The sequence below is a fragment of the Phoenix dactylifera genome, chromosome 6 (assembly GCF_051530095.1).
Source record: "Phoenix dactylifera cultivar Ajwa chromosome 6, Ajwa_hap1_PhDact_Kaust_v1.1, whole genome shotgun sequence".
Taxonomy (NCBI): domain Eukaryota; kingdom Viridiplantae; phylum Streptophyta; class Magnoliopsida; order Arecales; family Arecaceae; genus Phoenix; species Phoenix dactylifera.
Window position 1 is genome coordinate 483,977 of NC_143195.1, and position 63,524 is coordinate 547,500.

General features: G+C 44.2%; 4 protein-coding genes and 1 pseudogene across 8 annotated transcripts; 2 read left to right on the forward strand and 3 right to left on the reverse strand.

The window, feature by feature from the left end:
- The first annotated feature begins 741 nt into the window (after positions 1-741).
- LOC103699763 (cytochrome P450 CYP94D108 pseudogene) lies at positions 742-2,431 on the forward strand (annotated as a pseudogene).
- Positions 2,432-26,272: 23,841 nt separating this feature from the next.
- Positions 26,273-27,673, reverse strand: LOC103712467 (aquaporin TIP3-1-like). The gene is made up of 3 exons (XM_008798996.5): positions 27,393-27,673; positions 27,044-27,291; positions 26,273-26,923 (listed from the first exon to the last, which is right to left on the reverse strand). The coding sequence occupies exons 1-3, from the start codon at positions 27,526-27,528 to the stop codon at positions 26,534-26,536; spliced, it is 774 nt and encodes a 257-aa protein (XP_008797218.2). The 5' UTR covers positions 27,529-27,673; the 3' UTR covers positions 26,273-26,533.
- A 4,346-nt stretch (positions 27,674-32,019) lies between these two features.
- On the reverse strand, positions 32,020-34,743 carry LOC103712491 (putative leucine-rich repeat receptor-like protein kinase At1g68400). Its single transcript, XM_008799019.5, has 3 exons — positions 33,548-34,743; positions 32,855-33,244; positions 32,020-32,754 (listed from the first exon to the last, which is right to left on the reverse strand). Exons 1-3 carry the CDS (start codon positions 34,461-34,463, stop codon positions 32,168-32,170), a joined length of 1,893 nt encoding a protein of 630 aa, XP_008797241.4. The 5' UTR covers positions 34,464-34,743; the 3' UTR covers positions 32,020-32,167.
- A 1,832-nt stretch (positions 34,744-36,575) lies between these two features.
- Positions 36,576-46,504, forward strand: LOC103712466 (GroES-like zinc-binding dehydrogenase family protein). Its single transcript, XM_008798995.5, has 10 exons — positions 36,576-37,147; positions 37,244-37,380; positions 38,310-38,356; positions 38,469-38,791; positions 39,577-39,659; positions 39,845-39,920; positions 40,010-40,071; positions 41,438-41,533; positions 41,611-41,772; positions 46,044-46,504. Exons 1-10 carry the CDS (start codon positions 37,105-37,107, stop codon positions 46,158-46,160), a joined length of 1,146 nt encoding a protein of 381 aa, XP_008797217.2. The 5' UTR covers positions 36,576-37,104; the 3' UTR covers positions 46,161-46,504.
- Positions 44,656-57,619, reverse strand: LOC103712465 (uncharacterized). 5 transcript variants are annotated; one of them, XM_088724260.2, is made up of 4 exons: positions 56,648-57,617; positions 54,300-54,466; positions 51,509-51,743; positions 44,656-45,070 (listed from the first exon to the last, which is right to left on the reverse strand). In XM_088724260.2, exons 1-3 carry the CDS (start codon positions 57,566-57,568, stop codon positions 51,536-51,538), a joined length of 1,296 nt encoding a protein of 431 aa, XP_088580386.1. In that variant the 5' UTR covers positions 57,569-57,617; the 3' UTR covers positions 44,656-45,070; positions 51,509-51,535. The 5 variants fall into 5 exon arrangements, 4 of the variants coding, with proteins under 4 accessions (XP_088580386.1, XP_008797215.2, XP_008797214.2 ...); XM_008798993.6 differs by lacking the exon at positions 44,656-45,070 and adding an exon at positions 49,274-51,360; XM_008798992.6 differs by lacking the exon at positions 44,656-45,070 and adding an exon at positions 49,274-51,365.
- Positions 57,620-63,524: the final 5,905 nt, after the last annotated feature.

A 63,524-nucleotide genomic window follows, 5' to 3' on the forward strand; every position in this document is an offset into this window, starting at 1 on the left:
CCCCGCGGTCTCCCTTGGGCCCCGCGCATCCCCTGCCGGGTAGACGGCCCACATCTAGTAGCGGCCCAGCATTTCTGGGCCGCTTCTTGGACTGGTCCTTGTGCTGGCCAACCAACGCAGCACTCGGCCCGGCCTGATCTAACTGGCCGGCCCGAACCCCACACGGCCCACTCCTACTCCCCTCTGTTGCCGAGTCAACACGTCCCACGATCGTGTCAACTCGAAAACCCCCTTCCTGCCCATCGGAAGCCAGAGCCCCTAACACCATCGGCGGGGAGTGGCGACGGACCTTTTCTCGGTATCCTCAGAGTTTTTTTTGAAAAAAATATATATGCAAATTTTAGTACAAGTTTCGCATAAGCAATGTCCTTCCATATTCAGGTTCTTTGACGATCCACGTCACCGCGGAGAGTTTATTCTCATGGATAAATTACCGATAGTACAGCATCGTCGGACGAACCATTCCATTGCGCAGCATTGAGAGGGTGGTCGCATAAGGAAAAATACGAAAAATATTATCCGCTGCTGCGGAGAGAAGTGTATTGTAGCGCTGTAAATGCATGGAGATGCGAACCCGAAGGCCCCCTCGGGGCCCGAAACGGAGACTACCAACTACCAAGCATTGAAAATTAGACGGCTTGGAGCCCACTTTTTTTTTTTATTTTTTATTTTATTTTATTTTATTTTTTTGATAAAAACGGCATTACATATAGCTGTTGTGACATTAGTACAGCCAAACAAATCAAAAGTAGAACTCCACACCTTTGGCGGACGTCGTCCGGATGAGTTTGAGGCCTAAAATGGAGGTGTCCTTCTACTTCCTCTCCTCCTCCTGCCTCTTCCTCTTCTGCATCCTCGCCTCCGTTCTTCTCCTCCTCTTCAAAAAACCCTCGTCGCCCACAATCCTCCAGAGCTACCCTCTCATCGGCACCCTCCCTCACTTCATCAAGAACTGCAACCGCGTGCTCGAGTGGTCGACGGAGCTCCTCGCCGCCTCCCCCACCGCCACCGTCACCGTCGCGCCCATGGTCTTCACGGCCAACCCGTCTAACGTGGAGCACGTGCTCAAGACCAACTTCGACAACTACCCCAAGGGCGGCAGCATCGTGTCCGCCCTCCACGACTTCCTCGGTCGCGGCATCTTCATCTCCAACGGCGAGCAGTGGAAGGTCCAGCGCAAGACCGCCAGTTTCGAGTTCAACACCAAGTCCCTCCGCGCCTTTGTCCTCCACGCCGTCCGCCGCGAGGCCGTCGGCCGGCTCGTACCCTTGTTAAGACGCGCCAGCCGCAGCGGCGAGGTCGTCGACCTCCAGGACGTCTTCGAGCGCTTCGCCTTCGATAACATCTGCAGCCTGGTGTTCGACCAGGACCCCAGCTGCCTTCTTGGGGGTAACGAAGAAGGCGAGAGGTTCTTCCACGCCTTCGACGAGGCCGCCCACCTGTGCATCGACAGGGCGAAGCAGGCCCTGCCGTTGGTCTGGAAGCTCAAGAAATGGCTCGACGTCGGATCGGAGAGGCGGCTACGGGAGTCGATGTCGACCGTCCATGAGTTCGTCGACATGTTCATCTATCTGAAACGAAGGCGCGGCGCCGGCGATGGCGGAGATGACGATCTCCTCTCTCGCTTCGTCAAGAACGGCGAACAGTCCGACGAGTTCCTCCGCGACTTCCTGATAAGCGTCGTGCTCGCCGGGCGAGACACGACGCCGGCAGCCATCACCTGGTTCTTCTGGGAACTGTCGTCGAGACCGGACGTCGTGGAGGCGATCCGGGAGGAGCTCCGGTCAATCCGGTCGAAGCAGGGAGAAAAGCGCACGGACGAGGTGTTCGCGCTGGAGGAGCTGAGGGGCATGCACTATCTCCATGCGGCGATTTCAGAGTCGCTGCGGCTGCATCCGGCGGTACCGCTGCTGCCGAGGGTGTGCGAGAGGGATGACAAGCTACCGGACGGGACGAAGGTGTGCAAGGGGTGGACGGTGATGTACAACTCGTACGCGATGGGGAGAGATGAAGGGATATGGGGGGAGGACTGCAAGGAGTTCAGGCCGGAGAGGTGGCTGGAGGAAGGGGAGTTCCAGGCGGTGAGCGCTTTCCGGTACCCGGTGTTCCATGCTGGCCCGAGGATGTGCCTGGGGAAGGACATGGCGGTGATACAGATGAAGGCACTCACGGCGATCATTCTGGAGGGGTTCGAGATGGAGCTGGTGGAGGAGCGGGGGAAGCACCAGCTCTCGGTGTCGATGAGGATGGAAGGAGGGCTGCCCATGAGGTTTAGAGAACGGCAAGCAGGAACCAAGGCGTTTAATTTGATCAAATAAAATGGACCAAGGCGTATCTCGTCCATTTCATTTCATTTCATCTCTGTCTCCAAGCGATCGAACCAGTATGGAACCTGATTGTCCTTCACTTTGTTGATTAATTTGAGTTATGTTGGCGACGTTTCCCTGCATTTAATAAGGTCCAATATGCTGCTTAGTTCGAATATCAAGCAAAATAGGGTAAGGGGCACCCGCCATCTTCCTCGAATGTCATTTCATTTCCTCGTGAGTGCATCGACGACCGATGTGGTATAATACCACAACCTAGAATAACGTCCTAAACGAGGTGGGCTCTTTCTTATAAACACCAATTAGGATTTTATCTAGTCATATGCCAAAAAGTCATTCTCATGTAACTCATATAATTTTATTCTGATCAATGGTGCACAATCGTTTTAACTTGAATACAACATATTTTTTTCTTTTTTTGGGAAGCGAGGAGGCAAAATAACTTCAGTACAATTATTGGGGCAGTGAAGTTATGATTGCCCTGCATATCCAACCCCACTGCATGTTTGAACCTTTCCAATGTATTCCAGTTTTCCAACCAAACAAAAATTTCAAACTTTACTTTTTTTTTTTTTTGGTTGTTGTTGAAAAAGACATGATAAAGTAGAATGAATAGGAGTATAAGAAAAGGGGCAACATGTCCGTTAACTTTAGGATCGAGGTGAAAAAGCTAAGCAGGTATTTAATAGCGTAGCCTGTCAGGGCTTAGGTGCTCGGCATAGGCAGCCATTTGGCACGAGAGAAACTTAAGGACCTTCTTTGGAAAGAAAAAAAAAAAAAAAGAATCGTCGGCCTACTCGGTCTTTCATAAAACCTCGAACTTCTTCTCTTGTAGGCAGTTTTTGTAATGCCCAAACATCCGATAGTCACAACTATCTTCCAAGTAAACTGTCTTAAGATTGGAGAAGTTCCTCACTTTCTCTATTTTCCATCAAAAGATTAGCTGATCCTAAATAACTGGGACCTCTGTGCATTATTTCTGTGAATTGATTAGTTGATAGTATTGGCGGAAAAACCCAAGTCACACCGCCACGGAGGCGCTCGGCCAAAGAGCGCCGACCAGAAAGGCGCTCGGCGAAAGAGCGCCGACCAGGAAGGCGCTCGATTAGAGAGCGCCGACCAGAGGGAAATACCGGCAAGTAGAGGCGCTCGACCAAAGGGCGCCGAACAGAAGGGTACTCAGCTAAGAGAGCGCTAATCCGAAAAGGCACAACCAAAGCACCAAGTAGGGACGCTCGGCTAGAAAAAGCCGACCAGAGGACGCCGACCAGGAAAGCGCTCGCCCAAAGGGCGCCGACCAGAAGTACTAGAAGCAACCCCGCCACAGGGCGCCCCGCTGGGCGACCAGCTCGGCACCCCCGCTGACGGCTATAACCTGCCACCATCTCTGAGTCGTAAAGGCACGAGATCTCCGCAGGTATTCTGGCACAACCTGCCATTAATGCATGAGACCCCCTCAAGTCTCCGATGCACTCAGTCATTTAATGAACACGGCCCAAGACGATCTCCGGATCACTGAACCATCAGAGCGTATGGCTCTTCCTGACCGCCGGTTCACTCGGCAATAAATGCACTTACCATCTACGAACCCCAGGCCCACTACGGCCGACGGTTCAACCACTCCAACGGGTCTGATCAACCACGACAACTCCCTGACCCCGGCCTGATTCGGCCTTATCCTCCACTACACCATTAATGGGCCAAATCGCGCCCAATTATCACCAAAAAGGACAAATTCCCCCGTCACCTCCCAGGTAACACAATATTCCTCTATAAAAGGGAACCTGGGGGGGGAGGGAAGAAAGGGGGGAGGAGACAGCACAGACACAATTGAACACAATATTTTCTTTATTTTCTCCACATATCTCTTCCTTGCTCTCTCCACATATTGGCCCCCTCTGACTTAAGCATCGGAGGGCCGGCGCTGGAGAGCCCGGCCACCGGCTTTTTTGCAGGACAGGACAGGACGCACTCTTCTCCGCTCTCTCATCCCCACGAAGGACGCAGTCGGCCGGCGCACTGCCGTCCGCCCTCCCGGCAGCGGAGCTCCTCCTCCCCTGGTTTCGCGGCGGCCCCCGGGTCCAATTTCCAGCAACAGTTGGCGCTAGAGGAAGGGACCGAGTCGCTGCCATGAAGCTAAGAAGCAAAGGGGCTTCCAATGCCTCTCGACGTCCTCCACCCAGTCCTGAACATTCTGTCCAAAACTCGCCGCCTCCGGCCGAGTCAACCCCTCAAGTTCGGCCGGAGCAGTTTGATGCCCTGGTGCAACAGGTGCAAGCCTTGGCTACCGCTGTCCAAAGCTTGCAACCCAGGGGCATCCCAACGGCACCGCTTCCTCCGGCTCCAGTCCAACCGGAGCCCCCTACAAGCGGACTTCCTCTTCAAGGTCAGGACTCTCAAGTCCAGGCCTCCCGCTGGAGGGAGCACCCAGTCAGAAGCCACGGAGGCTGGCCACAACCTTCAGAAGCTGAGTCGGTTCCAGGGCAACTTGCACCCGAACGAACCGCTGAGCGGTCCTCCAGAATGACGAACTCGACAAGAAGGTCGAGAAGCTGGAGCGCCAAATCCAGGCACTCCACGGAAGAAAATCAGGACGTGATGGCGACTTCGAGTTCACTACGAAGTCGCCCTTCTCTCCGGAGATTGAAGATGAACCGGTTCCACTACGGTTCAAGATGCCTCAGGTGGAGCCTTACAACGGCAAGGCTGATCCCCTTGACCACCTGAAAAGTTACCGGGTCTTAATGGCCCTACAAGGAGCCTCGGAGGCCATGATGTGCAAGGCTTTTCCGGTAACACTCCGAGGGCCAGCCCGGCTTTGGTTCACCGGGCTGAAGCCGAGTACTGTCTCTTCTTTTGAGCAGCTCGGCAGACAATTTGCTGGCAATTTTGCCGCCAGCCAGCCCCAGCGGCGGACATCGGACTCCCTCCTTGATATCAAACAGAAGGAGGGAGAATCCTTCAAGGAGTATTTGGACCGGTTTACCGCCGCAACATGGGAGGTCCGGGAGCTTGACCAGTCCATCGCCATGTCAGCGCTAAAGACTGGAGCCCGGTTTTACAGGTTCCTCTTCTCAATCGAGAAGAATTTCCCCGCGGACCTCACCGAAATGTTTGCTCGGGCGCGGAAGTACGCCAAGACTGAGGAAGCCGTGGCTGTTAGGCGGGGTGGGACCGAGCAGAACCCCAAGAAGAGACACCGCGAGGAGCGCGGCCAGCCCAGAAGCCCGTCACCGCTACGAGCCAAGAATCCGCCCCGCCCGAAGAGTCCATCCCGGTTGAGGGGACCACCACAGCAAAGGTCACTACCCCGCCCGAGGTTCCCACTGCGGGCCCATGCACCTGAAGGGAGGTATGAAAACTACACTCCCCTCAACGCTCCTCGGGCTGAAATCCTCATGGAGATTGAGGGTCGGGATCGCATCCGGCTCCCACCTCCAAAACAAGATACCAGAACCCGGCGTGATCCCCGGAAGTATTGCCGTTTTCACCGGGATCACGGCCATGATACTGAGGATTGTTATCAGCTCCGAAACGAGATCGAAGCACTCATCCGCCGAGGGGTGCTCGATCGGTTCGTACAAGGCCGGCGTGAAGAGAAGAAGCCAGCCGAAGGAGTCGCACAGCCTGAAGGTTCAAATGCCAACAGGCCCATCGCCGGCATCATCAACGCCATCCGAGGCGGGGCCTCGGCTGGAGAAGCTTCAGGGGAAGAATCCTCCTCGAAGCGCCTGTGCGCCTCTGAAGCCATCTTCTTTTCAGATGATGACCTAGAGGGAGTCGAAACTCCCCATGATGATGCCGTGGTCATCTCCATGATCATAAATAAATTTGATGTAAAACGCATCTTGGTCGATAATGGAAGCTCGGCGAATGTTTTGTATTTTGGTGCATATTGTAAGATGGGGATGACAAATGAGCAGCTGCGGAGGATGAATGCTCCGTTAGTTGGATTTACTGGGTATTCAGTCCCAGTAGAAGGCGAAATCGACCTCCTGGTCACAGCCGGGCTCGCCCCCCGTGAAAGTACCATGGGGATGAGCTTCCTTGTAATACGCCTGCCCTTAGTCTACAATGCCATCCTCGGAAGGCCGGGTCTCAACGCCCTCCGAGCAGTGGTCTCGACCCGCCACCTGCTCATGCGATTCCCCACCAGCCAGGGAGTCGGCGAAGTTTGAGGGGACCAAATGGTGGCGAGGCGATGCTACCTGGCGACCCACGAGGCAAAACGGCCAGCCGAGGCGCCTACCCCAGCAACTGGCCAGCCCTCGACTAAGGTCATCGAGGCACGGGTCAACCCTCAGAAAGAGCGGGTAGAGCCTGGTGAGTTACTAATTCAAGTTCCTTTACGAGAGAACACTCCCGAGCTAATTGTGCAGGTCGGCTCTGGCCTCAACGAGCATGAGAGGGGTCGCCTCGTCAATTTTCTACGAGACAACATGGACGTCTTCGCATGGTCGCCTGCGGACATGCCGGGGATAGATCCAGAGATCATGGTCCACCGGCTCCAAGTGAAGCCAACCAGCAAGCCCGTGCGACAAAAGAAACGAGGCGCTGCCCCTGAACGACAGCGAGCAGCAGCCGAGGAGGTCAGCAATCTCCTTGAAGCTGGCTTCATCCGGGAGATAGCCTACCTAGAGTGGCTCGCCAACGTGATCCTCGTCAAGAAAGCCAGCGGGAAGTGGCGTATGTGCGTGGACTACACCAACCTGAATAAAGCCTGCCCAAAGGACAGCTTCCCACTCCCCAGCATCGACCAGCTCGTAGACTCCACCTCGGGTCATGAGCTGCTGGCATTCATGGACGCCTTTTCCGGATACAACCAGATCCGCATGGCGCCAGAGGATGAGGAAAAGACAGCCTTCATCACCGACGGAGGAACCTACTGCTACAGAGTGATGCCATTCGGCTTAAAAAATGCCGGGGCAACTTATCAAAGGCTGGTCAGCCGGATCTTCAAAGACCAAATAGGCCGAAACATGGAGGTTTATGTAGATGACATGCTGGTGAAAAGCAAGATGGCGCGAGACCATATAACCGACCTCAATGAAGCATTCTCCACACTCCGAAGGTACCAGATGAAGCTCAATCCAGCCAAATGTGCATTCGGAGTCACCTCCGGCAAATTCCTCGGCTTCATCATCACGCAACGGAGAATCAAGGCCAATCCTGAAAAGATCCGAGCCGTTCAAGAAATGACGCCTCCCAGAACGGTCAAGGAGGTACAACAGCTCACAGGCCGAGTTGCAGCTCTTGGGAGATTCATCTCCCGCTCGGCCGAGCGCTGCCTTCCATTTTTCGCAGCCCTCAAGAAGCCGAAGAACTTTTTTTGGTCGGACGAGTGCCAGCAATCTTTTGAGGAGCTCAAGCATCTCCTGGCTTCCCCTCCCCTGCTCACAAAGCCTCAGCAGGGTGAGCTCCTCTACTTGTATCTAGCTGTCTCCCCTATAGCAGTAAGCTCGGTCCTGGTCCGAGAGGAGGGTAAGCTCCAAAAGCCAGTATATTACACCAGCCGGGTCTTGAGGGATGCCGAGACCCGATACTCCAAACTGGAGAAGACTGTCTATGCTCTGGTCATCTCAGCTCGGAGGCTCCGACCCTACTTCCAAGCCCATACAGTGGCCGTACTGACCGACCAGCCGGTCAAGCAAATCCCGCAAAGATCAGACCGTGCGGGCCGGATCACGAAATGGGCCATCGAGCTCGGAAAATTCGACCTCGAGTACCGACCCAGACCGGCGATCAAAGCACAAGCGCTCGCAGACTTTATAGTCGAGTGCACCATACCAGACGAGGCCGAGCCTAAACCTGAGCCACTAACGGAGCCGACCCCGAGTTTGACATGGACCCTGCATGGCGATGGCTCTTCAAACTCGGGGGGTAACGGAGCAGGACTTATCCTCACCAGCCCGGAGGGGGTGGTCGCCGAGCAAGCCTTGCGCCTCGAATTTTCTGCTTCCAATAACATGGCGGAGTACGAAGCGTTTGTCGCCGGGCTCAAGCTAGCCAAAGAGCTAGGAGTGAAGGACTTGAAGGCCTTCAGTGATTCTCAGCTCGTCGTCAACCAAATCATGGGCGACTTTGAAGCCAGAGACCCGACCATGCAGAGGTATCTCCGGAAGGTACGGGATCTCGCCTCGACCCTGGACTCTTTTCACATTCAACATATTATCAGGTCGGAAAATCTCAGGGCCGACCAGCTATCAAAGCTGGCGTCCTCTCGCATGAGCGAGCTCCCCAAAGCAGCCGTACTGGAGTATATCCAAAAGCCCAGTACAGACGAGCCCGAGCAGACCTTCTGCACTGAGTTCGAGCCAAGCTGGATGGATGAACTCATCAGCTACCTGCAAGACGAAGTCCTCCCCACTGATGAACGAGAAGCTCGTCGAATAAAGCGCTCCGCCACCCGGTACATACTGCATGAGGGAAAGCTTTATCGGAGATCTTTCACATCTCCCCTCCTCAGATGCCTTCGCCCAACGGAGGCTGATTACGCCATGCGCGAGGTCCATGAAGGAATTTGTGGAAATCATCTGGGGGGACGAGCATTGGCCCATAAAATTCTACGCCAAGGATACTATTGGCCGACACTCCAAAAGGATGCTGTGGACTTCGTCCAAAGATGTGACCGGTGCCAGAGGAACGCCAACGTTCAACGCCGGCCCTTGGCTCCCTTGACTTCAATCAGCTCCCCTTGGCCTTTTGCCCAGTGGGGAATCGACATCCTTGGGCCATTTCCACTGGCCACCGGACAGAGGAAGTTCCTGATAGTTTCCATCGACTATTTCACAAAGTGGGTGGAAGCCGAGCCCCTTGCCCAAATCACCGAGCAGAAGATGCGGGATTTTGTCTGGAAGTCCATAATCTGTAGATTCGGGCTCCCCCGCATCCTTATCTCTAACAACGGTCGCCAGTTTGACAATATTCACTTCAGAAAATTCTGCTCTGAGCTTGGCATTGACCACCGCTTCACCTCGGTCGCGCACCCTTAGACGAACGGAGAAATAGAGGTAACAAACCGTACTATTTTGCAGGGGCTCAAAGCCAGGCTCGACAAATCTAAAGGACAATGGGTCGAAGACCTATACAATGTCCTGTGGGCTTACCGGACCACGTTCCGCGTCCCCACCGGCGAGACTCCCTTCAACCTAACATATGGGACGGAGGCTGTCATACCACTAGAGATTGGACTTCCTTCTCCAAGAGTTGAGTGTCACGATGCCAGCTCCAACTCTTCGCAACTCAGAAGCAACCTCGACCTAATCGAGGAAACAAGGGAGGCCGCCCGAGTTCGTATGGCGAGATACCAGCAAAAGACAGCTCAGTACTACAACGCCAGGGTCAAGGTCAAATCCTTCAGACCAGGGGACCTTGTCCTCAGAAGAGCTGAAGCCTTCCGACCAACTGAGCAAGGGAAGCTAGCCCCGAATTGGGAAGGACCTTACCGAGTCACGCGCATCCGCCGACCCGGAACTTATAAACTAGAGTCTCTAGACGGGACTCCCATTCCACGAAGCTGGAGCTCTGAAAATCTCCGTGCGTACCACCAATAGAACCCCAAGGGGTCCCTCAATATTCAACTATAAATTTCATTTTGTGAATTTCGTTTTATGATGGTCTGCGTGCTTACTTCGAGCTCACCAATTCTCCTGATTACCCCATGGTGTCAGGTTTATTTCCCCTCCCTTGACCACGGTTGGGGTGCCCTGATGTCTCGGGATGATGGAGTATCTACGTGGACTCCCTGAAGATGTTCGTGAGTTCGTGATGCGCTCTCCATCGGCCAACGAGCTCGGCTCGTTCTCCATCGACCAACGAGCTCGGCTCGTTCTCCTACCCTGAGACGTCAGGATGCCCCAATATATTGGGATGCCCTGTTACAACGGGATGCCCCGATACGTCGGGAAGCCTTGAGACGTCGAGGTGCGGTCTTTATTGACCAAACGAGCTCGGCTCGTTCTCCATCGACTTCCACCAACGAGCTCGGCTCGTTCTCCATCAACTAAACGAGCTTGGCTCGTTCTCCTACCCCGACCACGGTCGGGATGCCTCGAGACGTCGAGATGCCCCGATCCACCAGGATGCCCCGATCCGCCGGGATGCCCCGAGACGTCGGGATGCCCCGGTTATAGGGATGCTCGAGACGTCGAGTTGCGATCTTTATTGACCAGACGAGCTCGGCTCGTTCTCCATCGACTTCCACCGACGAGCTCGGCTCGTGCTCCATCGGCCAACGAGCTCGGCACGTTCTCCTACCCCGACCTCGGCCGGGATGCCCCGAGACGTCGGGATGCCCCGATTCGTCGGAAAGCCTCGAGACGTCGAGTTGCGGTCTTTAGTGACCAGACGAGCTCGGCTCGTTCTCCATCGACTTCCACCGACGAGCTCGGCTCGTGCTCCATCGGCCAACGAGCTCGGCTCGTTCTCCTACCCCGACCTCGGCCGGGATGCCTCGAGACGTCGAGATGCCCCGATTCGTCGGGATGCCCCGATACGTTGGGGTGCGGTCTTCACCTACCAGACGAGCTCGGCTCGTGCTCCATCGGCCAACGAGCTCGGCTCGTTCTCCTACCCCGACCTCGGCCGGGATGCCCCGAGACGTCGGGATGCCCCGATTCGTCGGGAAGCCTCGAGACGTCGAGTTGCGGTCTTTGGTGACCAGACGAGCTCGGCTCGTTCTCCATCGACTTCCACCGACGAGCTCGGCTCGTGTTCCATCGGCCAACGAGCTCGGCTCGTTCTCCTACCCCGACCTCGGCCGGGATGCCTCGAGACGTCGAGATGCCCCGATTCGTCGGGATGCCCCAATACGTTGGGATGCGGTCTTCACCTACCAGACGAGCTCGGCTCGTTCTCCATCGGCTTCAGCCAACGAGCTCGGCTCGTTCTCCATCACTGAATCTCTGCCGACGTCCTCAAAGAACGGAGTCCGAGCAGAGGAGCGTCTTCAGTCGCCTCGGTGCGAGAACGCTCACGGTACAAGGTACCCATTTATTTAATGTCTTTACATTATTTTACCTATTCTTGGATTTCTCTGCCGACGTCCTCAAAGAACGGAGTCCGAGCAGAGGAGCGTCTTCAGTCGCCTCGGCGCAAGAACGCTCACGGTACAAGGTACCCATTTATTTAATGTCTTTACATTATTTTATCTATTCTTGGATTTCTCTGCCGACGTCCTCAAAGAACGGAGTCCGAGCAGAGGAGCGTCTTCAGTCGCCTCGGCGCGAGAACGCTCACGGTACAAGGTACCCATTTATTTAATGTCTTTACATTATTTTACCTATTCTTAGATTTCTCTGCCGACGTCCTCAAAGAACGGATCCCGAGCAGAGCGTCTTCAGTCGCCTCGGCGAAAAAACAACTGCGGTACCAGGTACCCATTTATTTAATATTTTTACATTATCCTACCTATTCTTGGATTTCCCTCCGCCGACGTCCTCAAAGAACGGAGTCTGAGCAGAGGAATATCTTTAGTCGCCTCGGCGCGAGAACGCTCACGGTACAAGGTACCCATTTATTTAATGTCTTTACATTATTTTACCTATTCTTGGATTTCTCTGCCGACGTCCTCAAAGAACGGAGTCCGAGCAGAGGAGCGTCTTCAGTCGCCTCGGCGCGAGAACGCTCACGGTACAAGGTACCCATTTATTTAATGTCTTTACATTATTTTACCTATTCTTGGATTTCTCTGCCGACGTCCTCAAAGAACGGACCCCGAGCAGAGCGTCTTCAGTCGCCTCGGCGAAAAAACAACTGCGGTACGAGGTACCCATTTATTTAATATTTTTACATTATCCTACCTATTCTTGGATTTTCCTCCGCCGACGTCCTCAAAGAACGGAGTCTGAGCAGAGGAATATCTTGAGTCGCCTCGGCGTGAAAACGCTCACGATACCAACAAACTTGGTATAAACCAAGTCTGTTGAATCCCCGTCACGAGCCGACGAGCATTCGACCCATTCGTTGGAAAAAAATCCGGTCCGCCCCGGCAACGCGAGGCTCGAAGTTCACTAACCTCGCTGAAGTTCGAGTCCTAATGACCGCCCTAGGGCTTGGTCGAATTCTGGACTAGGCTCGAGAAGACTCTCCGAGCCCAAATTCCTTGGGCATAAGCGTTGCTATACCTCTGGTCGAAGGACCGAGCAATGGAGCTTGGCAAGCCGAACCTAAACCCGAACCCTGTGGCGGACGGAGTTGAGACCATAGAGCCCATATCCTTAGAACCTAAAATGGATCCGAGCAGAGAAACTTCAGTCTACAACAGACGAGTTTCCAAAAACATATATTTCAAAAGAAGGCCCGTAGGCCAAGTACAAAGATTTGGGCTCGGCCCTTACAAGTGTGGGGACCATCCCGACTTAACAAAACAACAAAAATTACATTCAAGGCTCGAGCTCGACTACTTCGGCTCCAGCAGTGTCGGGAGCAGCTGGCTCGGCGGTCGGGACCTCTTCAGCGGCCTCGGCAGCAGCAGGAGCAGCCTCAGGGGCGACCTCGGCGACTTCAGGGATGGCTTCGGCCGCCTCGGCCAGACCTCTCTGGTCGGCCTCCGGGGTGTCTGCCTCCGCTTCCGGTCTCTCGACCCCTGCTCCCGGTTGAAGCAGGTTCACGTCAAAATCCGGGAGGAGCCGCCGCAGTTGGTTGCGGAAATCCCGGAAGCCCTGAATCAGCCCATTCACGCCCTCCTCTGCTAGGAGGTCGTGAAACTCCTCCGACTCGCGGAAGAGCTTCACCGCGTTCTGAGCTTGCTCCCGAGCCTCGAGCTCTCGAGCCTCATGGTATGCGGCCTTCCGCTCGAGATTTCTCAATTCCCGCTCGAGCTCTAAGTGACGAAGGCGGGCATTCCCCACCTCCTGCTCGCGGGAGGCCAGCGCCAGCTCGGCTTCGGCCAGACGAGCTTCTGCGGCGCGCAGTTCGGACCTCACCAACGTATGCGCGCCCTTCTCTTCATCGAGCTCGGCGGTCAGAGCTCGAATTCCTTCCTCGGATGCTCCTACTCTTTCTTGGAGCACCTGACGTTCGGCCTCGGAAGCCTGGTACCTCGCCTCAGCGGCCAGGTACCTCTCTTGGGCCTCCTCATACCCACGCTGACACCTCCGGGCCCGCTCCCGGTAGTCTTGGATAATGTGCATCAGCGTTTCTGTCTCGTGCAAGTGCTGTAAAAGAGACGTGAATAAACATTAGGCGCTACGAGTAGAAATTTTCACAAATTACACGGACGAAAAAATTAACTTACCCGGACGGCATTGCAGCGGGTAGCGTCCATGAAAGCATTATAGCTCATGGACCGCATCCTGGCCTGGTCGGCCGGGAGCAGCGCGACCCGAAATATTTCGCGCACCACTCGAGGGTTGTCGAGGGCTGAATCGCCCTCGTATACCGACCAGACGGGTGCAAGGGGCACCCGCTCCCCCGAGCCTGATGGGCCCGGAAGGTCAGCATCGGCTGACCTGGATGGAGCCGACCCCGAGGCTCCCTGACTGCTCCCCGGCTCGGAGCTAGAAGGCTGGGGTCGGACAAGCGGCCGATCTAACTGCCGCATCGCTGAAGCGGGGCGCGCAAGCGCGAGACCCGCAGGACTCCTCCCCTGGTCGGCAACTGGAGCATCCTGCCGACCAGGAACTTATGCCAAGGGCACTGGGCATGGGAGCACCGTCGAAGCTCCCCGGGAGCCCGTGCCCCCGGAATCCGCGCCCTCCCCCCGACCAGCGTCGGGGTGCGCAGGGCGAGAAGGGCCCGCCTCGGAGTGTGCGGGGCGGGAAGGACCCGCCTCGGCCACCGCTGTCGCCGGGGTCGCTGGGGTTGCCGAGACTTTCGCCTTCTTTCTCGGCTCGGTGGGCTCGCCTGAGAGCTCAGCCGCCCTCTTTTGGAAGCGGGCGTAGAGGACCTCGCTCTTGGTCACCATCTTTGCGATATCTGCCAAGGGCGAGCAGGATTAGAACATTAGAAAAGTAATAAAACGAAAAGGACACTGTAACTATCCTTACCATGGGGACGCGCCGAGCTCAGGCCCACGTTCACTAGAGCGTCCTCACATATGAGGCCGTTCAGCAAAATGCCGTCCCCGAGGCCGCGGATGGTGTCGATGATCCCCTGCTCACGTGGAGAAAGCTGGGGAGGCTTTTTGATAGACCTGAGCTGGGCCGGCCCCCACCTAGGGTCAAACCCCCAGGTCTGTTCAGAACCTAGAAAGAAGAATTTCTTCTTCCAGTCGTGAATAGACGAAGGGGCACTATGAAAAAGCAGCCGACCCGCCCGAAGGGCGATATAGAGCCACTCTCCGTCTCCCGGATTCGACTTAAAGATAAAAAGTCGCCGGAAAACGTTGACAGAGGTCGGAATCCCGTGCAGTAAGCACAGTGACAGGAAACCGATCACTGTCCTCCAGGCATTCGGAGCGAGTTGCGCCGGAACCAGCTGGCATACCGTCAACAACTCGTTCACGAAGCCGTGAAGAGGAAATCGTAGGCCGGCCCAGAGTGATTCAAGATACACTCCGATCCGGCCTACCGGAGGATCGGTTACCCGATCCCTCCGCCTGGCGGGTTCCAAACGGAACCCGTGAAGAGGGAAAAACTACTCTTCGGTCATCTCGACCTCCAGGACGCTCATGGTAGACTCGACTTCACTGGGAATAGAACCCATTGCGAGGGAAAAAGAGATTAAGGAAAAGGGGGACCTGAGGAAGATGCCGGAGAAAAAGAACTTCGGACTGTGAAAAGCTAGAAGAAGAAAAGCTGGAAGAAGAAAGCAATAAGAGGAGGATAGAAGGCCAGGGGAGAGTTTATATAGACCTCCCCAACGGCCCGGATCAGCGAGGAAAACGCTGTGTCCCGATTAGATGATAACACGTGTCGGTCAAAAAGACAGAACGACGCATTTAATTAGGGCTAGCGCTTCGAACACCGAAGCGCCCCATCGGATCGTGCGGCCCCATCATGAGCCCACGACGCGAGGACGCTTCGCAAAAGGTGTCCCAATAATGAGGCTTTTCGGAAAAGAAGGGACGCCGCCTATTAAAGGCACCTCGAAGCGTCCGATAATTCAAAACGCGCAATAAATTAAAATTTTCGGAATCCGTAATGACCCAACTAAAGCTACTTCCCGCGCTCCAGCTGGTAGCCAGCTGGAACTCGGAAGTCGGAGGGTAGTGTTGGGAAAAAAACCCAAGTCACACCGCCACGGAGGCGCTCGGCGAAAGAGCGCCGACCAGGAAGGCGCTCGATTAGAGAGCGCCGATGATGAGAGCACAAAAGTGCGACCTATATGTCACCTAAATTAGTATTATTGCTAACCGATAATGATAAATTCACTGGATTAATATTATATTTGGGTTTGGCACAGATTTTCATAAATTAGAGATAAAATGCACATTGAGTACAAATTTGACTAAAGAAGGATCCCTTCCCAGATCCGATCCGGTTGAAGATCGGGTCGGGTCCGAGTCAGATTCAGATCCGAATCGGGTCCATTTCTTTTGTGTTTTGGGGAAATAATTTTGGGCAAATCTAATTTGGCCATACCATAACTATAAGGTGCTGGGTGACCCATGAAAGACTTGCACTAGACCTCCAGTCAGAACAGATGAACCGTGACGAACTCAGTCCGTCCGTCCACAAGCCAAATTTCATATCACCCTATTTTTTTATCTATATGACTAATTGAATGGAACTTGGTATCTCCCAGCTCCTTCCCAAATCAAGCCGCCAACATTTTCCCTTCCAGATCAGGGGGGAAGGAATGATCCCAAGCGCCCGTTCGAACTCATCCGCCCGTGAAGCATCCGCATCTCATCTCGCGTCCCCCACCCACGGATCCACGTCTTCCTCCCAGATCCAAGCATCAACTTCCATCCCGTGATGCTAGCGGTGGTCCCACGGCAGCCTCCACCTCTGCACCCATGGATCCACCTCCCGAAATCCCAGCACCATTTCCGCTCCAGCCGTCCGCGCTTCTCCCACCGCGTGCCAGCCACCGTGCCAGCAGCGTCCAAATCCCAGCAAAGATCCCGGACGACTTCCCTCTTCCGTGATCCCACATCAGCACCCGAAGAAGGAAGCCCCAGCCCCCTCTTCCGCTTCCAATCCCGACGATCCCGCGGCGATTCCCTCGCATCCAAGCGTCCGTGCCAGCTCGCCCGTGATCCCAGCAACGCCCGACTCACAGCCCCTCCGTGCGTTCCTCCCATCGATCACGGAAGATCCCAGCTCTTCCGTGATTCCGCATCCTTCCCAGCAACCGAAGAAGGAAGCCCACGTCCCCACCTTCCTCTTCAGCTCCCAGCAGCGCCCGAAGAAGGAAGCCCGCCCCTTCCGGCGATCCCGCATCCGTGGCCCAAAGAAGCAAGTTCCAGCCTCCCTTCCGCGATCTGCCCGACTGATCCAGCCTCCACCGCATCTCCAAGGGGCTATAAGAAGAGGGGAGGAGAAGTAATGTGGGGTGTGCTCGGTGGAGGCCAAGAAACAGAGCCAGGGGGAGAAGAAGGAGTCGGCTCGGGAGGAGAGTTCGGTTTGGGGAAGAAGAAGAGAAATGCTCTGTTTTCTCTTTTGAAAACAGAGCATGTTCTGTTTGTTTTTTTTTTTTTTAGTTTTCTTTTTTGTTTTATTAAGAGTTTTATTTTGAGAGCAAGTATTTTGGGATTTTTAGTTTTATTCATGCTAAAGTTGTAATTTCTGTTGTTTTCAATCTACGTTCTTCAAATTATGCAATCTTTTAATTTTTCTTTGATGCAATATATTTAACTTTTTTTTATATATAAAATTTATATTCTAAGCTTCAATCTTCCTAGTGTTGTCTATTTTAATTTATGCCAAAATTCTTCTTTGATTAATTAAATAAATGCTTTTCGAATCTAAGCACCTGTCTTTTAGTTAGTTTCAACTAGAGAATTATTCAACATCCCCAAAATAATATTTTTCTTCTATCATTCAAAAATCGATTTCAAATCCGAGTGAACGTTCTAATTTTTAAGCAACTCCAATCGCCTCCCTGTGGATCGACCTCTTACAACCACTATTCTTCGAGTAAGGAAGGTAAGAGTAGAATTAAATTTAACTTTTGTTCGTCGGTTCTAACAATGATCTGTCTAGCATATTTTTAGGTGGACAGGAACCGCACAACAGAATTTTGGCGCCGTTGCCGGGGAGGCAAATCGAGAAGCAAGAACGATCATGAAGATCAAATCAGATTTTGGATACCCGGAGTGAACGCACTCCGGTAGTAAGTTTTTATTTTTATTAATTTTTCTTATTTTGATTATTTTTAGTTAAGCAATTTTGTAGTTATTATTAGTTATTATAAGTTTTTTTATTAGTTATTCTGAAATTTGAAATTCAAAATTTAAAGTTTTCTAAAAAAGTAAAAAAAAAATTGAAAAATTTCCAAAATTCAAAAATTCAAAAAATTTAAATTCAAAATTTGAATTCTGTGATTCGAAATTTGAAATTAAAAAAAAAATTTAAAAAAAAAGTTAAGTAAATTAAAAATAAAATTTAAAAAAAAACAAAAAAAAATATATATATATTATTTTTGCTAGTAATTGATAGGGTGCAATCCCCCGAGGTGATCATACCTCTATTGGGGCTCCTCACGGAGTAATCTCCAGAGCTTATTCAACGGGCATTCGGAGATTGACTGACGCATAAGGATTAGTTTTAGTTTACATTCAAGTTATTCCTATATTAAAAATTAAAAAAAAAACAACATAAAATTAAAAAAAAAATAAGAAAAATAAAAATAAAAAAATTGCTTGCTCATTTAATCAGTACAACCTAATGACATTGCATAAACTTTAAAAAATATTGATTATTTGCTGCATTTAGTATTAAGCATTTGCATAAAGTAATTAAGGGCAAAACCCATTAAAAAGATAAGGTCGGGAAGTCATTACCTGTCCTTAGCCCAAAAATCACCACCTTGCATACTTATCCTAAGCCAAATTAAATTAAAATCAAATTAGACGTTGGCCTTAGGGTTTTCGAGCTCAATTAGGCTCTTGGAAAGAAGCGGCTGAAAGCCACTCCAGTGAGGATTTAGTAATTGGTGATGTCTAGGAAAGTTTTACAACAGTGAGAACTGTTACGGGTATTGTGGTATCGGTGTATCCCTTCTGGCACCACCGCACACCCCGGGACTTTCCTGGTCACTGGTTACTGGATCACTTAACTGGTAAGCTCAAGCTTAATCTGAAAGGGAGATTAGGAGCTGTCTAATCTAGAGAGAATTTCAGAAACTTTTTAACCTGATAAGTCTCTGTGCAACTAGATTTAAGAAGCTACTAAACCTCACTTAGCTCTAAGACTAATAGGGTCAAATTGCTATGTGGTGTTGATTGTGGTCATCTGTGTCTAGCCCTTCTCTTCTCTTTTAGGATTTCGTTTAGGAGTCGAGTCTAATTAAGTTATTGATAATGTATGCATGGTAGAAGATCATTAAGGGATAAATTAACCCCATTTGATCCTGAGATTGACAGAACTTTTCATCATAACCTGCGAACTGTAAACCAACCGTCGATCTCTACAATGGGTGAACATATTAGAACCCTGAATGAATTGTTTGCACCCGCATCCGCTAGTCCCCCTACTTGCATAGTATTACCAATTAATAATGCAGCCCAATTCGAGATTCGGGCTGCAACAATAAACATGTTACCCAAGTTTCATGGGTTCGAGAGTGAACAACCCTACATTCATCTAAACAAATTTTTAACAATCTGTCAAACGTTTAGAAATCAAAACTTAGATGAAGAGGGTATTAAATTAAGGTTGTTTCCCATGACTTTAGAGGATCGTGCTGCTGCATGGTTGTATTCCCTAGCTTCGAATTCCATCACATCATGGGAACAACTATCTAGGAAGTTCATGGCTAAGTTCTATCCCATGGTAAAAACAGAAAAAATTAAGGATGCCATCAGAACTTTTAGAGAAAAATCTGAGGAGGAATTTTCCCAACTTTGGGAAAGATTCCATGATCTGTTAGTCAAGTGCCCGCACCATGGGCTTGACAAGGCTGATCTAGTACATTTTTTTTATAAAGGACTAACTCCGGCACATAGAAACATGATTGAGTCCATGCACAAGGGTAGGTTCATGAACCAAACCCCGGATCAAGCCTATGAATTTCTTGTTGACTTAGCCGAGAATGCCCAAAATTGGAGTAGCTATGGTGAGGAAGTAAATAGAGATGAGTTCGGGTCTAGAAAACCAGATAATTATGAAATGAAAACAGACCCAGAACTCAAAAATGTTATGTCCAACCTAGTGAATGGGATGAACAATTTAAGTAAAAAGTTTGATGCTTTTACTGTTTCCACTAGTTCGAGTTCATACAAAGAGTCAAATCCCATCATGAAAGTGGAACACGAGTCATATAGTTTGTGTGTCTTGTGTAACAGTCCGGAGCATCTAGTGGAGTGCTGCCCTAATCTGCCCATCATAAAGGCCGAGCAAGCAAATGCTCTAAATTCATATAGTGTCTTTAAGAAGCCCACTCCCAACTCGTTCAGCCCAGTTTACCACCCTGATAATAGGTTCCACCCAAATTTCTCATACAAGCAAAATGAACCTATTCAGCATCAAAGTGGTCCACCAGGTTTTCAAAACAACTTCCCCAGGATAGGTCCACCACAAATGAACCAACCTTTGGTTCCATCTGTACCGCCTTATAATGCCCCTATCCCACAGCAACCTTCACAATTAGAAACCATGATGGCTAATATGATGAAACAACAACAAGATTTTATCAAACAACAACAACAGACCAATACAGCCCAAGCCCAGACTAACCAATTCCATGCGCAAGCAATTGCAAAACTTGAGGTTAGTCTGAGCCAAATAGCTAACTCTCTAGGGGATAGGAAGAAAGGTGAACTACCTAGTCAACCAGTGCCTAACCCTAGTAGACAACAAAATCAAGGTCAGATAGGTCAATATCAAATCAATTCTAATGGAAATCCGACCTATGAAGTCCAGGCAATTACCACTTTAAGGTCTGGCAAGCAAGTGAACAATAAAGTCCAACTTCCTGAAAATGAAAAAGAAAATAAATCTGAATCCGATAAGAACCCTATTCAGAAGAGGGGTCAAGAACAGGACAAACCGGAAAAAAGGGAAGAACCTATAGAAACATACAAACCCAAGGTTCCCTTTCCCAGTAGACTTCAGGACTCCAAGAAACAATCTAACTTTGATGAAATCATGGAAGTCTTTAAAACTGTTCAAATAAATATACCTTTTCTCGATGCCATAAGACAAATTCCCTCCTATACAAAATTCTTGAAAGACCTCACCACGGTCAAAAGAAAAACAAGTATTCCTAGGCAAGCTGTTATGGCTGCACAAGCCTCATCTCTCATTCAACAACAGATTGCCCCGAAATTCAAAGACCCTAGTTGCCTAACTATTGAAATAAAAATAGGAGAGACGATCATCCAAAGAGCTCTATTAGATTTAGGAGCCAGTGTAAACCTACTTCCCTACTATGTGTACCAAAAATTAGGTTTGGGGGAATTAAAGCCTACAAATATTACCCTTTCCTTAGCAGATAGGACAGTGAAGTACCCCAAGGGGATTGTAGAGGATGTAATAGTAAAAGTAAATGAGTTTTACTATCCTGTGGACTTCGTTATCCTTGAGACTGAACCTGCAATACATCCAGACAGTCACACACCTATAATTTTAGGTAGACCTTTCTTAGCCACAGCAAATGCTGTGATCAACTGTCGAAATGGGATGCTGAAGTTATCTTTTGGCAACATGAAAGTCGAGCTTAATGTCTTCAACATAAGTAAACAACCACCAGATGACAAAGAAATCAATGAAGTTGACATGATTGAAAGTCTGGTTCAGGAGACTTTCTTACAAACTTATAATAAGGACCCTTTAGAAGCTTACCTTGCCCATTCCGAGGAAGGGGTCAAGCATGCGCCTCTTAGTTCTGTTCCCCTTAGGAGCATAGATCGTCATCAGCCGACTGTTCTTCATCGGACTCTTCCAAAACCATTCTTAGATAATGGTTGAAAAGAAAAGGAGATTTACATTTTGTCTGGCTGAAGACATAAAACTTAGCGCTCTTTGGGAGGCAACCCAACATGTAAGTTTCTTTTATTAAAAAAAAAAATCATCAATAAATTACTAACATGCAGGTTTGGGGGATTTTGCCCCAACTTTCAATTTACCCACCCATATCAGGTACTTCTCCTCTGTCCTCTTACTGCTTTAAATTTTCTTTAACATTGAGGACAATGTTAGATGTAGGTTTGGGGGTATTTTTAAGCATTGGAATTTTATAAAAATAAAAAAAAAGTTTTTAGTTAAAATAAAAAAAAATATACAACACACAAGGTATATAAAATCTAAGAGCCCAATGACTAGTTGGAAGTAGTGCAAAGTGAGTTCTTTTTATTAAGTTCCTTTTAGTGAGTTGTAAGCTAATTAGTGCTTTGAATTTCACAACACATCTGGCCTGCATTTTCTAAGGTATAGGTTCGACATTGTGTTGAGAATATGGTAGCAACCTCGAATCCTGATGAACCATCTTTTTCTGATCCAAAAAAAAAAAAAAATGGTGGATTTAGTCAGGTACATCGAAAAGGGCTACCTATTGTCAAAGGTCAGCAGGCTTGTGATGAGGAACCCGAGCATAGGTCCGTAGGGGAGTCTTGATGCCCGACACCTCATGCCAACTGGTATGAGAATTGTCGACTAATTGCTCGCTACATGGAGGAATCATCACAGGAGTAAAAGTGCACAATATATACACTATCATTTCTCTTTAATGAAAAAAAAAAAAACAAAAACAAAAAACAAAAAAAAACAACAAAAAAAAATGATGAAAAAAAAAATGTATATTGACCTTAAGAAAGACAATAGTGTGAAAGCCGTCGTTGTAAAAATTCGAGTAAACTGGAATATTACAGATAAAACCCATGAGGTATTAAAGTAAACATCCACAGCTCTCGAAATCCTGCAGATAAGATGATTTTGAATCAGCAAATAGGTCTTTTCCGACCAATTCTTGGAAACTACTAATATTAGCGATATTTTGGAGATCCGAAACCTTAGCTGGTGCATGGTCCAAACTTCACTGAGCACTCAAGTATAAATAAGTTTTACAACTTCCTAACGGAAAACTTAATGACTTCAACTTAAATTGCATACTAACCTAGAATTTGGGCTACTTAGTAATTAAAACCTTGTGTGCTTTTGAAATTCTTATCATTTATGTACTTGAAATTAGACTTTCATTTCATAAAATAAATTTTATTTTGGGATTGAAGTTTGTGGGTAACTTCACTGCAAACCCTCACGAGACAACACTCGTCCACTAGGGTAACCTAGGGGTTTAAAGGCTTGTTGCACATGCTAAGTGCAATCGTAATGCTCTACGAAAATGAGTACTTATCTTACTATTTTTTTTTAATAATAAATTACACTTTTGCACTCTTATTTTATCATTTTCGCACTAAATTGCTAGAGACTAGCAATAAGCTAGTTGGAGGGTGTGATGAGAGCACAAAAGTGCGACCTATATGTCACCTAAATTAGTATTATTGCTAACCGATAATGATAAATTCACTGGATTAATATTATATTTGGGTTTGGCACAGATTTTCATAAATTAGAGATAAAATGCACATTGAGTACAAATTTGACTAAAGAAGGATCCCTTCCCAGATCCGACCCGGTTGAAGATCGGGTCGGGTCCGAGTCAGATTCAGATCCGAATCGGGTCCATTTCTTTTGTGTTTTTGGGAAATAATTTTGGGCAAATCTAATTTGGCCATACCATAACTATAAGGTGCTGGGTGACCCATGAAAGACTTGCACTAGACCTCCAGTCAGAACAGATGAACCGTGACGAACTCAGTCCGTCCGTCCACAAGCCAAATTTCATATCATCCTATTTTTTTATCTATATGACTAATTGAATGGAACTTGGTATCTCCCAGCTCCTTCCCAAATCAAGCCGCCAACATTTTCCCTTCCAGATCAGGGGGGAAGGAATGATCCCAAGCGCCCGTTCGAACTCATCCGCCCGTGAAGCATCCGCATCTCATCTCGCGTCCCCCACCCACGGATCCACATCTTCCTCCCAGATCCAAGCATCAACTTCCATCCCGTGATGCTAGCGGTGGTCCCACGGCAGCCTCCGCCTCTGCACCCATGGATCCACCTCCCGAAATCCCAGCACCATTTCCGCTCCAGCCGTCCGCGCTTCTCCCACCGCGTGCCAGCCACCGTGCCAGCAGCGTCCAAATCCCAGCAAAGATCCCGGACGACTTCCCTCTTCCGTGATCCCACATCAGCACCCGAAGAAGGAAGCCCCAGCCCCCCTCTTCCGCTTCCAATCCCGACGATCCCGCGGCGATTCCCTCGCATCCAAGCGTCCGTGCCAGCTCGCCCGTGATCCCAGCAATGCCCGACTCACAGCCCCTCCGTGCGTTCCTCCCATCGATCACGAAAGATCCCAGCTCTTCCGTGATTCCGCATCCTTCCCAGCAACCGAAGAAGGAAGCCCGCGTCCCCACCTTCCTCTTCAGCTCCCAGCAGCGCCCGAAGAAGGAAGCCCGCCCCTTCCGGCGATCCCGTATCCGTGGCCCAAAGAAGCAAGTTCCAGCCTCCCTTCCGCGATCTGCCCGACTGATCCAGCCTCCACCGCATCTCCAAGGGGCTATAAGAAGAGGGGAGGAGAAGTAATGTGGGGTGTGCTCGGTGGAGGCCAAGAAACAGAGCCAGGGGGAGAAGAAGGAGTCGGCTCGGGAGGAGAGTTCGGTTTGGGGAAGAAGAAGAGAAATGCTCTGTTTTCTCTTTTGAAAACAGAGCATGTTCTGTTTGTTTTTTTTTTTTTAGTTTTCTTTTTTGTTTTATTAAGAGTTTTATTTTGAGAGCAAGTGTTTTGGGATTTTTAGTTTTATTCATGCTAAAGTTGTAATTTCTGTTGTTTTCAATCTACGTTCTTCAAATTATGCAATCTTTTAATTTTTCTTTGATGTAATATATTTAACTTTTTTTTTATATATAAAATTTATATTCTAAGCTTCAATCTTCCTAGTGTTGTCTATTTTAATTTATGCCAAAATTCTTCTTTGATTAATTAAATAAATGCTTTTCGAATCTAAGCACCTGTCTTTTAGTTAGTTTCAACTAGAGAATTATTCAACATCCCCAAAATAATGTTTTTCTTCTATCATTCAAAAATCGATTTCAAATCCGAGTGAACGTTCTAATTTTTAAGCAACTCCAATCGCCTCCCTGTGGATCGACCTCTTACAACCACTATTCTTCGAGTAAGGAAGGTAAGAGTAGAATTAAATTTAACTTTTGTTCGTCGGTTCTAACAACGATCTGTCTAGCATATTTTTAGGTAGACAGGAAAAGGACGAACAGCCGACGAGAGGAAAATACCGGCAAGTAGAGGCGCTCGACCAAAGGGCGCCGAACAGAAGGGTACTCAGCTAAGAGAGCGCCAATCCGAAAAGGCCCAACTAAAGCACCAAGTAGGGACGCTCGGCTAGAAAAAGCCGACCAGAGGACGCCGACCAGAAAAGCGCTCGCCCAAAGGGCGCCGACCAGAAGTACTAGAAGCAACCCCGCCACAGGGCGCCCCGCTGGGCGACCAGCTCGGCACCCCCGCCGAGCCGATGCCTTAACCAGTACTCATCTCCGCCTAACCTTTGTGAAGGATCTGACGGCTATAACCTGCCACCATCTCTGAGCCGTCAAGACACGAGATCTCCGCAGGTATTCTGGCACAACCTGCCATTAATGCATGAGACCCCCTCAAGTCTCCGATGCACTCGGTCATTTAATGAACACGGCCCAAGACGATCTCCGGATCACTGAACCATCAGAGCGTATGGCTCTTCCTGACCGCCGGTTCACTCGACAATAAATGCACTTACCATCTACGAACCCCAGGCCCACTACGGCCGACGGTTCAACTACTCCAACGGGTCTGATCAACCACGACAACTCCCTGACCCTGGCCTAATTCGGCCTTATCCTCCACTACGCCATTAATGGGCCAGATCGCGCCCAATTATCACCAAAAAGGACAAATTCCCCCGTCACCTCCCAGGTAACACAATATCCCTCTATAAAAGGGAACCTGGGGGGGGAAGAAAGGGGGGAGGAGACAGCACAGACACAATTGAACACAATATTCTCTTTATTTTCTCCACATATCTCTTCCTTGCTCTCTCCACATATTGGCCCCCTCTGACTTAAGCATCGGAGGGCTGGCGCCGGAGAGCCCGGCCACCGGCTTTTTTGCAGGACAGGACAGGACGCACTCTTCTCCGCTCTCTCATCCCCACGAAGGACGCAGTCGGCCGGCGCACTGCCGTCCGCCCTCCCGGCAGCGGAGCTCCTCCTCCCCTGGTTTCGCGGCGGCCCCCGGGTCCAATTTCCAGCAACAGATAGCAAAAAATTGGGGCGTTTGATTGCTATACGACTTGCTAAAGAGGATGGCAATTACACGCTGTCTGCTTGCAAGCCAAGACCTTACTCCAGCTTTCGCACTCCCCGATGTTCTGTCGGGAGAAACTTCTCAATTCAATCTTCAGATGGTTACCCAAGCGTTTGACGTTACCAATTAATTGCATCATTTCTTCGACATGGTTAGATGGTCCCAATAATTTGGACAGAACTTGGTTGCTAGCCTCATAGTGGTCGTAGTACTGGTGCACACACAAATCAGCTGCCAGCTGTGTTGGTTTGGGCACATGACTTGGCTCTTTGGCTCATGTAGTCCGAGATTTGAATCTTGGCTTACAAGCACTTCTCTTAGCGGAAGATTAAGAGCTCGCAAGTCTGTTTTTGAATTTACCTACAAACGAGCATCATAAGACACAAGGGAAAAAAAGGCTTAAAATATTGTGCAATCCATGTGTATATATTTTCTTACACTTCCTTCCATATGTGGGTAAACTCGATATGTAAAATTTTTAATAATGAGATTAAAGAGTGTGGAAACAAAGTTCGAACTCAAGATCTTTGATCTGATACCATGATACAATTGCTAATTATCCCAAAAACTTAGACTTATAAGATGAAGTAGATATATTTATATATTTTATATTTTTTTAATTTCGGACCCAAGCCAGGATACAAACCGTTCTACAAACCACTCCACTCAACGCGACCAAACAACTAAAGAAGAAACAAATCAAAGGATCAGGACAACTAGCTCGCTTAGGATCAGATTGCCTAGTAATCTTCTGGAGCTAAGGGCTGGTGAGCATGGGGATGGGGTGTCTCCGTGGGGATAACAAGGTACTCATACATAACCCCTGCAATTCCAGCACCCACAAAAGGCCCAAGCCAGTACACCCAGTGGCGCCTCCACCGCCAGCCGACGAGCGCCGGACCAAAAGCCCGTGCCGGGTTCATGGAGGCACCGTCGAACGGACCGCCGGCGAGGATGTTAGCTCCGACGACAAAGCCAATGGCAAGTGGTGCGATGGTGCCGAGATGGCCTCTCTTGGGGTCGATCGCCGTGGCATAGACGGTGTAGACAAGCCCGAACGTCATCACGATCTCGAGCAGTACTGCATGCCACTCGCCGATGCCCGATCCCAGCGAGAACCCTAACGGCCTCTGCATGGTCCCAAAATACACCACAGGACGTCATTTTAGCTCCGGCACCAACCCGTGCAGGATGATACGTAGATAGATGACATTCGCATGCAATTAAGTTTGAAGCTGGAAGTCCATTACCATGCCTCCTGTTGCGACCCTTAGTAAGAGTGAAGCTACGATTGCACCGAGGAGCTGGGCCACCCAGTAGCAGACGGCATGGATGACGGAGATCCGGCCGCCAACGAGGGCACCGAAGGTGACAGCCGGATTGATGTGGCCGCCGGAGATGTTGAAGGCGATGGAGACCGCAACGAAGAGGGCCAACGCATGGGCTATGGCAACCATCACAAGGCCGCCAGCGGTGGAGGTGTCCTTGTACAGCGTCTCTGCAACCAAGTACCTAAAGTTGGCGACCATGCATGCGAGTGCAACCATATCTACGGTGCAAATGGACATGGATGCAGTTTAGTTATAAAAATTGGTGTACCGAGAGAGAGGACGGAGCCTTCGCCGGCGAATACGAAGATGGCGGTGCCGATGAACTCGGAGAGAGCGGCGCGCATGGTGTCAGGTTGGACGGCATCTTCGGTCCGGCCGAAGGCGAATCGAGGGCGAGGGGGCATGGCTGGACGGACTATTCCTCTCTTCTTCTACCTGTTCCTCAACTGCTTTTTCTTCCTCTTCTTGCTCTTTCTCCTTGGTAGTGTTCTATCGACTGCTCGGTACGAGGGCTTTGGACGCAAGGATGAGGAGAAAGGAGAGGCGAACGGGGGCGGTGGCGGTGGCGGTGGCCCCAGGAAAGGTGATAGAGAAGTGCGGACACGTGGGAGGGGTGGGGTTGGGAGGAGTGGCACGTAGAGAGAGGTTTTTATTTATTTATTTATTTTTACATCGGGCGGCTCAAACACAATGGTCTGGGTGCAGCCCACAATGTCAAAAAGAAGAAAAAAAAGACATGGAAGATGACACCGAGACATGAGAGATGTTGAGCGATGCACGGCGCCGCTTGCCAGGCGGTTGCTCAATCTTCTCTTCACTGTTTTCATAAGTGATTCGTGGGGGCCATACGGCAAAAGTCTATTTCATTCTCTTTTTTTTCTTCTGATATTGGTGCTTGTTCTTTTTCATTTCAAAGCGATCTAGGGCTGTCAAACGGGCCGAGCTGCTCGGGCTCGGCTCGGGCCCGGCTCGGTAAAAGCCCGGCTCGAGCTCGGCTCGTTAGTCAAACGAGCCCGAGCCCGAGCCCAAAATGAGGCCCGTTTAAATCTGAGCCCGAGCCCGAGCTCGAGCCCGAGCAGCTCGCGAGCCCAAACGAGCCCAAAAGAGAGCTCCAAAATCGAATTGGATTGGTTTGGGTTGGGACTTAGCCCATTAATCCAAACCCAATCCGTTAATCCTTCCCTCCCACCTGACTGGCTGACCACCTCCTCTTTTTTTTTTCTTTTTTTCTTCTCCTTTCTTCTGGGTTTCTCCAGAAGCTTCCGGTGCCCTCCCCTCCCCTCTTCCGGGTATCCCTCCCCTCCTCCCCTCCGGGTGTCCCTCCCCTCCCCTCTCGTCTTTCTCCTCCGCCGCCGATGACTCGCTGCCTCCCTCCGCCGCCGATGCCGAGCTCGGTTCCGTTTCTCCCCTCTCTCTTTTCCCCTCTTTGCCGACTCCTCCACCGGCGATCGTCGCTTTCGCGAGCTCTCCAGATCCGAGCTCCCTCCGCCGCCCTTCGTTCGTCTCAGAAGAAGAAGGCACCGGTCGTTAGGGCTGTTAACGACCGCGAGCTCTCCAGATCCGAGCTCCCTCCGCCGCCCTTCGTTCGTCTCAGAAGAAGGCACCGGCCGACGAGGTGCGTCTTCTCTTTTTTTATTTCTTTCTTCTGAGTCGCCTTCGTTCGTCTCTCCCTCTCCCTCTCTCCAGATCCGAGCTCCCTCCGCCGCCCTTCGTTCGTCTCAGAAGAAGGCACCGGTCGTTAGGGCTGTTAACGACCGCGAGCTCTCCAGATCCGAGCTCCCTCCGCCGCCCTTCGTTCGTCTCAGAAGAAGAAGGTGAGTCATTCTTCTCCTTTTTTTTAATTTCTTTCTATCCTTCTTCTCTTCTTCTTCTCTTTCCTTCCTTCATTCATCTCCGACGAACCGCCGGAACTGAGCTCGGCTGGCGGCTGCTCGTTCTTCTCTCCGACGGTCGACGGAGACAGGGACGGGGATGGCCGGATGGGGCTGGGGATGGGGCGGGCTCGGGCTCGGGCTCGGGCTCGGGCAAACGAGCTTCACGAGCCCGAGCCCGAGCTATGCCGCCCGAGCCCGAGCCCGAGTCCGAGCCCGAGCCGGGAAGTTGGTGAAACGAGCTGAGCCGAGCCTGCGGAGGCTCGGGCTCGGCTCGGCTCGGCTCGTTAACAGCCCTAAAGCGATCTGTCCAAATAAAGAGGAATATTTGCAAGTCATATATGAGCATATGTGATGCAAATGATGCCGGCTGGTTATGAATTTAATCAGGGAATTTAATTGGTTTCGGACCTTGGATGCCAGCGTGAACCAGACCTATTCGGTTGGAGGGTTCAGGTTAGGGTCTATTTGCGTTTGAATCGCATGCCTTGCTGGGGACTTGGTGCTATCGGGGCGTGTAAGGGATGGAAGGGTCTGGTCCACGAGCAAATCTTTAGAACCATGTCGGGTCCAAAAGCGTCCAGCTTGGGAAACCACTTACCATTTCTGATGCGAGACTAGACGGGTTGGATTGATTTATTGCCTGCGACCCCATGAACCTACCATTCGACTTGCTACATTTGTCCACATCTTAGAGGCAACATAATGCGTTGTACCTCAGAATGCAGCTATGGGCTATGGCCAAAAACTGCTGAAGGCTACGGCATCCCCAAACAAACCATAAATTACACTTTCATTTTAACCAACTTGCCTATGCCAAATTACATCTCCTGAAATCTGAGGTAATTCTCCAATTCATTTCCCGTCGGTGCTTTATGTGAGTACAACCCATACAGTCAAAAAAAAAAGAATATAGAGAATACAAAGAAGATGCTCTAGAATGCTAAGCCGCAAAGAATGCCACCTAGTGCGCCGCATATGTTTACCTTCCTGTAGGCATAAGTAGCTCGATGGAAGGCGCACTAACCCAAAAATCTACAAATGTAGTGAATCAACTGCATCCCACCAGCCGCACGATCCGGATCCTAGATCACTCGATCACCATAGTCCAGTCTTCCTCAAGAATGATGTGGTCTGCGTCCAGCACTCGCCTCGCGTAGGAGATTCTCTCTTATGCGGCTCTGCCCTCGGCACCTATCACATTCGCTCAAAGATCCGTCGACTCCTAGCCGTCACAAATCTGGCCTCCTAATCTCTAATGACAAACCCGGCACTACCGCTGCCACCTCCCTCAGTGACGCCGCCATGGAAGTTCATCTTGAAAATATCAGGGGGTGGGGTCTCCCATGAGACAGGCATAGTCCTGGACGCTATAAAAGCGGAATAAGAGCCCCAAATTTTCCTAGCCAGCCCAAGAGACGGCGATGCAGTGATATGCTAAGAACCTCCACCGTATGAAGAAGGGCCCTGTTCACCACCAGCCTCGGGTGCACATCTCTATCCTCAAAAACTCGGGCATTCCTATCTAGCCAACAGTGATAGGCCAGATAAGCCGCCCTGATCCCTTGCACCACCATGGAGCAGGCCTTCGAGAGGATTTCCGCAGGAAGCTCAGGAACTCCTCCATCGACGTCCATCTCTGAGTCAGATCAGAGGGAGTCGAGGCGTACTACCAAATCTGAATAGCCCGCTGACAACCAAATAGAACATGAAAGATAGACTCCTCCACGTTCTGGCATGCCCAACATCCTGAGGAAATACCAATCCTTCGCCTGGCCAGCACACCTCTGGTAGGAGGATACCCCTAGACCACCTTCCAAACAAACAGCGCCATCCGAGGATGGATGCGTACCCTCCAGATCCAACCCCCTCAATCTACCATGCTGACGCCCTCCTAACCAACCCAATAGATCCTTTGTTCTCACCTTCGTCCTACCGGTCCGACCCCACATCCTCCTGTCCTCAGCATCACCCGCTGGTAGCAGCATCGCCAACACTCGCTCAGCCATCTGTTCGCCAAAAGCCCGTCTGACAAAGCCCTCATCCCAGATCCGCTCTCCTGGTATGATCAGGTCGCCTACCCTACTCTCCTCTAGCCAATCGAGGTCGAGTGCAGTAGGCAATCTACAAAGCGGCAGGTCGGCCAACCAGCTATCCCCCAAGGCATCCACCGCTTGCCCGTCTCCAATCTCCCATCTGATCTTCGGGATCACCAGATGAGCACGAGAGCAGATCTCTCTCCAAACAAAAGAACTGTACCGCCCCATGCGGAAGGCTAACGGATCTGCCAGGTCTCTATACTTGGCTCTCATCATGGAACCTAGAGACTCACCGTCTCCGGTATAAATCTGGCTGCCAACCTGGTGGCGAAGAGCTCTCGTCGCTCGAGCAGAGAGTGGATTCCCAGCCCTCCTACTGGTCGGCTGGCATATCGTGCCCCACGCCAACAGGTGGACACCATGACTAGGTGGACACGACGACTATCCCCTTATCTTCGCCATATGAAATCTCTGAACAGGCGCTCGATACACTGTAGCGCTCCGGTGGGCATCAGGGTATTAGACATAAGATAGATGGGAATAGAGGTGAGCACTGACCGCCTAGTCACACATCATGGACAAGGCGCACATCTGCCAACCCTCCAATCTCCACTTGATGCTCTACTCGAGGGGTAGACAATCCTCCCTACGAAGACGACGACCTGTGATTGGAACCCCAGTAACAAAAGGCTGAATAGTATTTCAATTGGGCACAATATAAAAATGTACAGATTAAACTTCTAAATGAAATAAATCAGTCAGCTTCGCCGTGATTTCAGCATCTAATTTTTTTGCTAAAAAACAGAACATCGGAGCTTTCCCATATGCTCAGAAACCAAGGAGTTTTCCGTGTACTAGTTGAAAAGAATTTAAAACTCTAAAAGGAAATGCGGACAATATGACCATTCTATTGTACTCAGCAATCCAATGGAAATACAAAACCAACTTCTTTACGGCAATCATTTTCTGTCAAAGATTGAGTACGGAAGAAAAGCTCTCCTTTATTAGGTGAAATCTTGTGGCTGCAACACAGTTTTAAGTCTAATTCTACATTGTATACATGCAGTGAAAAAGAACACCCGTAAGAACTAAAGAGAAAAACACCAATGTAATCTGTTTCAAAGTTTTCAAAATCAAATTCTTCCTTCGCTGTTTGGTTCTTTAATCTCTTCAATCCTCTTGACCACCTCACTCATTTTGGGGCGTCTCTCTGGCTCCAAGGCTGCACATTCGAGAGCAATCTCCGTAAGCCGCAGCATATCTCCATGGCTCTCTCTCTCTGCCGATATTTCCAAATCCAATATATCCGTCGACCAATCATTTCTAATAACCAAACTCACCCACTCCGGCAGATCAACCTCATCGTCACCAGGGACTTGCCCAGTGATCGCTTCAAGGAGCATCAGACCAAAGCAATAGACATCGGTCTTATTGGTCAGTTTCCTTCCTTGAGTGAACTCCGGCGACTTTCCAATGGCCAACTTGTGAGACTGGTTTGGCGAGAGGAGCAGGGCTTGAAATCCAAAATCTGTGAGCTTGGGCTGGTACTCTGGACGGTGCTTGTTATGGAGGATGAGAACATTGGAGGATTTCAAGTTACCGTGAGGAACCTTCAGAGAAGGCAGACATTGGTGGAGATAGGCCAAACCTCTCGCTATTCCCTTGACAATATTTAGGCGCGCTGCCCAGTTCAAAGGCACCCTTCCCTCTCCTCTGTTATCTAACACCAAAAAAACATGCAACGAGAGTGTAAAAATATAGGAAGAAGGCATTACCATACATCAGCCATTATCTCTTGAATGACATGGAGGAGTTTTTACCATGGAGCAGCTGAAACAAGCTTTCTCCGGGGACATGCTCATATACAATGAGCTTCTCATTCTTGGAATAGTAGAAGGAGATGATCTCCACAAGGTTCTCATGCCTCAGGCTGCCAAGCAATTGCATCTGCTGGACAAACTCCTTCTTGCTCACCCCATTTATGTTCTTGGGCCTCTTCACAACGACAACCACGCCCGGTTCCAGAGTCACTCTATATGTGGTCCCTAACTTCCCCTTCCCCAGCACCTCTGCCGAGGATCTCAGTAAATCATCGAGGCTGAAGAGCTGCCTTTCTTTGTTGAAGAATTCCAACTGTCCAGCTCTCTCTGGCTCTGTGGTACTCTCTGATCCTTTGGAAGCCTTCTCTACGAATTCAATAGAAGCTGCTCCTGTAATAGAATCAAGTTCTGTATGTTACTTGAGGTCTACTTATGAGATTATAATCTCAGCTTGTTGAATAGTTTAGTAAGCCACTACTTTTTGGAAAAAAAAAAAATTATTACTTTTTTTTCTTCTTGCAAATCTTTTATAAAAAAATTCTGCAAACTCTTTTTTTTTTTAATAGAGTCCGGGTGGCTTTGCCTCCCTCTTTATATATATATATATAAAAAAAAATCAAATCACCAAAGGCAAGAATTCGGTTCCGATTGGAATATTTAAACAGGCATATACATAAAAAAGAGGTCTGGCACCTGAATGATCTCCTTTCCCTTCTGCCTTCTTATAATACCTCTTGTAGTAGCACAAGACAGAGAAGATTGCCATGAAAGAAACCATGGATGCACCTACTGCAATCAAAGCAACACCTCTTGGCCCCAGTCCCTTGGCGCGCGATTGGCTCAAATGGCTAGTGGAATGAGGTGGCGCACTTCCTTCAGGCTTGGAAGGAGGAACGCCGGCGCCGGGCAAAGCGACTGCGCATGATTTGGCCATCGGTGTTCCACACAATTCCAAGTTATGATCGAATGAGCTACTTGGAAACCTCTGCAACGCCGAAGTCCCGGGAACTTGGCCTTCAATGAAGTTGTAGGAGACATTGAATGCAGTCAGTGTCCGTTGATCGAACGGTGGAATCGATCCATTCAGAAGATTATCTTGGAGGTCCAAACGGGATAGATTGGGCAGTGCCACAAAATCTGATGGAATTGATCCAGAAAAGCGATTTCTTGAGAATGATACGACTTGGAGATTATCAAGACCTTTGAGGCTGGGAAGATAGCCATGAAGAGCATTGTTGCTCAGACTGAGGGTGGTGAGATATGCCATGTTCTGGAAAGCCGTGGTCAGAAGCGAGCCTGTGAGCTGAATTCCTTCAAGATCGATGCCAACAACATGAGAGTCGGAGCATGCGATCCCGAGCCATCGGCTCTGGTCATTGTGGCAAGGAGGACCCGTCCAATTCGAGTGGAGGTTCACTGTCGAGCTCAGCGAATCGCGAAGCTGAATCAGATCATTCCGTTCGTTGTGATAGAGCTCTTCAATGGCAAGCTTCGATGCTGCGATCGCAAAAATCTGCGCAAAAACTATAACAAAGACGGATATGCTCATGCCCAACCTCATGTCGCACAATCTCCGAGTCAGCCTGCAGGAAACTTGGGGTCTCTTCATCGAAATCAAGATCTTATGTGGTGGATTTGGAAAAGATTGAGGCCTCCATTATTTTCTACTTGGAAGGTTGGAGGTTGGATAGAAATGGTTGCAACTTTGGTGGAAGGCGTAGACCATGGAGTTTTTAAATGACTTGCCGAAGTGTGCAAGGCAAGGGATCAAAGATTCAAGGGGTTGGAGACGTGGTGGTCGCGGGGGAGTCAAGGAATGATAAATTTATAGGCCAAGGAACGGCAGATAGAGGCCAGATTGGCGGAGTTGATTTGTTTTGATGGCCAACAAAGGCAAGAATTGAGCTTTATTGCTTGGGCTTTATGGGAAGCCTTGGCCTTAGGGATGGTGGTTTGGACTGGGAGGGCGAGAGCCGTTGAGACAACTGAATAAAGTTTCTTCTTTTTCTTTTCTTTTTTTTTTTATAGAGAAAACAACTGAATAAAGTTGAGGGGTCATCTCTGCCGTCTGTAGCCAAAACATGGACGGTTGGATTCTGGATAAGAGATAGTGAGGTACTTTAGCTCTCCCTCGAAGCTATTCCTTGATCCACATGTCAGCTGGTGAATAGCTGTAAAGTAGTCAACGAGTCAATAGTCTGTAGCCTTTTGTTTTGGGTTTGGCTTCAGGAATGGGGTTTCGCTGCTTATTAGCGGTCCAGGTTGTTTGCTACGTTCTATTCTGCTATTTGGATTTGGAGCGTGGGTTGTTCCGGTTTTCTCGTAGAACGGAAGATGTTGCCATCTCATCCAGGTATTTGAAATATGAAATATCCTAAAACATGCCGATCAAGGTTAGAGGTATAAATGAGTTGATCTGTCCATGAACTACTCGAGCTTCACTCGACTCGGCTACTATCAAGCTCAAGTAGCGAGATGCTTAGCTCAAAGAATCACGAGTCTATTCAAACTTATATATAGTACATGAGTAGGTTAAGGTTTAAATTCGAGTTCGAATATGGCTCGGTTGACATTCGAGTTGGATCGAATCGATCTCAATTATTGTTTTTTTTCATTAAGACGGGTTCGAGCTTGAGATAGCAAGACTCGATCAATTTTGAATTAAATTTTAAGCTCAAATATTTTGAATTGAGTCAAGCTTGGATTTCTAGCTACTTGGTTCGGCTCGGTTCGATTGCATTTTTTATTGGAATGTTGGAATAATAATGGGATGGTTCTGTTCTAATACTTAGGATGGAATCTTGGTCCAACTCGGGCCCTTGCTTGTAGTTGTATTCCTTGTTTTTACTTACCATGGAAACTTGGGAGTAGGTTGTGCTCTTAGCAGTCCCTTCAAGCAAACACCAGTCAGGTAGATGAGAGAAAGTGGCCTATGATTAGTTGGTCAGACGGAGCAATACGCCATGATTAGTGTAGAGCCTGGACGGTACATGAATGACCAATAAACTAACTGTCTCTTCATTACCAGGTATTGCCAACACCTACTTGATTTTATGTTTGAGGAGCCATCATATCCATCTGGATTATTTAATTTAGGAAAAACATGCAAGGTCTAAAGCAGTTTTCCAATCTGATGGAGCTGTGACATGGCAATCGAAAAAGATTGCCACGTTCCCTAAAAATGTAAATGAAAGGAGTGGCACTCTTGACCCGACCCATTTGCCTGACCTGACCTGACCCAATGGATTTGTGGGTCGAGTCTGGGTCAGCCACCCCCAACCATCAACAGGCCGGCTCAGATTCAAGTCAATGCTTCAACCTGTCTCATCATAGGATATATATATATATATATATATCCACACACATACACACTTATAAACGTATGCACGATACTTCTTGAATATATGTATTATAACTTATGTACGTGAGCTATTAGATGTTGATCTAATGTATATGTTGTTAATGCAACTAGTTGCTAATTGAGATTCCTTTTTTTATAAATGCATCTAGACCCAACTAAAAATAAAGGCATATTTTGCAGTTGAGAAATATTTACACCATAGTATACAGTGCTCGCATAGTTATACCCTTTTCTTTTTTCTTTTTTTATCTTTTAATATATCTATAAAAAGGAAAAGAAAAAAAAAAAAAAAAGTAGATGACCATCTCCAACCTTTTTTTGGCATGGCATGCATATCTTCCGCAGCTAGGTATATCTACTAAGGGGTGAATGGAGCGGCGGATTGAGTCGCTTTTCTATGTAGCTGAAGAGTGCTTGTGGACCACAATATCAGCTATTCTGATAGACTATAGACGCGATATTTTATTTTTGGATGCGAAATATATTTTATTAAATTATACCAAAAAGTTATAATTGTATATATTTACAGTTTTATAATAAACAAAAATATATTTTTTGTAATTGAAAATTTTCACTGCAGTTTGTATTTGAAGCAGAGGCAGTCGAGGCAGTCGAATCGAAGGCAAACAAATGGTTGAGGGTTCGGTGGCGGGACCATGGGGGCCGTACACTATGGAGGGTCGTCATGGTGGATTCAGCACGCACACCTACTCCCCCCACCAACCTCCCGTTGCAGCAGACTTTCGATCTGTCTCGTCTGGAGATCCGCATCCTACAATATTCTATCAAACAAATTGTCCGGTCGGAAACGAAGGGGGATTGAGACCGGGAACGAGCGGAGGACCACGCCGGAGACATAATTCCTCCTTGTTTTGCTGCCGCTGTTCCGATGTCCTCGCCGATCAAACCTCCCGGCGTCATCACCTGCAAAGGTTTTCTTAATTGTTAAGCTCATGATCTTGTATGCTTCTTTTTGTTGTCTTTTATCGATTTTATAGATCTGCTCTTTTTTTTTCTTTTTTGGGTAGCTGCGGTGGCATGGGGACCAGGGGAGCCTCTGGTGCTGGAGGAGGTAGAGGTGGATCCGCCCAAGCCAATGGAGATTCGTGTCAAGGTCGTCTGCACTTCTCTCTGTCGGAGCGATGTCACCCAGTGGGAATCGAAGGTTATATACTGCTCTTCTTTCTTCCGTTTCGTTTAATTGTTCGCTCGTAAGCCACAAACACTGCCGATAGAAAACCGCCTCCGAAAACCTAGATGAAAAATATGGAGGGCCGACGCTAGATTGATGGCTTCAGCAATAACTTAAGAAGAAGAACAGGTACTGTTAATTCGAATTATGGGATAATTAGTCTCCATGTGTTTCTATATTTCATTTCTTCAATCCAATGTCGAAACATAGGATGGTAATAGCCACCTTCTTGCTCCAAAAGGAAACGAGGAAGTTGGGTGCACAAACCAGACACCAAATAAATGGGATAAGGCTTGATTGTTATGGTTAGGGTTTCATTGGTCGCCAAATGAGGATTCCATTCTGCATTTAGATCGTCTTCCATAATCTATGAAGTCTGGTGAAATTGCCACACTTTGGAAACAGTGGCATCCACTAGCTGACGTTGCTTGCATGTTTAGCATCGAGCTGATTGCATTGGTGAACATGGGTTTATTGTTTATTTCCGATTAGTCGTATGATGATGACTTGCAACATAACCAAATGGCTTTACCAATTTCAAAATGATGAAGGATTGCTCAATGCCCTCACCATTGTCCTTGTAACGCTTCTTTCATTCAAAATGTGTTCATGGGTCGGATTTTTATTTCAAATAAGCAAACTGGTGATGGTTGTTAGTTAGGTTATAAGTTGTTGTTGGATTCTTCTTTTCTAAATGTTGGTGATCCTAATTACTCTCCTCTGGTGGTTCTGATCAAGTTTAAATTCAAATTACATAGCAAAGTACAAAATTGCTTTTCTTCATTTTATATAGCTTGGTATATGCTGTCTGAGACTGCAATGCTTCTTTTGTGCTTTAGAAAGTTTCCATTTATTAAACGAGCCTGTTGATGGTTTTGCTTATCTTGGTACCTATATCACAGGCACAACCTGCTCTGTTTCCTCGGATCTTTGGCCATGAAGCATCCGGGTTCGTTCTCCTTCTTGATCTAATCTGGACATGTTATGCTATAATGAATTATAAGATATGAACATGCAAACTATATATTTGACGGTTACCTCAAAAACTCTGCATTCAACAGGATTGTTGAAAGCGTAGGTGAAGGTGTTAGTGAATTTGAAGTGGGAGATCATGTACTCACAGTGTTCATTGGAGAATGCAAGAGCTGCAAGCATTGCCTTTCTGGAAAGAGTAACATGTGCCAGACTCTGGGTTTGGAGAGGAGGGGCCTCATGCACAGTGACAACAAGACTCGGTTCTCGATAAAAGGGAGACCTGTTTACCATTATTGTGCAGTGTCAAGCTTCAGTGAATATACGGTGGTCCACTCTGGTTGTGCTGTTAAAATCAGCCAAACTGCACCTATGGATAGGATATGCCTTTTAAGTTGTGGAGTAGCTGCAGGTAAAGCTTGAGGATTGTCATGCTGTTCATTTTCCCCCTTCAGCCAGTAGTAACTTTGGTTCTCATGCACTATTGGATTTGCTTTGGAAAAACTTTGACAATTTAATGATGCACAAAATAATCTCAAGACCTGCTTACATCTGATCCATGTTTCTTTACCACATGTTGCTATTTATTTAGCTCTATACTTAGTTGTGCTTCGAGATTTTCTTGCATCTAGAATGGCTAGTTATGAGGATGGGTAGGCCTATGATAACATGTAAAGGATTTGCAAGAGTTGGCAGTGACAACATATGTATGAATGGCAAAAAAGGATTTATAAAGAAAACAACTTGGTTGGTATACATTTTGTTGGTTACAGTTTAATCTACCTGTGTACGAATATATCTGTGCCACCCTATAATCCATAATGAATGAAACATATCTGAGGTTTGTGTTAGCATGATTATTAAAGTTCATTGCACTTCTCACTGGGCCAGTGCTAGTTGTTTAAGAAGATTTATTACAATTCCTTGCTGAAGGAAGTTTCGTAGCTCAGAACTGCTGTTGTAGATACAATGAATAATTGCTGGATGATTCTTTCTGATATTCATCTTATCTAGTTACCACTATATGCTTCCTGACTTCATTTTCAAAATCATGTAATTCTATTGTTGTGATCCAACCTGAGGTTCATATACTTTCTGTCACATTTTGTCTTGTTATTCTCAAGTGTCTTGCTTGCATATACAACATCTATTACAATTGATTGGATGGTCAATGTAATTGTATGCTCATACTTGTAGGGCTTGGTGCAGCTTGGAAAGTTGCAGACATATCTAAAGGGTCAACTGTAGTTATTTTTGGTCTTGGAACTGTAGGCCTTTCAGTAAGTGTTGCAGCCAACTCTATGATTCTAAGGGTCAACTTTAGTTACCTTTTTGTCTTGGAATTTGAGGCCTTTCAGTAAGCTTTGCATCCAAGTCTGTCATTCTCATCTGCCAGAACACTTAATGCCACTAGGGACCTGTTTCTGTAAATACATGTCTTTGACTTCTCATGTTGTACAATCAGGTAGCACAAGGTGCTAAATTAAGGGGGGCTTCTCGAATTATCGGAGTGGATACTAATCCTCAAAAATACGAAATTGGTATGATATAGCTGCAAGCTGATTAGTTGCATTATTTGATACTAATAGGTTGATCTTTAGTTGTTGAATGCCTTTTCTTCATGGCACAGGGAAGGCTTTTGGTGTGACAGAATATATCAATCCAGATGAGTGCAATGAACCTGTCCAGCAGGTAGTTCGTATTCCATGAACTTATACAGAAAACAATAAACTTTACCAAGATGCATCATTTCATGCATGCTAAAAAATGCACACAATACATATCAATGTGTTTCCTTAAGAGTAAAAAAAAATGCATAGTCCACATATTCTCCACCCCCAGAAAAATAGTAAAATGACAATTGTCAACTAAATTCACCCCTGACCACATTCCAAAAGAATAGCATTCAAGATCAATCTCCAGAACTACCTCTGGCCTGACCTTTTGAATCCTATTATATGCGGATCTTGCACCAAGCTGCATGAGAAATGATATGCCTTTCCCCCTTTTTTGCAAACCTTTATTCTTTTTTGGTGATAGCAAACCTTATTCTTCATTGGATGATTTTTGGCTGTCAGTTAACCTTCAATACTATGAGTTAATGGAAGAACAGGAGTGGCCTTGAAGAGACTTTTGCACTGAATGTTTCAAGCACACTATGACAGTGGTGTGGTAACCTCCAACACACAAGAGTGCATCTTGGATCCACATTATCTCTGTTATGAATCTGATGCAGAGACTTGCTTGAATTTTATAATAAACAATTGCCATTTGGTTGACAAAAATTTATTATTCTGTTTCGAATGTGTTCCTCTATCCAGCATTGGAATTCAGTATGATGATCTAAAGATAAAATCACCCTCAGACCTCACATCCAGGCTTTCTTGTAATTAGGTTTTCTCGAAGTCACCACCATTTAATCCAAATGAGAGGAGGCAAACCTTCTTCCAATCCAACATTGAACATGGTTTGTCCATTTTGGATCCCCATGACTCTTCTCCCCTGTAACTGTTTAGACCCTGATAATACAATTTTACAGGACACCAAACAAATTATAAGAAAAAGTTAACTCACTCTCCAAGCTGTGCATCTTTTTCAAGATCTAACACCAACTTGAGAGATTGCCTTTTAACATTGCTTCTTTGGTACTTATATTCTACAAGTAATGGATATGGTGGTGTGATCACAAAAAATTTGCCTTTGTCAGGTCATGAAACATGCAGACATGCATAATGATGCTCTCATTGTGAGAATGCAGTAACTTTTTAATGAGAAACATATAAGGATTGAGCTATGCTTAAAGTATTGTGATGAGGCCATCTGACTGGATATCATTTTTGCTGCGACATGGTATTTTTCTAAAGAAATAATTTTTTCTTGTGTGATGCATTCTTCGGCAAACATATATTCCTTACAATCACTTTCTAAAATTGTTTACTGATAATATATTCTTTCAATAGTGGATAAGGATGAAGTTATTTCTATTTACATTCTTATTTCCTTATTGAAAAATTGAATAGATAAATGAGAATTGGTATAAGCAGACCACAATTTGCAGGTTATAAAGCGCATGACTGATGGAGGGGCAGACTTCTCTTTTGAATGCGTTGGTGATACTGGAATAGTATCGACTGCATTACAATCATGCTGTGATGTAATTCTCATCCTCCCTTCTGTTTAGAGCCGCATATAGGATATATTATATTTTTTTGACATATTTTATCTCTTTAGGGTTGGGGACTGACTGTGACTTTAGGTGTACCAAAAATGAGGCCTGAAGTATCAGCTCATTATGCATTGCTTCTTTCTGGAAGAACTTTAAAGGGTTCTTTATTTGGAGGATGGAAACCGAAATCTGACCTGCCACAGTTAGCTGAAAAATATTTGAGAGAGGTAAGTCTCAACGTTATTTTGAAAATATTTGTATACTGGATGAGGTAAATTTATTACTTCATAGAAACTATATTCTGTTCTCTGAACTGATTTTGACAATAAAAATGGCAGTTGCAATATTTACAACCTTTGAGCGAGGTAAATAACATAATTGTTCTTTTCTTATTAAATTGAAATCACTTATATATTGCCAGTGCTTGTTAAATATTTCATGAAATTAAAATATTTTTGGTTAGAATATGCTTAAAATTTCTCTATATACAATGCAAACACCCATGAGTTGTATGACCGTGAGTCTATGGATTCCCTTCTAGGTTCATTCCATTTCAAGGTTCACCGTACTGGTATCAGAGACCGTACCGGTACCGGACCCTATACCGGTGCCACACTATTATAGCGTCGGTACAGTTTGCGGTACGTCTGGCGTACCAAGTATCGGTACGCCACCAGTACCGGTATGCTTGGTACCGTCCGGTACGGTACGCTACAGCATACCATGCTCCCTTCTTTAGTAAATATACCCCTCTTGGGACTTCCTTGCAATTTATGAATATAGACACATGAGAATTTCATCAATCAAAAGTTATAGTGGATGCATGAACTCACATTAAAAATATAATGAAATAAAACCAAGTCTAAAGGTATACATTGGGGATGAAATGACACCTGTCTTATTCCTTTGACTGGATCATATGAATCACATGTGCTAAGTACATTTCATTGGTTATCAAGTTCATAGTTGTCCATAAAATACTTCTACCATAGATCAATTACATCTTTTTGAATTTCCATGTACCTGGCAATACTTCCCAGGTTAATGTGTTTATAGCCATTCATCAAGTACTATTTTTTCTTATATTAACCATGTTCAACAGATATGTCATGGATAGTTTGTCTATCAAACAACCTCTTTGAATTGGTCATATGCATTTTGCTGAAAACATTGCATCAAAAGATGGGATTACAATTATCTAGCATGTACAAATTCCATGCATGGCATGCATCTTGTGCTGATGGTCTTTTGATATTAGGATTCCTAGATGTAAGTCCGCTGTTTACCTGTGTTTTTCCTGGTAATAGAAAACAACCATAGCTGAGAGAAGAAATCGTTAGGCACTCATGTGAGTGTTTGACACAATGTATTCGCTGCAAGATGACAAAACAGTCCACTTTTGTGTTGGATAATAGTGAAGAAGAGAGAGATAGGTGGCAATCAATAACCCAAACACATGGATTAAAACAATCATTTTTTTTCCTTCTCTCTTTCTTGGCTCATTTTTTCCCACCAAACCCATCCTGACCTGCAATGCTCACTGGCCTCGACTGCCCATCACCTTCCACCTGTCCTTCCAGACTCCTTCCTCTTTTTGTGTTCTTAGAAGTCAACTTGGCTTCCATCACCATCTGCCTTTTCCTCCCACCTCACATCACCAGAGACAAAAACAGCAACCCTCGCCCACCAAAAAAATTGGCATGATGAACAATTAAAATATGAACATCAAAGGAGATGGATTTTCTTCCTCTGCAAAAAAGAGAGATGAATTTCCTTGTTTGAAGGTTTTAAAACCAGAGGTGCTTCTGAGCCTTTTCAAAAACTTGTTCTCCTTAATAACACAAATGTAGGATATAAACAAGTGCTGGAGATCAAATTGCAAAGTTTCAATGTCATCATAGAGCATTTTAAGATTGTAGAGCGTACTCAAATAAACTGTTATAATTATGTCTCCTCTCTCAAGCAAATAGAGAAACCGTAAACAGATCGAGAAGGTTCAAAATAAAGAAATTTCCATGCTTGTCCGCAAACTTATTTGGGACAAAAAGCTCTGAAAATGCTTAAGTTTTTGAAGGCTGGCGAGCAGAGATGATTTCTGCCAATAGGTGATGGAGGCCGATGGTGGGAAGAGAAAGACAAAGGAATTAAGAGTTCCGGAAAAGTAAGAGTTGTACCTAAGAAAAAAGAAAAAGGGGAAATATTCTTTAACTGGTAGTCTTGGCAAGCGGCTTCTCTCATCTCTCTCCCGTATTCATTTTTGTCCAGTGCAAATCCACTATATATGTGGGCATCATCTTGCAGCAAGTGCATTGCAGAGGCAGATGTTATAGTTCTCAATCGGTCAAGGAAATCTTCACGCACTTGTGTGAGTCCATGATGCCTAACTAGATTATCTCATCCAACAAAACTAGATGAAATATGCATCCAACAAAGATTATCTCATCTATATCCATATTATTATGCCTAACCTTGGTCTGTTGCATTTCTACTTCCCTAACTAATGGACCCTGTTTCTTATCCCATAGAAGAAGCAATACCTGCAAGTTAGCATATCCACCAAAAGCTACGTCTATGATTAGTCACTTCCGTTCTTCTTTTGTATCCTCTAAGCAGTAGCCTGATTTATTAGCCAGTGCCCCTTTCAATTTTTCATTAGGAACTTCGCATGCTTCTCTATTTCGATTTTCACCCTTCAATGTCTTCATTCACCGCAGCGCCTATGATGCAAGTCTTAATTGCTATTTTACGAACAAAAGTAAAGTCATAAAACATCTTGAATTAAATGAAGCTTTTTTGTTACTATTGGTTTCAGCACATACCTCCAAAGGTGCTGAGCATATGCACATGGTAGTTGCCCAAATAAGTAGGTGGCACTCAAGTTCACTGACTTGTTATATGCATGAAAGTTGGTCCTAAATCAAGTCCAACCGCACTATGCTATCACAGTTTTAACTAAGAAACTACAATGGATATTAACTATCTCTGAAAACTATCTAAATCATTAAGAATTAGGGCCTACATGGCATTGCTTTTTTTCCTGTGTTCTGTTTCTAAAATAAAAGCATGAAACTGAAATAGAAATCATGTTGGTTCTACTATTTCTTTTTTCTATTTTTAGAAATATTCTTCTGATATTTGAAAAAAAAAGAAAGCAAGAAAATCTTGCTTTCGATTTTCTGAAAAAAGGGTAACCGAAGCTTTTCAAGTGATATCATCCCCTCCTTGATACTCTTTCCAATTTACACCACCACTGTCGTCGCCTCTACCATTGCCGCCGCTGCCATCTTCATTGGCGCTGCTGCCGCCTCCGCTGATGTCGCTGATGCAGCCACTACTGCTATCTCCACCATTGCTGCTGCTGATACCATCTCCAACATTGCCACTGCCATCACCACCTGCACCATCTCTGCCATCACCACCTGCACCGTTGCTGCCATCTCCATACTTCACTGGGTTATCCTATTTCACCTCCTATGTAGAGAAGTGCTACCGCCATGACCTCTACTGCCATCTCCATACTGTCACCTGCACCGTTGCTACATTATATTCAGCTGCAGCACTAAAATGGATCATATATGCTGTCCTTTTGTTACTTCATGGAAACATAGAAACAAAATAAAAGGTGCAGTACCACTTTCTGCTACATCTCAGGGTACATAGATACACTAGTCTACCCTTCAAATTCTTTGATTACTTTTCTTAGAGCAAAATATGTGCCCTATTGTGTTTTAGAACATTGTATGCAGCTTGTGTTTTTGCTAGCGGAAGCCATACCCAAGCGATCTCCATCATCACAAATAACCACCTGAAAGTAACGTATTCATCTTAGTTCACAGTTTGTACCATCTGCTACAATTTTAACCAGTTCGCTTGTGCACGACCAGAAGTTTTTCAACCAGGGCTGCCAAATATATCCTAGCTTCTATGGTATTGGTAGCAGAGTTATGAGTTCATTGTTTTGAATACGGTTAAATTAAAATTCTGATTCAGATTAGAGTAGAATTAAATATATGAAAGGAGGTAAGACATAATATGTGCTTGTAGATTCTTGAGTAGGCAAAAATTGATTAATGCTCATTTTTCTTGCTTCTTGTCTGTCAATATGCATTTAAATCTGGTGTTTAGTCATTATTTCCAAATTGGCATGATATTCCTTCTTCAGGATCTTGCGATATTGAATTCTTCTAACTTTGACCAATGAACCTGTCTCTTTCTTTGACATCCTTCTATATTGACATTCAAAACTGATTAAAAGATAAGTGACCTTTTCTGTAAAGAATGACTATCTACCTGAATGGAATGGGCGTTACATCATGCTGCATCCATTTAAAGTTTTTTCTAATATTACTTGTCATTTTCTATCTATTCTCATTTTTCAATATATCCGGTTACTATCCTAGTTATGCATTTTCTACTTAGAGTGAAATTGTGCAGGTATAATATAATATCTTTTATTTGTTATTGTTTCAAATAATTGCCAATGTGTTATCAATTACAGGAAATTCAACTTGATGATCTCGTTACACATGATTTGCCATTTAATAATATTAATGAAGCTTTGAACCTAATGAAAGAAGGGAAATGTTTGCGCTGTGTGATCCATCTGCCCAAATGATTGTAGACTGTGACCAGATGCACGTAATCCACATGTAACATTCTGTGTATTTGTACTCCTGAGGCTCTTCTGTTTAAAGTGTAGTATGGTCAAAAAGGAAAGTTATAAAAAACTGTGACATCTGTTGTCTTGAGAGGAGAAAAAAAGGAAATATTTTTGAGGGAAAAACCATGATGTTTATTGCCATTTAGTTTAGATGGAATGTATTCTCACAAACCAATAGTTGGCCATATATTTGAATGGCATTTTCTTTTCTGATGTCCCAGTGATGTTTTATTTTGTTTATCTCACATCATTATGAGATTCAAAATTTTCCAGTATGCAGTAAAAACATTATTCTGTCATGTTCCCACATCGTTCATTCACCTTCTAAAATTTTGTTGTTTGTTGCTTTTGCCACATCTTGAATTTCGCCTTGAAAGATAGGACCTGCCTGGAATCTCAACACTTCACTGCAACAAAATAAATAGATAAGTTGGGAGTATTATTAGAGAATACTGTTGGAAGGATTGAAGTAACTAAGTTTAGTTTGACATGGATTAGCCAGTGTTCATGTGAAGATCAACTCAATATAGGTCTGTGCTATCTTTACTCGTACCACACTTTCTTTTTGAGAGGTGAGAATTCAGTTGGGATCAGACTAGGCCCTGCTTTTACATAAATGTGGCCTTCTCAGCTTCTTGAGATCACAACTGGACTCAAATTCAGGTCATCCATTCAGGAAAAAAAAAATGACATGCCTTGATCATCTGTCGCAACTTATAGTTGGTGTTTTGCCTTTTAATAAATTGCATCTCAGTGTTAGCAAGTAGAACTTTAGTGTGGTTGAGGTGTTGGTGGGAAGTCCTTTTAGTTCTTGTTTTAGCATTTGCTTACTTTAAGTGTACCCTGAGGTTCTGTATCACACATGTTCAGATACAATGTGAAAAAAGAATGTTGATCAAGAAAAGAATTGAAAAATCTTTTTATCTGTTTGATCAGATATTGAGCTCATAGTTCTCTGGAGAAACACATGAATTGCACACTAATAATGATGGAGAAACAATGCTGTCTAGAGCTTTATCTGAAACTCTTAGTTTCTTTGTGCTATCAGAGTGAGGAAAAAGAGGGAGGAATGATAGCAGAAGGATAGAGGAATAAGAATTTGGGAGTTAGTGAATTAGGTATTTAATAGTTGCAGCTTTTCATCAAAAAAAAAAAGAAAAAAAATAGTTGCATTGGTCTGGGATATTTTATGTACAGGTAGGATGTGATCACTTAGGGAAATCCAAGTGTTTATTTGAGGTATCCGATAAAAATCTTAGATTCTGTAACAGTTCTATTTATTGAATCTTTTGGGAAGTGAGCTTGACAAGGTTTTGGTTCTCAAAATTGTTCACCATCTTGCAGCACTGTTGCTCTCACTGATTTCACCTTGGCAGAATGCCAAACCTTGAGGTTTTTAATAGTCTAAACCTTTTTTTTTCATTTTGCATTGTTATTTCTCACTTTAATCTTTTTCTAAGTAATCCAGACGGTGTTCCATGTCTACTCCTCTGTTCCCAGGTTCTATTTTTGGTCTGAATTCCTATCTGTGATGATACAACATAGCTAGATCTTTTCCTACGAGAAATCCCTCTCACAACTCCAATTTAAATGAATTCCCTTGATGGCTTTTGTCATTAGTTTTAGAATTAAACAAAAATAAGATAATTTGAGACAGATCAACAAAAATATAGAAAATGTAAAACGTAATAGTTTAAGAAGTTAAAAAGTAGCTAAACTAGAAGTATAAAATGGGAGAAAAATTTTAAGAATAAAAGTTTATCAAAACTACAAATGAAAATATGAGCAAGCAAAGCACAGGCCAAATTTGCAGAACATGCAGTTGAGAAGAAATAAAACATGACATAGAAAATTATTTAAGGGCACAAATTTATATAATTGAAAAATACAGAGTAGATAATAGATGCATATAAGATTAAACTCAAGTCCGAAGCAGAGTTTAGAGGCCACGCATAGAAGAAATTCTTCCACAAAACCTGTTTTATGAAACTGTAATTAAAAGATGTTCAAAATTTCTATTGACTTTAGATTTCAAATGACAACTTTAAGGAAAGACCTTGATTTTGGAATTCAGAATTGACATTATGAACGAATCATATGAATTTAGAAATCGTAATGTCTCAGAATATTGGGACAATTTCTTATTTTTGGGGCGTCCAAACACACCACAAGTTATGTATTTTATTTTCAATATATTTATTGAGAAATGATTTCATTTGCAATATTGATTCTGTTATTCAAGTGCATTTTATTTTCTAATATTTTAGAATATCGTGTGAGGAGGTTAACAACAAGAGCTAAGGGTATTTTGGGTAATGAATCTGATAGGTGGAATCTCTTAGAAAAATTCTTCCAATTCAAAACTCCTTTTAATATGGGATGCTTTAAGTTGTATATGGACAACAATGTTTGATTTATAGGATCCGTCTACTTAATGCATGAGTGGTCAATGCAGACTAAATGGGGAATCATGATATGGAGAAACCGACGTATGATAGCTCTATCCTTCTTTGGAATTAACAGGAGTCTAGTAGGTAGAGAAAGAAATCGAAGAGAAATTTGTTCCTGAATGAGAAAAGGCAACAAATTGATGATAGGGGTTTACCACGGATGAATTTACCGGGAAATCAATTTCCCACTCAAATTAGAATTTGTAGGAAAACCGAATTAAGAATCTCATATGATTTTACCGAGAAATTAACTCTAAATACTACATGGGGCCTAAGAAACCTACCTGTGTATGGGATCACAAACCTTCTTTTAGAAGCAGTCCTCGTTACCTTCTAATTTATGTGCGTCCATGGTTTTCGATAAACTAAAGAATTCGCACTTAATTTCACCATTAAGAAGATACATGTAAATATCTGTAAGGTAAAAACCCTAAGATCGTCTTAGTATATACAGATACGATAAATTTCAGATGTTATAGTAGTTATGAGTTGGATGCATTTATAGGCATGGGGGCTGGTTATCGCAGGGCAAGAGAAAACACAGTTCCAATAGAAAAATAGCAACACATGGATGTGATGTAGGGAAATTTTCACATACACCCTCTTTATCTTTAAAAATTTTCAAAGTGGCCCTTCATCATTCCCAAATGATCCTACCATCATTTCTCTTAACAGTATGGTATCACTTCACCGTATACCATAATTCTATTGTTTAATCAAAATGTTCGTATTATCATTTTTTTTGGAAGTCCAGTATTGGTTTAATGAACAAATGGAAAGCAAGATTAGAGTCTCGGATCAACCACCATTGGAACAAAGTTTATGTGCGATCACCCACCGCACGACCTAAAATATAGAAATTTTGATCTCCGGTAAGCCATGTGCGGAGTCTCCAATTTAGAGTTCACATTGGTTCAATTTTGATCTAGCTTAGTGTAAATCCGCAGTTGGATCATCGATCGCATACATCTCATTTATTCATCTGCTTGCATAAATCTCAAGGTGACCAATGGATGATCCAATGGTGGATTCCACTTTGATTGAAGAGGGCCACGCGAGTCTAGGTGAAGAGATCCACCCTAGCAGCTATTGATGCTGCTCCCTCCCATGATGGCGACCCCAATAGCGCTAGTTTACTAGATGATCCAATAGCAGATTCCACCCCACTGCCCCTAATAATGCCCCTATTCGTCATAATCCGCCGCTGGCATCAACAAACGTTCATGGCCACAACCTGCAGCAATAGCCAATCACCATCACAGCCAACAACCTATTGCTGGCAAAAATCATAGCCCTAACCCCAACCATAGCCCCTTGATGAAGGATCCCTTTGCATGCAATGGCGGTGGACGATGGTAAGGGCATTAGGGTGGCAGTGCCCACCCTCAAAGAAGGTAGAGAGAGAGAGAGAGAGAGAGATCGAAAGAGAGGGAAGGAGAGAGCTATAGGGAGAGAGAACAAGGGCTTTGACCCTCCATTGGGGAGAGAGAGAGAGAGAGAGAGAGAGAGGGAGAGAGGGAAAGAGAGTCGGCACTGTGCCATCCTCAAGGGAGAAAACAAAGAGTGGGAAGGGCCAACTCAGTGCCCACTTATCGATGCAGGCATTGGCTCAGTTCTAAAGGGGCGTAGCAGAAGAGAGAGAGAGGCGTCGGAGGAAACAACTCAAGAGTTCATATTTTACTCGTATTGTGAACAAGCCCCAAAAACTTCGCTTCTCTTTTCATCATTTCACAGTTACATCGGTTAGCATCGTATCACAATTGAACATGCTGGCTCCACTGGAACCACCAATGACAATCTTGGTTCAATGAATCAAGCATGGGACATTTTCACCTTTACAGCAACACTGATCATGTACAGTAATGAACAACAGAGCATCTAAATTGATGAACAAGTAAACCATCATTAAGATGCACTAGCTGTTGGTCAAGACAACGGAGACCCCTCGGTCACAACAAACAAGATATCCATCTCGGTGTTACCACTGAAACATAGCGGATTTAATTCTTCTCAGTCGACAGAACTGGGAATCCATATGCACCCAAGCAGTTGACGAACTCTGAAAGTGAGGATTTCTCCTGCAGTTTGTGGAGCATCTCCCTCACTCATTCCTTCCCTCAAATTTAATTTATACTCGGTCCTAGTGTGTATACTCACATTAATGACCATCTCATATTCCATAATTGAGTTTCTAATGCCCTGCATAGTTTTATATGTATCTCCATTCCGAGCCTTTTTTTATTTGATATAAATAACAAGCAGTATCTCTCTGTCATCTTTTAAGATTACCAAAGTGCAAGATGGAAATGAGAATAAGATGAAAAACACAGACATTGTCATACATCTTGAAACCAGAAAAGGTCTGTTAAAAATTACTGTTTGTCTAAATTTTATCAATATAAGGAAGTGACTTGGCTTTATTTTTAGCAACAGCGGAGCCACACTTCACCCTTACTTGGAGCTTTAATAACTGTTAGCGTTTTCGATTATAAGACGAACTTATATAAGTTTTGAAGCACAAGACTGATTATGTATTAAAGTCGTTAAAGTTGAAATCCAGAAAACAATTTGAGCAGGTTGCTCGGAAAATTCAAACCTCTAGACAACTACGCAAGTTACTGGATTTTAGGTATCTAATATCTCATGTTTGTTGTCCTTCTTTTCATATTGCCATGGTTCACGACAATGCCACTACCTCCGCACCTCTGGACTAGTAACAAAGCAAGATTAAGTCAGCCCTCTTTGCATTTTGAATCAAAAGGAACATTTGGAATGGTGTTGAGCTCTATCAAGTGATTTGCAATCATCGCCAAGGAAATGAAACATATCATATGACTAACGATACAAACTTACCCTCATAAAGCTGTCATTCTAAAGACACTAATCCCCCGTTAGCGCAAGCGGTCTATGTTCGATGGTCGACAAAGCCAAACCAGTTTGTGAAATTGCTCGTACAAAACCCATATTGGCAGTCAAAGTCGGAGCATGCCAATGATCCCCTGTCCCAAAAACAATCTTGTTCTTCAAGGCTATCTTTCTTGTTGTGGGAAGACCCATCACACGAGCTGAAGGATTGTCTGGCACGACCCTGCTCAGGCAAACCGATTGGTCAGAGAGAGCATTATCATCGTGCTTAAAAAATAAACATTAATAAGTTAAAGATAGAATCGCAAAATTGGCACTTGTTTGAAAAAAGAAAAGCTTTGCCTGACAAAATAAAATAGAAGTGGTTAACTTAATCTAATATGAAGTGTAATTCTCTACATTCATATGTTTCGTATTTGTATCATATGGAAGTATATAATATAATGAAAGAACAAAGAAGTCAAAAGAATAAATTAGAAAATAATCTATTTTGTCATGATGTATATATTGACAAATATTTTCTACACATATAAGTAATGAAAAAATACAGGAAATGCAAAAAACTGACTTCTTGTATGAACTCTTTGTAGGCCTGCAACTGGGCCTGGACTAAGCCAACGCACGCATGACATGGCCCTAACCTGGTTTTCTTTCAGGTCACAATTTTAGATCTGGAACCAACCCATTAGCTAACAAAGTCAGGGACGTCCAAGGAAAAAATTTTAGACCCATCATCATTGGGTCGTGTCAGGTCGAGCAGATGAAACCCAACTAAGTGAATCAGGGTGCAAGTTTGGGTCAGGTTTCTCTAGGTTCCAGGCCAATGCAAAATAATAACAAAAGTACAATGTTTATTCTATGTTTATGACAAGATCAGTAATTTAGTTCATACCTGATTTTTGATTTGATTAGTTTATGGCTGTGTTTAATATTGAATAATGATAAGCTATGGGACATTCTAGAATCTAAATCAACCCCAAGTGAAATAAAAAATATCACAACGTTCATAAAGGATTAGAGAAAAAATCATCAAAGGCAACCTTTTCTATTTAAGAGGTAGAATTTCAGCATTCATGTTAGCAAAGGTTAAATTGCTTAGTTGATTTTTAAAATAGAATCAATAATAAGCACACCAATTTTTCTTTTAGGGAATTTAACACCCAGTCCTTTCTTTGACTGGGCTTTAACAGGCAGTCCTTTGACCACTAGCATTTAACTTTTAGTCCTGCACACATTTATGCAAGATTTGCACACACTTGCACTTATGTTGCACACACTTATACTAGTTCTTGTACATAGTTACATTGTCCCTGCACATGATTATACTATTCCTGCACATACTAATATCTGTGAGTACACAGTTATTTGTAACTGTACATTACCTGATTAAGATGCTTCATGAGACCTAAAATAACTACTCCATAAAATCTCATTTGCTTAGAGGAGAAGAGCCCTAAATGTTTCATATTCATGAAATCTCTAGACTAAGACTAATCATACATAGATAGAAACTAAATGTTCATGAATCTAAAACAATTATTGAATGGATCTTCTGTCAAGAAATAGAAAGAGAGAGAAACTTACATCAAATGACAAGATGTCAATGCCCTAAAAGCTCCTAGGTTCATTGGTATGGATGGGGAGGGGGGGGGGGGTGCGGAAGGGAAGGAGGGAAAGGGGCGGGAATTGAGGAAGGGCAAGATCGGACAGTAATTTCTTTTCCTTTTTTTAAGTATTATTATGCAGCCTACAAGGATAAGCATTCATGAGGCACCATAGAAGGGCCATCTTGGACCCATAACTAATTTGGCTGCTGGTTCGAAACCACATGGCTTTTCTTTTAACTTACTCAAGTTTGGAAGCAGCATTTGGCTGAGTAAGTGGGCCCAAAGTCATGAAGCCTGGGACATCTGTCAGCAAATAATACAAAACTAACAGGGCCCATGGGGCATTCCATGCGTATAAGCAGTGAAGGGTTGGACACTAAAGCGAGGGAGGCCTTGGAGGTCTTTACACCACGGGGCACATGCACCCATACACTCTATGACCCTACCCGTTCCTCCACACCCCAACCCCCCAAAAAAGACCTTGCTCCGCACTAGTGCCAGGTGTCTAGGTTTCTTAAAAGCGCTTGGAACTTAAATCTTTGAGAAAGGAAACATTTTCTAGACCGTACAAATATTTCTCGAAGTGTTTGACTTTTACATTGAGTTAATCATTCACTCATACATTTTCTGTCTTAGACATTGCTCTTATGACATACTATATAAATCAAAAGGAATAAATAATTCTTTAGTAATTGTCTAATATTTTTGGTCTATTATTTTTAGCACTTGAAATTGTTGAAAATCAACTGCCGTCATTGTCCTCCAATGTCTTTTAACAAGACACTCAAAAGTCTTGAGAAGTTCTGAAACATATGGTGACCTTGCACATCCTTTTGAATGGAGACATACAAACACCATCAGCTTGGCAACTATGTAATCTTTAAACATTATGTAATTACCAGGTCAAATAAGTGTGCTAATATAATAAAAAAACAAAGTGACTCTAACCAATTCCCCATTTAATAAATGAAATAAACCAAGAGTTAAAAATAGATAAAACTCGGTTCTGGAGCACATAATCTTTTTTCTCTAGCAAGCTTAAGAATAGCTAGCTAGCACAAAAGCACAAGCACAATGGTGAAAGATGAGGCAACTAAAATCCCGCGTGACTGTATCATATAAGTTAGTAATATACTAATACACAAAAAAGCATAGCTAGTTGAGAAACTTACAGGAGACACTTTATTAATTGAGCAGCTCTCAACTTTTCATTGGCTCCTCCACACATTGAAACAAGTTCCTTAAACTCTGAATGAACACTTTCACAGATAATACCTTTCTTTCCAGCTACTGCAATTTCTAGTTCTGCTAAAATTCGATTCTGAAGTTCAGACATCACCTGCCAATGGGTAATATGAATGATATAAAGGGTCGACCAAATCAGTAGCAAGCAACTAATGTTGAAGAAAAGAAAGGCATGTCAAAATTCACACAGAAAGCATGAGATAACATGGCAACCATATATCACCAAATGTTGCCTTGGAACTTTTCCCTGTTTTTCTTTCTTTTCCTCATTGTCTTCACTTTTGAATCATAAGAGAATAATTTGGCAAAGTATCCATCCGTTGTAGCGAAGGATGATAGGGTGGCCAAACTAGGTTATTTTTAAGCCTAAGATTGAATTATTCGACTAAAGTATTAATCACTTTCAAGTTTATTACTCCTGGATTAACATGGAACCTTGAAAATAAGAATGAAGAAACCATCCTCAAACAAATTCCTAACGGCCCTAAGACTCCCTTGACTCAACATATAACTAACATAAGACCTGCTAAGACCACTGCTTTTTAGAAGTGAACTCAGGAAAAATGTCAAATGATCTCCCAAGGTTTCAATAAATAGGTGGCCTTTAATTTTCTCTAAGAAATCTATTTCACTCCTTAATCCTTAGTGGAACTAAGTGAACAACTTAAACAAACCCTGATTTGGCTCAAAATACCAAGATGAAAGTTTCTTAAAATAGCAAAATAATATATGCAGGGAATGCAATCTCAAAGTAGAAAGAACTAGGACTGGTTTTGACTTCGGGACTCATCACAAGACATAAGTCCTATGATGTCCACCGTGAGGCTCTTCTTTCATAGACCGTCCAAGAATCAACTAGCAATATTTTCTCAGTTTCTCTTGGATGGGAAGAACTCACCATTGAGTATTCAGCATCATAGACCTTAATAGCCCTTTTCTAATGGTTTTTGAGTCATAACGTAACCTATAAGCACAAACGCAAATATGGGACATGGATAAAACATGATAATGATATTGCAGATACAACTAATCTTGAAAAAAAAATAGACATCGAGAAATACAGCAATTAATATAAATAGATATGCACATGCAAAAATACACACATGTGTGATATGAGTATAAACCATATATGTGATAAATAGACAATAATATAATGTCTATCATAATAACATAGACCATACTCTCTGTAATAGCAATAAAATCACAAATTCCTATTTATCCATCATGTCGACCATTAAAAAGATATTCATTTCAGGGTTCGCTATTTCAGTACCGGACCCATACTGGTGCCACACTAGCATTGTGTCGGTATGGTACAATATAAAATCTTTTCGGTGTATCAATAGGCGTACCGAGTATCGATACATCATCCATACCGGATATTGGTACCAAACTGGTATAGTACGGTATGTCCCATACCATTCGATTTGGATTGGTACGCAAATCATGATTCATTCTTTTTGGAGGAAAAAAAAATCCCCTTTTGTTCCCAAACTTATTCAGAAGTATCTCAAAAATAACCACAACCTTTTTCTTGATTTCAAAAAATAGGCTCGTTAAAATAAATATGCAACACATACAATAGTTGTATCCGATCGATATCAATATCCAATACATATTGGTTTGAAGTATACATGTATCATAGGCCATAGCCAGTTCGAAAAGACTTCTTAACCAAACAGATTTAAAATAACCTCAAAATACCCCTTTTCTACTGCATGAGAGCTATCCAAGCAGTGAATTCTATTTACTGGTGATATTCATCCTTCCTTCCTCTGTGCTTTCTTTACTTTCTTTTCTTTAAAATTCATTCTTCAACAGTTTCCAGTCTTATTCTCGCTTTTTGAGATTTTTTTTAAGGTTTTGCACATGTCTCCGATCACTTGGTTGATTTCACTATGATTCAGGTTACCCATTCCATTATTTTGGTGCCTTTTCTACTCTTTCATGTGATCAATGCTGATAAATTATGATATAGTAGGTGCAGGACTTGGAGAATTAACGGAGCTCCCCAGGTAGAATTTCACTATCTTGGTGTCTAAATATTCATCCTAGGATGTTCCTAGAACCTGAATTGTAAGCTTAAAAGGATGGGGGAAACCTACATCCCAAATCCTGCAGATCATTGTACAATTGCCCAGCGAAATACCATCTAATTGTACATGATATTTGGGCTAAAAAAATGTAAAACCCTACAGAATTTTTACTCCTTTAAGCTGCTACCTTGCTAAATGGGGCGATGAATCGAGAAACAATATGGCAAAATGCGCCTCACCTGTGCTATCACGAACTCGTAGTTGCTCTTAAATCTCGCTCTCATCTCATACTCCGGTGCCTTCAGCAACCGCTCGCAACCGCCATTGCTGATCCCCGAAACCATCGCAACCAAAGCCGTCGTATCGAAGTTTATCACCTCGACGGGCTCCCCTCGGCTCGGAGGACTCATCTTCGAAATCAAAGAACCAAAAACCCCATCCCCCGAACCCAATTCCCCTCCATCCTTGACAACTCCCAACGGCAAAACTCCATCATCCCCACAGCCCGAATCAATCTTTATCTCAAACACCTTGCTCTCCTTGGCTCTCACACCCACCCACCCCTCCTCCAACTCCTCGAACAAGTCCGAACCACCGAAAAAGTCGATCTCGACGGCGCCGAAGTCGCCCGCCATTCTCGAGGCGGCTTCATCGGCGAGGCCTCTGGAGAAGACGAAGAGGACGGAGGCGGGGGCGAGGGCGCCGGCGGAGCGGGCGGCACAGAGGACGCGCTCGACGCGGGCGCGGAGGCCCTTGGGGCCGAACCAGGGGAGGTGGTGGGGGTTTCGATCGGAGACGAGGAACCAAGCGGGGGCGCGGCCGAGGATGGCCGCGACGTCGACGTGGGCCGAGGAGGGGCGGAGGGGCTTGCAGACGCGGGAGACGGCGAGTACGGAGGGGTGGAGGAGGACGCGGGCGATGGATTCGAGGTAGCCGAGGTTGGTGGGGAGGGGACTGGGGATTGGGTGGGAGGAGGCAGAGGAGGAGAGGCGGGAGAGGAAGCGGAGCTCGGCGTCGACGAGGCGGAGGAGGGTGAGGCGGGCGGGAGGGGAGAGCTTCGAGGGAGGAAGGGAGTGGAGGAGGCGGTCGCGGAGGGCGTGGCAGCGGGCGAGAGCTCGCCGGACTTCGGTGGTGTCGGAGGTGTTTGTGGGCGGATGCATCTCTGCCGTGAGGGGTGAAAAGGACCGTACATTATCCTTCCATTTTCGGATCCGAGTCTATATCTCACACAAATTTCAGCGTCCAAGTCCAACTACTCAATTCATAAAATAAATAAAAAAATAAATTATAAAAATTCATATAAATTATGCTTACACTTAATAACTCAAAAAAAATTACATTTATCGCTTAAAATTTAATTTTATCCAACGCTTTAACCTATAATTTAACAAAATATTAATTAAATTATTTATCTTAAATAAAACCTAAATATCATATTAAATTTTTTTAAAAATGATCACAATAATTTTAAATGTCATAAAAACGGACCCAGAACATAAAAAAATGTACGTATAGTCCTCCTCTCTCAAGAATAATTTTAACTTTTTTACATGAGATAAATGATTTCACTAATGCTGTTAATTTAACTAGGTGTAAATATAGATTTTATAAACTATTAGATATAAATTTAATAAACATAAATCTCAAGAGAATTTTTGTAATTTATTCTAAATAAAAATATAAATATCCATATTCAAATATCTGATTTTTAGAATAAATTATAAAAAAAATTTTGAGATTAGGAATAACTTACACTTACATCTATAGTTTGAAAAATCTATACTTAACCCCCCTGAGGTCTATTTTTATGCAACACTTTAACCCATAATTTTGCAGAACGTTAATCAAATCATTAACCTTAAATCAGATCTGAATATCATGTCAGAAAAAATTTAGAAATAACCAAAATAATCTTAAGTGACATAAAAACTGTCCAAGAATATTATATATATATATATATATATATATATATATATATATATATATATATATATATATATATATATATATATATATATATATATATATATACACACACACATGTATTTCTTCTCATCCAAAGGCAAGTTCATCTTTTCATATGGGGTCAATGGTGTCACTAGCACCATTAAGTTAGTTCTAGGTATAAGTGCAGATATTACAAACTAATGGGTGTAAGTATAATAAACGTAAACTTCAAAAAAAAATTATAATTTACTCCTTTTTATAATATTATCCAATTTTATATAATTTGTATTAAATAAAAAAATAAATGACAATATTAATATTTTTAACTTAATTTATTTTTTATCTAGTGATATCTTGATTCATAAAGCTTAACTATACATTTATATTCATATTTATATCATATATGGATATCTATACATGTATGTGTATTTATAAATAAAAAAAGGAGGATATACATATATATATATATACACACACATACATACACAAACACATGAATATACTATTTATCCTATCTATATCCAATCCATTTTCGACCCTAGTAAGCTTACATGAATAAATTGCATATAACTTGTATCAAACATCGTGACGTCCTAATAAAAATGGTTATTTCATCACATGAGAATACAGTTTGCATGCAATAGTTGCATACACTACTAATGCATGTATATTAAAGTTATTTGCTTTATAATATCAATATAATTGGTGACTCATTTTTCATGCAATCTATAATACTCATGCACATCTCAATGTAAAAAGATCGTATTGGATGTATTTCACAAAATTCTCTAAGCATCTTTATTAATATATTTAAAGAGAAATATGATAAAATTATTAAATAATCTTTGAAATGGTAGTAGTAGGTGCAAGTATTTTTAAGCTATAACTAATCCCTTGCTTCGGCACAATACAATTGCATAGAAAGGGATTGAGCCGGTCAACTCTCTCTCTTGCCCTATTTTATTTTAACTCCTCTTAATCTAGCCATCTCTTTTCCCCTCAAACATGTCATTTAGTACTACCGAGGATCCCATCCACTCCTAAATGTTCCCTTTCTTTGTGTTATTTTCCCTCAATTTTTCTTCTTTTCTAGCCTTTCATGTCCTCTATTTAAAAAATCATTACATATGCATGTGAACCAAAATATGGGAGTTGAACTTTTGAATGGTTTTTATCTATTTTTATTATTTTCCCTATAAAAAAGATTGTTAGAAGTTATATTGGACTTATACAAAATAATGTTGTCATCATTGTTTTAAATAACTGTGTTATAAGGACTTAGGAATGAGTTTCAAGGGTTTTAAGATCCCACAACAATAAATAACCATGTTTTTTTCCATATAAAAAGTTGATTAATAAAGTTGTGAGGTTTTGTTCGAGAGTTTTTCTCTACCAAAATCCATACACATCCTATTATACTAATTCCTCAACTGTGAGAGAGGAACTTGATGCTGACTCTTCGTGACAACTAGTTAACCCTTGGATTCAACATTGTTGATTCCAATCCTTTATCCCTTGCCTAGGTATAAGACTATTCCTTTGGATTCAGTAGATAGAATAGAATCATACCCTCTTTCCTAGTTATCCCTTGTCAAGTTTAAGACTACTCTACCTGCAGCCAAAAATGGCGTTTGGTAGTAAAAGTACAGAACATGGACTTTACTTCATGAGCATACTACCTACCAAACATTGGTTGATTTACGTATTGAACATTTTTGGTTGTATAATATAATTTTAAGTAATAGAAATAATTTATTAATTTAATCTCTCTATTTTACAAGTTAAACATAAATTAAGATGATGATGAGCAAGAGGCATTGATGCTGTTAACAATATCTCGTCTTAAGTTTTTACTCTTATTAACTTCTTTGTACCCACTTGTTTATGTTTTGAGTGACAACTTAATTTGGATATTGGTTTATATATATATATATATATATATATATATATTCAAATATACAAAGTGAATATGGTAATGAAATTAATAAACTGTTAAAGTTTCTGAAGATGCTTTAAGATGAAACCCGACTTTTACTTTGCTTGATCTGATTTGGCCTAGTGCATGATCCAATTACGAAATTGTAACTATTGGATTACATTTTATAGTTACCTGTTCTGTACCTTTTGTTTTGTTGTTAATTCAACTATCATTTTTGGCTAGGCTGACCGTCGACGGGGCCAAAGTGGTGAATCCTTACCCAACCCTGGCTATATGTCTGTTCCTGGATCTCCGAAATGTAAGAGGTACCACTTGGACTTGATGGCCCTCAAAGTACAATAATTTATATATGTTCGATCCGAGGTCGGAGCACAGCTCTCACGTCGGTGAAAACCGAACTGAATGAGATGACCGAAGTGAGAAAAAATCGGTCGGCTTCGAAAATGACCTACAAGAAGTTCATTTGCTGAAAAGTTTCCGGCAGAATGCTCCGATACTTAAGTCAGAATGATAGAGAAACAATGTGGAAGAAAGAAATTTTATAAAGAAAAATCTTCAAATGGACTTACTTGAAGACCCTTAGGCTACGTCTTTATATAGGATAGTATGCTGATGCATTAATTGATTTAGCGTGATATGCTTTAATTAGAAGAAAACAATCTATTGCATGTTTATAACGTGGAAATCGTCCCGCGTAAGCAGTACGCAGCGGTCATCACGCTGATCGTGCATTTACTCCATGCAGTATTGCCATAACTGCCGGTCTTCATTAGCACTAGCACAGTGGTTTCTTGGGTTTTACCGAGGTTGTTCACCTTTGCTAATATCGAGGCCAAAAAGATCGATCTAATCTGAGATCGAAATGTCTAATATTTTTTCCAATCATGTTTCATATTAAAAAAAAAAAAATCTTTCTTTTATTATTTTTTTGCCGGGTGATGCACCATCCATGACCACATGGAGGGGCATGCGTAGTGCACCATAAATGTTTGTTTGCGATGCCATCCATAAAATTGGTTAATAAATGAAGTAATTAAAGGAATGGGAATCATGCCTTCATGTTTAAAAGGATTTTATTTTTGACGCAGAATTTATCTTGGCAGGAGAATGGTGGTGGAAGAACCACCTATTAGATTATTTAGATGAAGACAAATTAAAACGCATAACTTCCTCGAGTGGAATCAGGACTAGATTATAATGTGTTTTGAGCTATAGCAATCATTTCATCCGTGTTCATCTGCACACTTAATAATTGATTGATTGGGATGGCGAATGCTCTGGAATCCGGAGTCGTAGAATTTTCATTTAATATGAATAAGTTTGCGATGAATTGAAAGGTTTCTTTCTTTCTTTCTTTTAAACCGGCCGAGTCCAAGCTGAACCCAACCGGTCCCATATGCTCGCACGTGTTCCTTCCCCCATTATTTTCGAGGAAACTTCATGGAATCGGCGGTCATAACTCCGGAGATCCCACCAAAAATCAAAAAATTTTAGGGCAATTTGGGTTTGACTTGAACTCTAGGATCACGCCTATTTAACCCCTCATCTTCCTCTTTTGAGATCCACCAAAGATTAGGCAAAAAATCACTCCAATTTCAAGTTTTTCTTTCCGGGTTCTTTCTCTATTTTTTTCCACTGGGAAGGATAACCGAAGTGCCTTGCCGAGCCGAGGTAAGGCTCCTTCTTTTCCCTCTCTTCTTCTCTGTTGATTCTATCCATGTTCGCTGTGATTAGAGCTGGCGAATTGCTAGGAAGTTGCCAAAATAGGGCATCCCTATTTTGGCCTTCATCGTCCTTATTTCGTCATCGCCGACTGCCGATTTGGCTGGGGTTGCGGCCGCCATGGCCACCGTTGAGTGGGGGGCAGGCCACCCAGACTGCCACCCCTTAGACCTACGAAGGAAAAAGGAGAAAGGCTTGGGCCGAACATAAAGAGAGGAGAGAGATGATTTCTCTCTCTTCTTTCCTCTTCTCTCTCTCCTCTCTCTATTTCTCTCTCTAATTTCTCTCTCTTTCTTCTTCCTCTTTTTCTCTCTCTTGGTGTCTTTCTCTCTCTAGTTGACCCGGATAGATGGTAATAGAGTCTTGGGAGACTTGGTGAGTGACACCTAGTAGACACCAGTAGGAAGTTTAGGTTACTAGTCCATTATTTGATTTTCTTTTGATAATCGAATTTGATTCTGTGGAGAAAGAATCATCTACGCAAGAAGGTTCTGATCGGAGTACTCTGCAACCCAGCTTATAAACCATAAAGTGGGTCAGTGATTATTGTGTTTAGTCATTCTTCGGTAAAGGTAAAAATTGGTGTACTCGGTCACTAAATATATATATGTGTGTGTATATGTTTATTGGTTTGTATTGCTAGATTTGCATCATGAGATTTACATTGATAAACTTGGTTTGGCATGTAATAATATGTTTTATATGATTTTCAGCACAAATATATTCGTATGGTTATTATATGTATTGGATATTGAGAACATGATTATGTGAACAAAGATACCTTGAATTTGAGAGAAAATCACAATAGAAGTGGTAACTGATTTGAGAAGAGTAACATGTAAATCAGACGGACAAGATAAGATTTGAACTAACCTCATCATGGCATAGCACCTATGGGCTGACGCATGAGATGGTCTCCAGGAACTTATGCGTAGGTTAGCCTCTACGAGCTTACACGTGGAATCTTTATAGCGTCATGGGCTGACACATGGGAATAGCCTCCACGAGCTTATGCACACGATAACCACCACGGGCTCATGCTTGGAATCTTTATAGCGTCATAGGCTGATACATGGGGATTGCCACCGTAGGCTTATGTGTGGTATTATGTCAGTTTTGGACTGAGTCATAATCTTGGTTAGTTCAAAGCTAGAGTTAATTAATGAGAAACCTAAAAATTAAGTTAATAAGAAATGAATGACATGACATAAAAAAATGTTGTTGAACAATTGGTTATATTATATATATATATATATATATATATATATATATATATATATATATATATATATATATATATATATATATATATATATATATATATATATATATGCTTTCTTGAAGAGATGATAACGAGAACTTATGTGAATGCTATTTATTAGCTTTTCGAGTATTGATATGATATTCATTTATCTGTTATTATTAATTGATTATTTTCTTATTACTTATGGTGTAACAGTTTGGGATTCTTACTGAACCGGGGAAGTTCATTACTTTTCTTTTTTTTT

Coding starts and splice junctions, on each gene's coding strand:
- LOC103712467 (XM_008798996.5), bottom strand. CDS start 27,528: ATGCCCCCTCGCCCTCGATTCGCCTTCGGCCGGACCGAAGATGCCGTC. Junction 27,292..27,392: donor AGGCTCCGTCCTCTCTCTCG/GTACACCAATTT, acceptor ACTTGGTTGCAG/AGACGCTGTACAAGGACACC. Junction 26,924..27,043: donor GGGTCGCAACAGGAGGCATG/GTAATGGACTTC, acceptor GGGACCATGCAG/AGGCCGTTAGGGTTCTCGCT.
- LOC103712491 (XM_008799019.5), bottom strand. CDS start 34,463: ATGAAGAGACCCCAAGTTTCCTGCAGGCTGACTCGGAGATTGTGCGAC. Junction 33,245..33,547: donor AGGGAAAGGAGATCATTCAG/GTGCCAGACCTC, acceptor ATTCTATTACAG/GAGCAGCTTCTATTGAATTC. Junction 32,755..32,854: donor CTTGTTTCAGCTGCTCCATG/GTAAAAACTCCT, acceptor TTTTGGTGTTAG/ATAACAGAGGAGAGGGAAGG.
- LOC103712466 (XM_008798995.5), top strand. CDS start 37,105: ATGTCCTCGCCGATCAAACCTCCCGGCGTCATCACCTGCAAAG. Junction 39,921..40,009: donor TCCTCAAAAATACGAAATTG/GTATGATATAGC, acceptor TTCATGGCACAG/GGAAGGCTTTTGGTGTGACA. Junction 41,773..46,043: donor CTGAAAAATATTTGAGAGAG/GTAAGTCTCAAC, acceptor TATCAATTACAG/GAAATTCAACTTGATGATCT.
- LOC103712465 (XM_088724260.2), bottom strand. CDS start 57,568: ATGCATCCGCCCACAAACACCTCCGACACCACCGAAGTCCGGCGAGCT. Junction 54,467..56,647: donor ACGAGTTCGTGATAGCACAG/GTGAGGCGCATT, acceptor ACCCATTGGCAG/GTGATGTCTGAACTTCAGAA. Junction 51,744..54,299: donor CAATTAATAAAGTGTCTCCT/GTAAGTTTCTCA, acceptor TTGCCTGAGCAG/GGTCGTGCCAGACAATCCTT.